The sequence below is a fragment of the Apium graveolens genome, chromosome 9, assembly GCF_009905375.1.
Source record: "Apium graveolens cultivar Ventura chromosome 9, ASM990537v1, whole genome shotgun sequence".
NCBI classification, from domain to species: Eukaryota; Viridiplantae; Streptophyta; class Magnoliopsida; order Apiales; family Apiaceae; genus Apium; species Apium graveolens.
In genome coordinates, this window is record NC_133655.1 from 153,356,636 (window position 1) to 153,428,724 (window position 72,089).

The window sequence follows — 72,089 nt, forward strand, 5'->3', positions numbered from 1 at the left end:
ATTAACTGTAAATTATCAAGTAATCATTTTGGGTTGTAAAAATTTTAAATTGTGGATTCAAAGACTTGTACTTATTTCAATTTCATCTCTGAGACTATAACGGGTTGTGGTGTGTGTTAGTGTGGGGTCACAGCATAAGGTTATTATTATTAATTAAGTGAAGTGATATTGTGGAAAGAAAGACCGTGACGACCCGGATCCCCGACCCCGGATCTGGGGGTGTTACAGTGATCCCACTATAAACATCCATGGTGAACCAATCATCCCAAAAGAGGAACCTATTGATTGGGACACCATCAATTTGCCTACCTTTTTAACCACTCTTCCACTACCAAAGAAACAGAAAAGAAAATCCAAATCTACACCTCCCCTAAACTCTAAGAAATTCACTCAAAAACATAAACCTAACCCTAAGCCACCCATTTCTAAAGATGATTATGTTCACATCTGTGACATAAAAATACAAAGGAGCTGGGGAAAGAACATGGCCTCTCTACAGGATTCTGAATGAAGGCTACTCTACCTTGATCAGAGTCTTTTCAGCCATACAAAAGGATTCTGGCTTTACCAGGACTGCCAAGACTAAAATTCTCAACAAGATTGCCAACATAAGGAAAACTTGGAGGGAGCCCAATACTTTGCCCAGAACCTTACTCATTCAAGAAAGGGGAACTACAATTCACAAATCACCTCATTGGTTGATGGAATTCAGAGATGATAAAGGAGTCAGAAGATTTTTCAGACTTGAAGACCAACTCAAGATTGCCAGCAATGAAACTCTCAAAGAAATGCAATCTAAGTTGGATATCAGTGATGAAGATGAAGCAGAATTCTTCAGACAACTCCAACTCCAAATTGAGGAAAATGACAAAGGGCTAGGAAAGAAAACCAGGGATCAAAGAAGAAAAAGATGATTTGCTCAGACTAGAGGAGCACCCTTGGAAACACTGTAAATCTTCAATTACCTTCTAGTACATACACTTTTGCAGCACTATTAAATTTCTACTTAGTCTCAGTTCATATATTTGTTAAGTGTTTTGTTATCATCAAGTTAACCTTGAATTTATGTCTACAATTCTTATAGACATAAATAGGGGGAGATTGTTAGGAATATATGTGCATTAGTTTGATGATATGTTTAACAAAACACTTAAGTAGAAATCTAGTGTTTGTAGCCTCAACGGATAAGACCACTTTGGCTATCCGTTGATGGTGTAGCTTTACTTAGAAATAAGTCTAGTGTTGTAGCACATTTCAGTCTCTGTATTTGAGATATAATTCTTAAATGTTGAGGGAAATTATAAGTCATGTTGACTACTAGAGGATATGCAGATAGGAAGGCCAATTGTAAATATTTCATGCCTTGTAATTTTGTATAAATGAAATGGTGTCAACGGATAACTTAAAGACCTTCAACGGATGAGAAACAAAGCTTCAACGGATGTCTCTAAAGCTTCAACGGATAACATCCTTCAACGGATGAGTGCATCAACGGATAGAGCTTCAACTGCTAACACATCAACGGATAAAGCCATCAACGGATAAAGGCTTCAACGGATGTTCTGTTAAATAGCAGTTGACAAGTGGTAGTTGTACCTACAAACAGAGGCACATGGGTTGACAGAGACAACTGAGATGTGGTAGCCTATTTCAGGAACATCAGAAAAAGCAGCCGTTCTACTCTAGTATAAAGAGGCAATAGTCAACAATGCACTGGAGTAAAATGGAGAAGAAACAAGTGGAGAACTTATTTTATTATTGTACTTTTTATCTTTGTCTTCACTTGTAAAAACTTGGTGTTATATAAACCAAGTAGAAGCTAGTAATTAGATATATATTTTTCCAGAGCTGTTTAGAAAAATCTTGAGAAAAATTATCTAGTTTGTACTAGGTTGCAGCTGTGATCATCTTCTTGATTCACAGATTTTTTAAAATACCATCTCTGGTGGAACAACAAATCCACCAGAAAAGTTTTTAAGGTCTGTTGTGTTCTGTACTTTTGTGCTTGAATATATATCTGTCTGTATTAGCTTAAAGCAATTCACACACTTGTTCATCTTAAACACACAGCCTTTGAAACTGCTCAAAACTTGAAAAAGTTTTGAGATTTACATTCAACCCCCCTTCTGTAAATCTCATTGTTAGTCCACTAGGAATAACAAAAACATCCTTAAGTACTTGCGAAGGACTCAGAACATTTTTCTTGTTTTTGGTGGTGAATCTGAGTTGAAAATAGAGGAGATGTCAATATCGAGAGAGTTGACACACATAACAACGTAGCAGACCCACTCACAAAGCCACTTTCTCAGAGTCACTTTGATCGTCATAAAGACAAGATGGGTATTAGATACCAGAGTGATAGGTTTTAGTACAAGTGGGAGATTGAAAGAGATGTGTCCTAAGTACAATCATGTATGATGATTTAGGAATAACTTTTATGTAATCTGTTTTGATTTCATTGATATTAATAAAAGACTTGTTTCGGTTTTATTGCGGGCTTTATCTATTTAAGTGTTTAAATAAGATATACCATAGCTTAGAGTAAAGCTTTTTATGGATTATGATGAGATCATAATAATGAGACCTAAAAGATGATAACTCTAAACTTAAATATTTCCTGGTCATAGGATTACTAACTGGTAATTAGTAATCCGCACAGATTGTACATACTATGCATGCTTCATTATGAAGGATGTCTGTTCTCATAGACATTTGTGTGGTGACACTATAGCTAGTATGTAGGTGCTTATTATAGAATAAGTTCACTGACCATGACTCACACAGCTGAACAACTAATGGAGTTCACTCACGTGTCAGCAGTTGTTCACATAGTGATAGTTGTACAAGTATTCTTAGACTTGAGGTCATCATAGTCATCTTATGTACACTGGACTATGCTTTGGTTTAGTTCTTAGTCTCCAGGGACAATTATAAGGGCTCTACTGGGTATAGGAATTTGTACACGAAGATAGTGTATGATCAATAAAGGATCTACCCCTTCCAGTGAAGGAAGAGAATGTTCAATGCTGATCCACTTATGCTAGTTCAGGAATCTCTGGCCAGAGTGAATGAAATTAGAGAGGAGTTTCTAATTTACATTAAATAGAACTAAGCATAGTGAATGGGAAAGCAAATGATTAAATAAGATAGGCTTGACACAAGTTCCATGCCTTGTATTTAATTGTGACATTGCAGGGTAGAAGGAATTGATTGTACGGTAACTACTCACTGAATAGGTTCTTGGTATTCTAAGCAGTGAATTCATTTTATCCGGATAGTCGCGATATGCTAAGAAGTATCCCTCACGATGTAGAATAAATATGATTAATTTATTAATTAATCATATTTAATGAATTAGAGAATTTATATAAATAATGATAAAATAATTTTATTATTATTTATTTCTACTACCGGCTTAATATTGAAACTACAGGGTCACACCATAAAAGAGAATGATTTAATGGTGGAGGAATTAATTAATAATGGCTGGTAATTATTTATTTGTGAAATAAATAATTAATTAGCAGATTTAATAATTGATTAAATGAGATTTAATTAATTCTTAATATTATTAATTAAGAATTTAATTTTGGAAATTAAATCAAGTGAGAGAATTATTTTTCTAAAGTGTTTAGAAAAGGGATTAATGATTAAAAGGTGTTTTAATTATTAGTTAATTGGTTAATAAGAATAATCAATTAAAGGGTTAATAATAATAATATTTTATGGAAAATTTTCAGCTAAAAATTTTGCCTATAAATATACTATTATAAACCCTATTTGCCTAAACCAAAATAAAAACCCTAATTCTAAAGTAGAACAAGAGGGAGGCAACTAATTCTCTCAACCTCTTCCTCCTCCATCACATTGTACTCTTGGTGGATACCGGTGGAGTGCTTCACACTTGAGGAGCAGCTGTTAGGGATTTCCGTTCATCGTTCTTGGATCGCTATTAAAGACCTCCATCTTTCCATTAACGTAAAGCTTCTTAAGGTAAACATACTGAACTACGAATTAAATATTATTTTTCGCATGGATCCTGCGGAGGGTTTCATTTTTTTAAGATTTAAATTTACGTTTTCGCCGCATTTATGTGCTAAAAACCCTTTAGAGAGAAGATGGAGAGAGCAAGAAGAAACGGGTTTGTGCTGGTACACATCCAATCCTTGAGTTCAAGCATTCGTGTGGATACCGATAGAGCGTCGATCGCGAGAGAGGGATGCGTGGTAATTGAACAAGCTTTGGATCTCCATTAGTCAACCAATTGGTAAAGCTTCTTAAGGTAAACAATCTGATCTACGAATTAAATATATGTTTTTCGCATGCATCCTGTGGTGGGTTTCAAAAATTCTGATTTTTTTATATTTTTAATTACTGTTTCCGTTGTGTTTATATGCTCGAAACCCTTCAGATAGTTGTCTTTATCCAAGAACGGGATCTTTACTCCAATATCCTTCCTGCTCATCTTGTTAGTTGCTTTGATCTTTAAACTCTTAGTGTGTCAAGAGTTTACTCTGATACCAATTGTTAATCCCCAAATAATCTAACAGTTGAATTACAGAAGGGGGTTGAATGTAATTCTTGGTTTCTTCTTGATTTTAAGAACCTCTCTAACAAATATACATAACAGTGTTTAAATATGCAAAAGTGCGGAATGAAAGTATTGATGTATTCAAAACACAAAGTAATTTAAACACAAGTACTTAAAAAACTTTTTGGTGGATTGAACTTATCCACCAGAGATATATATATTCCGAGAACTTTGTGATACAAAGATTGTACACAGCTTCTTATAAGTAGAATCACAAAGAACAGAGAAATTCTTCACAGATACGGCTTTTTCTATTTCTCTAGTTGATTGCTTATTTTACTACTAACTACTCTTGGTTTATATATTGCTAAGTTAAAAAAGAATAAGACAAACTAATAAAAAAATGTGTCTTTGTCTAATCTCATGCTTCTTCATTTCTCCATCCAATATCTTTGATTTTCTTCAAGTAAGCATGGAAATGGAAATGCTTATTTGTTCTCTAAAACCTGTAAATAGGCTGCCACATTCCATTTGTATACAATCAACCCATGTGACTGTCAAGTCACTATCAACTTCTTTAAATTTGATCATCCGTTGGAACTCTGTTGGATCATCTATTGAGACTTTGTTGAATCATTTGTTGAGAGTCTGGTTGATCATCCGTTGAAACTCTAGTTGATCATCCGACGAAATCTTGTGGAACATCCGTTGAGAGTATCTTCATAGCAGTTAACTTTATTTCACTTATGCAAGATTACAAGGCATCTAATATTTACAATTAGCCAACCTATTTTGCATATCAATTTAGTAGTCAACATGACTTATAATATCCTACAACTTCTAGTTCTCTAAGGCATTACAATATGCAGGAATGTGCTACTAAAACTTATTTAAACATAAGCTACTCTCTCGACGGATGACTAATAAAATTATCCGTTGAGAGCTACAATGACATTTAAACAAATCTACTAAGGTGTTTTTGCATCATATCATCAAGTCTATAACATATTCCTAACAAATACCTAGAGAATAAGGTTAAGTGTAACACATACATAGAAGCCATTCTTAGAACCCAAATTGCTAATTTATAAAAGAAGTTACAGGCGTTTAAGAATGCAGTTGTTGTTCAGAAAGAGATAATAGATAGTCAAAGGTTTAAGTCTAAGACATCTATATGACTTGACTATTCTAAGTTAGCTGGTAAGAAACATTCCGGTGCATTAGAGATAAACATGTTTATCTCAGAAAAGTTGCCATATGTAATTAAGGATGTTATATCTCCGTTGTTCACTGAGTCTGTTTCAGAACCTTTGGATGAAGTAAGTTTGGTAATCAATGAGAAATTGATTGGTGAGGATAACGAGAAAGAGAAGGTAGAGGAATCCCCTAAGACTCCTAAGGTTCCAGTTAGTAAGGCAAAACCCAAAGTTGGCCAAGGTAACAAGGTGGATAAGCAAGGACCTGACACACTTAAGAAACCAGATATCATAGATGATTCTAAGACTGGTGAGAGTGTTAAGGTTAAGGCTAAGAAGAACGGGAATGGTAAGGTAGGTGTGAATAAGAAATCTGATTTTGTATCTTCCTCATCTGCATCTAGAAAGTTATATAATAATTACAATTTTGTTGCACACCTTACACATGCATGCACTAAAGTTAAAGTAAAATATGTTACATCTTCAAGTGTGCCTGCCATGCCTTACATGCCTAGTTTTCATGAGCCCCGTGGCATAGTTGGTTGTATGCCATATGCATTTGTTACCACATCTGAGTATTTTAAATCTTTTTATGTAACTGCTAGCACTTGCACTGACACTAAGACAAGCATGAGTAATGAGAACACACAGCCAAAGACTGTAGTACCTCATGTCTCTAAGTATGACAACAATGTTGAGACTAGCACTGAGAAAGAAATAATCAAAGTGAAAGCTAAGCCTGTTAAGGTTACATCAGATGTTGATCATGTTTCTACCCCTAAACCTTCAGAATCCAAGCAAGCTTGGGTACCAAAGTCTTCTTACTCAATCTGTATTTGCAGGGTAAGGTACAAAGGGAAAAGATCATGTGGATTCTGGACAACATGTGTTCTAGACACATGACAGGTGAAAATTCCATGCTCACAGGTGTGGTTGAGAAAGCTGGCCCTATAGTTACCTTTGGAGATGACAACAAAGGATTTACTATGGGATATGGAAATTAGGAAATTAGGAATGTCATCATTGAAAACATCTCTCTTGTGGAAGGGTTAAAGCATAATCTTCTAAGCGTCAGTCAATTTTGTGATAAAGGATACAATATTGACTTCAGACCAGAAAGGTGTTTGATCACACACTAGAAAGATGAGAAACTTGCTTTGCAGGGAGTGAGAAAAGGAAATTTTTTCATAAATTACTTGAGTCCTACCTGTGATGGAGTAATGAGGTATTTCTACAACAAAGCTTCAACAGGACAAAGTTGGCTATGGCACAAGAAGCTGTAATATCCGGAAAAATTATGTCAATATTTTAGTGATAATTAAATAAATATTATGTGTTTACATGAGTTGAAAATGACTATTGCATGTTATGATATGTTATAATGGTTATCTGAGGCCCCGCAAGGACCATATTTTTTTCGATTAATTGTTATATGTTTAAAATGCATTCATAGGAATCGATCTACGAGCTGGATGCGTGTTTACTAGCATCTTTATCGAGGTACTGGTTTTATCTCGTTTTATGTGCGTTTGCATACATTTTATGTGTTTTCGGGGTTTTCTGTGATTTAGGAATTGTTTCGGTTTTTCAAAAATCAATGGACCGGGACCCCACTAGGACGTCAAAACCCACAAAATTCATATTTCTATTTTTATAAAATCATACACATTTCAAATGTCCATATTTTTTGTATTTTTGAATTATTCACAATTTTTGGGGAATTTTGACATAAATTTTATATTTAACTGATTTAAAAATTATTCCCCATAATTATTATTTTTGGGCCTAATTATTTTAATTAGGGGATAAAATCACCTTTAATTGATTTTTGGGTATTAATTTTCAGATAATATAAATAGCTTAATTATTTATTTTATTTCATTTTATTTTTATTAAAAATAATTTTGAAGAACAATTTTGGGGGTGAAAATTTGTTCTTGAACTTTGATTGATGATTTTGGGAGATTCAAGAATCCAAATTTGATGTTCAAATAATCAAAACAATCCTCTCAAAGAGCCGGACCTTTTGATACCACTTTTGCAAATTGAGGTTAAGTATTTATAAAAATCAAATTTGTGTTCTTGAGCTTGAATTTCATTTTTGATTCTTAAATGATTGTGGATTGTTTTTGAAGTTATAATTAGCTTTGTGACGATCAGGAGAATCGATTTATGTATTTGTTTCATTTGTTTGATCCTCAGAATGATTTAACCAAGTTCTTGGTTTTGTAGTTTTATTTTTTTCAATTTTATAGATGATTGAGGATAGGTTGATTATTTTGGTCACATGAATCAATTATAGGTGATATAAGCTTCATTTTGGTATTGAATTCGTTGATTTTGGTACGATTTTTGTTAGATAGGATTATAGCCGGAAAAGCTTAAAGCTTTCGCCGGTTTTAATGGAGTTCTGTCGGCGAACGGTTTCTGGGTTTGGGTGATTTTTTTGTCGTTATTTTTGGACTGTAAGAGTATTTTAGAAGTGATTAGGCTATGAAATCAGAGTGCTTGTCTGCGATCTGGACGTCGATTAGGCTGCCAGAGCTCCGCCGGATTTTTTCTGGCCGGCCGGAATTCGGGTATTTTCCAGATTTCTGGCGAGTTCTTAAGAACTCTGGCGGCTGTTCTTCAGGGTCCGAGTTTGACACGTTTTGTTTTCTTTCCGACCCGTGTTTGATCCGTTTTGCCCCAATTCTGCTTTACAAAAACTGTTTTTGGCAATTTCTTTTATTTTTAATTCAAAATTCAATTTCTATTTTCAAAATCATTTCTTTTAATTCTAAAAAAATTATTTAGTTATTATTTCTAAATTCTAAAAATTATTTAGTTAATTATTTAAATTCCAAAAAAAATATTTTCTTTTATTATTTTCAAATATCAAAATTTGATTTAATTATTTATAATTTATTTTAAGTAATTATTTATTGATTTAATTAATTGATTATTCGTTTAATCAATTAATTTAATTTAGAAATAGTTAAAGAAAAACTAATTATTTATAATTAATTCAAATAATTTCTAAATATTATTTTTAGCTTTTAAAAATTATATTTTGGTCTTTAAAAATCAATTAATATTATTATTAATTAATTTATTCTTATTTTATTCGTAATAAATTAACCGTTCGTCCGTTTAATACGAAACAAACGTGTATAGACTCAGAAAAATATTTCGCTTTCAATAAAAATACTTTCGAGGCCTAATTTATTTTGTATTGAAAGTTCATTTGATTTGCGAGTCATTATGAGTCGTTTCTTGATCGATAAATATTATTTTTAATCCGATTTCAATTCTAAACGTACTGAGACCTATGTTTTGACAATTTGACTTATGTGTTATATGAATTATGTGATTATGTGTTATACGAATAACATGATTACATGCTACATGATATGCATGCTATATGTTTACAGTTTTAAAATGCCATAATTAGTTATAAACGATCAGGTAGACGTCGAGACGTATAGTTACGTTGATTGAGTTGGCTCTGTTAATTGAGATAGTCCTTTTGTTTATAGAATCGAGTAGCAAAGGGCGAAGTCAAGTGTTAGACTGGGTTAGTAGCCAACAGATATAAGCCAAGGTTATAGTGAGAAGTCATCGAGCATACCAGGCAAGTATTCCTGAACTCTCTTGTAGCATAATTGCAAGTATCCCTACCTTCAATTATCGTTCAAGTGATATTTATTTTGAAATCTATTATGCAAGTTTTCTCACTTATTCTAAATTCAAAATAGTGTATTACTTTGTTTATTCATATACCAAATGCAACTTTTTATCCTTTTTGGATATATAATCCAAGTCGAGAGTATAGTTACCAAATGGATTCACATAGCTTTTTGATGACTCAACGACTATTATAATTTCAGAATAGTTTATCATTTCACTTATCAGATTGTTTAATCATAATCATGCAAGTATACCTTCCCTATTCTATGTTCAGAATAGTTAAACATTTTATATTTCGCTGTAAATTACTTTATACGATGGAAGAGATTAGCGAATAACTAATTGTTCTAGTTGTTGAGATGACTCCGGACCATGTGAAATGGGGAGTTAAATTGTTAAGGGTGTCGTTTGTTTCGGCTCCTTTGATTAAAAATATTTTTATGGATTGGATGGTTGTGTAAGAGGCCGTGGCGGTGGTCCAGTGTGAGCTATGTATTATAATGGATATAATACCTTGCTAGGCCAATATGTGCCTCGGGTACCCTTTGTTTAGTTGGATATGCTTTGGCATACCTGTGTTGCTCCGCGGCTGATCACCGGCGGCAACACACCGTCGTTTGAGAATTCCAATCCAAAAAATATATAAAAGTGTTGTTTATTATCAAAAATTTTATCAGTTTTTGATACTGCTCAGGTATTGTGGTTTGGTTTTATTCTTCAGACATGTTGTTGTTGTTTTAATCAGAAGCTATATACTGTTTGCTGAGCATTTATTTCGCTCATACTTGTTTATTATTCTGATTCTTTCAGCTAGGCCAGAGCAGGCCTGAGTTCCAGGTTTCACCAGGAGTTGTGTAATTGTAAATAGTTTAGTATGTTTTCCAGGTAGACTGTTTTGAGATGTTTGATTAGTCTAGAGGTTTGTAATAAAATTTGAATAGTCTATAAAATTAAATAGACTTATGGGTTGTAATAAAATTTGGTTTTAGTGTCTGTTTCATACTATAACCTGTGATCGATCTAGTTGCATGCAAGGGGTCATATTTATTATTTTATTTCGCTGTGCATATTTTAGTATTGTTTATCGATTAGTAACTCCCAAATCTAGACCCCGGATTTGAGGGTGTTACAGAAACTCTTGCACACTAATTTCAAAACAATGAACCCATTGATAAAGAGGGAGTTGGTGAGAGGTTTACCACAAATGGAATTCCGTCAAGAAGGACTCTGTGAAGCATGTGAAAAAGGTAAGTTAAAGAAAGCATCAAACAGAAGCAAGGATATGACAAGCATAACTGAACCTCTTCAGTTAATTCACATAGATTTATTTGGTCGAGTAAATGTGTTGTCACTATCAAGGAAAAGATATTCTTTAGTGATAATCGATGACTACTCAAAGTACACATGGGTGTTGTTCTTACAATAAAAAGATGAAGCACCATAAATGATTGTTGATCACATAAAAATGATTGAGATGGAAGCGAAACTACCTGTTAGAAAAATTGAATCAGATAATGGTACGAAATTCAAGAATGCATTTCTTAATGAATTCTGCATAGAAAAAGGTATTTCGAGATAGTATTCAGCTCCAAGAACTCCACAACAAAATGGAGTAGTAGAAAAGAAGAATTGTACGTTGGTTGAAGCAGCAAGGATTATGTTAAATGAATCAAGATTTCATACCTACAGCTAGGCTAAAGCTGTCAATACAGTGTGTTACATTCAAAATCATACCTTGATTAATAAATATCATGACAAGACTCTGTATGAGATCATGGCTAACAAAAGACCAATACTTAAATACTTTCATGTGTTTGGAGCTAAATTTTTTGTGCTTAAAAAAGGAAATGAGCATCTGGGAAAATTTGATGCTAAAGTAGAAGAAGGCATATTTCTGGGCTACTCTCTGGTATCTAAAGCTTACAGGGTTTATGTGATTACTGATCCAAAGGTGATTGAAAGCCTTAATGTAACGTTCGACGACACCAAATTAGCAAGCCTGCAAAGAGAAAGGATTATAAATCTATGAAATTTGAAAACCTTTAAGATGATCCTTTATATGAAGAAGAACCTGAGATTGCTCATGTTATACCTATAATATGTGGCAACAATAATCCTGAATCAAGTGGTGGTAATGGTGGCAATGCAAATCATACAAAAAGCCCTACAAGAACCATTACTTAAAGATCAGAATCATCAAGTCATGGTGACAACAACTCAAGGGGAGCAGGAAGAGGATCTACAGTTCACACTCAACATAATGTTGAATAAGAGGATGTGGCACTTGAAGATCCAGATTGGGTTATTTCTATGCAAGAAGAACTTAATCAGTTCGAAAGGCAGAAGGTATGGAAGTTGGTACCCCATCCAAAAGACAAGTTTGTAATTGGCACCAAATGGGTATTCAAAAATAAGTTAGATGAAGATGGCATTGTAATGAGAAACAAGGCCATAATGGTAGCTCATGTTTACTCTCAAGAAGAAGGAATAGATTATGATGAAAACTATGCTCCAGGAGCAAGGCTTGAGGCAATCAGGATATTTCTGGAATTTGCAGCATATTGAGACTTCAATGTTTATCAAATGAATGTGAAAAGTGCATTCTTGAATGGGGAGTTAGAAGAAGAAGTGTATGTGGAACAACCTCCAAGTTGTGAAGATCCAAATCTGGCAGATTTTTTATACTTTCTATTCAAAGCTCTCTTTGGACTCAAGCAAGCACCAAGGACTTGGTATGACACTCTCTCGGAATTTTTACTTGAAAATGGTTTTACTAGAGGTGTTGTAGATAAAACTCTGTTTCATAAAATACATAAATATAATATGATATTAGTTCAAGTATATGTTGATGACATTATATTTGGCTCTACTAATGATGATCTTTGCAATAAATTTTCTAAGCTAATGCAGAGTAAGTATGAAATGAGCATGATGGGAGAGTTGAACTACTTTCTTGGATTACAAGTGAGTCAAAGAAAAGATGGAATATTTATTTGTCAATCCAAGTACAACAGAGAACTTCTCAAGAAGTACAATCTGGAAGATTCAACTCCGATAAATACTCCAATGTCAACAGCCTCTAAGCTTGATCAGGACAAAACCGGTAAGAAGGTTGACATCGGCTATAGAGGTATGATAGACTCATTATTATATCTTACGGCAAGTTAGGCCAGATATTAAATTTTCAAAATATTTATGTGCTAGATTTCAAGCTTATCCTAAAGAGTCTCATTTTATAGATGTTAAACGGATTTTTAGGTATCTTAAGGGGACTCCAAATCTTGGTATTTGGTACCGTAAAGGTACCGGTTTTGGCCTTGTTGGCTATACAGATTCAGATTTTACAGGTTCTAAGATCGATCGGAAAAGTACTTCAGGAAGCTGTCAGTTTTTGGGAAGAAGGTTAGTATCCTGACATAGCAAGAAGCATCACTCGGTATCCACATCAACTGCTGACACTAAATACATAGCTGCTGGAAGCTGTTGTGCTCAAATCTTGTGGATGAGTAACCAACTCTGAGATTATGGTATGTTGATATCAAAGATTCCAATATTCTGTGACAATACCAGTGTCAGAGCAATCTTCAATAACCCAGTTCAGCAATCAAGAACAAAACATATTGAGAGCATGTCATAAATGGCACTATGGAATTACATTTTGTACTCACAGAGGATCAAATTATAAACATCTTCAAAAAATCACTTGATGAAAATAATTTCTCTAAGTTGGTTAATGAACTTAGGATGTTAAATCTTTCTAATTGATAAAATTGAAATTCAGTAACCGCACTTTGCCTTAAATGAATTCACTTGTTATTTAATGTCTTTAAGGACATATGAATTCATATGCCATTATTTATTTCTCGTAATACAAGTATTTATATGTCTCTATCTAATTGATAAATATTAAGCACATTAATATTGTCAAAATATTTAAAAATAATTTAATCATTACTGATTAAATTATGAGTAAAATATAGTTATATAATTTCGATATATATAATTATGATATTATCAATTTAATGATAATTATTGTAATTTTAATAATCAAAGTTGTGATTTATTAAATTTGGTGGGCTTTATATTATTTTATATTTAAAGAGGTTCATTAAAATTAAAATGATATAAGCATCATATATTATTTCAACAAAAGTATGATATTATCAATGTTATTCCCTAACAATACAAAAAGAATTACAGAAGGGGGGTTGAATGTAATTTTGGCTTCTTCTTCAAGATTTTTAAACAGATCTTACTTGATAATATATAAGTGTTTGATTTGCAGAATGCGGAATAAATACTTTATATGAATCAAAACACAAAGTAATAAAAACACAATCTTTTAAAACTTTCTGGTGGATTTGAAAGTATCCACCAGATATATATATATATATATATATATATATATATATATATATATATATCGAATGAGAACTCTGTGAAGCTTGAATAGCTCACAACTTCTTACAAGCATGAACAACTAAATTTACAGAGAAATGCTACAGAATACAGCTTAAAAATATTTCTCTGAAAATGTGTGTGCTTAGTTCTTGTTGTTATACTAGATACACTTGGTTTATATATCACCAAGTTTACATGAAAATAAGACAAGATGATAAAATAAAACTTATTCTAGCATCTTTGAATATCTTAATAATAGCATGGAAATGGTAATGCTTCTTTGTTCTCAAATCCCTGCTTTACAGGCTGCCACATTCCTTTTGCAAACACCCAATGCATGTGACTGTGTTGTCACTGTCAACAGATATTTGAATTTGATCATCTGTCGGGTACATGCTTGTCATCCGTCGGGTAGCTTTGTTGATCATCCGTCGGGTAGCTATTTGTCACTTGATTTCATTTTACTTATGCAGAATTGCAAGACATCTCATATTTATAATTAATCAACCTATTCTATATATCTACTAGTAGTCAACATGACTCATATGCCCCTACAGAATCTACACAAAGTTGTTTGCATAAATGTGCTACAATACTTATTTGTTACATAAGCTAATCACCCGGTAGATGTCAAATATTCATCCGTCGGGATTATATTGAATCATCCGTCGGGACTATATTTGATCATCCGTCGAGTGCTACAATATTGACTAAGTTATTCTACTAAGGTATTTTGTTAATTTATCACCAAGTACACAATATATTCCTAACAATCTCCCCAATTTATGTCTACTAGAATTGTAGCCATAAATTAAGAGAAACTTGATGATAAAAAAAACACCCTAAAAATACAGATTGAAAATAGTAGATGAAACTGATAAGTGCTACAATATTTACTGAAATTTGAATAAAGCCAAGTATACAAAGAAGTTGCTCATAATCATTATCAAGGTGCTCCTCTAGTCTGAGCAGATAAGTCTATTTCCTTGATTGTCTAGATTTCTTTCCAAGCCTCCTGTTGTTCTCCTCTATTTGATTTTGGAGTTGTCTGTGGAACTCAAGTTCATCAGCTTCTGAGAGATCTAGCATTTCTTGCATTTCCAGTACAGTCTCATTGCTAGAGATACTCAATTGGTCCTCCAATCTGAAGAATCTTCTTACTCCCTTCTCATCCCTGAATTCCATCAGCCAATAAGGCCTCAAATGCACTCTTTTTCATGTGAAGGGAATTGACAGAGTTTTTGGTAGTGCATCTTTAGCTCTATTACTCCTCAGCTCCTCAATCTTCTTTAGAACTAATCTCCTTGCAGTCACATTGTATCCAAAGTTCTTTTTGAAAGATGAGTAGATCTTTATTAGAACAGATTGGATTTCTAGAAGAATCCTGTGAAGTGGCCATATTATCTCTTTTCCTCCCTTGTATTTAAACACCAGCCTTTCATGAAGATGTTTACGAGCATCAATCCATCTTACTTCTTGCAATTCATCTAAGTAGAGGTTTATGTCAGAGAACTCATTGATGTCACAAATGTATAACAAATCTCCCTTGTTGACTGTAGATTAAGATTTGGTTAGGGTCTTGGATCTGAGAGCAACAGGCTTCACTTTCTTTCTTGCTCTAGTCTTTGTCTTCTTTGGCTTTTTGAAGATAGGAAAATTTAGCTCAGTAATTGGCAAGCTATCCCAGTCTACTGGTTCATCCTTTGGAATTATGGGCTCATCATGAATTCCTTGTTGGATCCACCACCTTGAATTCTTCAAATACCATTGAGGATTTTGATGTCTGAGTTGAAGTTGTAGACTTTTTGGGAATGTAGTCTTCCATTTGCTCATCACTGAAGTTCAATTTTATTTTAGAGTGGAGCTTGTATCTGAATCTTCTTTTCTGTTATGGTTCATCTTGCACTTTTTGATCTTGAGGTTCAGCAATTACAGATGGTTGTTCAGAAATCCCAGTTGCAGTCTTTGCAGCTTGAAGTTTGGACAAGATAGCAGCTTGCTCCTTCTTTTGTTTGAGCTTATTAGCATCTAAGGCAGCTTGCTTCTTTTCTTGCCTGATTCTTTCCTTCTCTTCCTTTTTAGCTTCTACAAACTGAGGGTGTCTAGCCACCACACAGATTTCTTTACCATTTCTGTAAATCTTGGCAATTCTTCTTTTAAGTGCTGAATCAGCTGGATCCTTGAAAAATGCAATTGACCTAGCCAATAGCTTCATCTCATCCGGCCTAGGTGTTTCATACACAATATCCATAGGATTCTTGTCTGAAAACTTTGAGTAGTTTCTTTTAGGCTTCATGATCAGCTTTGCTTTTGGAGATTTGATGCAAGATGTTTGACCCTTTTCCAGATATTTCAAACTCATTCCATTCACAGAGATGTGCTTGACTTGAGAGTGATGATTGAAGACTTTGTCTAGTTTCTGAAATGGTCCAAATTTCTGTTGAATTTCTGCATCTATTTTCCTCCATTTTTCTTTTAACTCCTTTTCAGCTGGTGCTACATCAATCTTTAGCAGTTTGTCATTTGTTTCCAGTTTTGCTGCTACCAGATTTATGATGTCAATGTTGTCCATGGCTGGTGGCTTTGTGAAAGCAATTGTTGGCACAATTACCTTGCTGACTTGTATGTTGAGTTGTTTCTCCCCTCACTGCCTTTCTCCCCCTTTTTGTTAGCATCAAGTTGGAGAGTGGAAGGGAGTTGAGCAGCCACCAAGCCACCAACTGTTGGAGCAAAGTGGTATGAGTTTCTTGATTATAAAGTATCTTGGCCATTGACTTCTCCACATCAGATAATCTAGAGTCTATGGCCTCAACCTTTCTATTGAGATCAGCCTCCTTCCTTAGCTTCTGAGTTATCTCAGTCATGGTAGTTCCAGGAAGTCTAGCATCCAACCTTGCTATGAAATCATATTTTACTTCAGAAACTTCCTGCTTGATTTTATCCACACTTTGACTGTGTTGGAGATCTTGAATTTTATGCAGCTGGAGTGCTTCAAGATGTGTTGTTAGTAGCATCTTAGTGCTGGCATTTGTAGATGTCTGAATGGCTGTTTGGGTGTCATGAATCAGCTTGAATAGTGTTGATTGAAGATGTGAGTAGGAACATTCCTTTGTTAGCATCTAGGCAGGAACATCTGCATCCCCCCCCCTATGCTCATGTTGTCTTCCTCATCATCTCCACCAGCATCCCCAAATGAGTCTTTAGCCAGTTCAAAATCACTGCCAGTAGTAGAAGGCATAGTAGTGATTGCATCTTTTGCTCTCTGTAAGGATTGAGTATTATGCACCAGATTTAGAATTCTTTCAACCTCTTCATTGCCCTGTACAGCTAATGTTTGATAAGTTGTAACAGGATGAGTAAATGTTTCAGCATCTAGGGAAATAGAGTCTCTGACAGCTTGATATTCTTGCTGAAATAGTCTTTTCCTTTATGCCTCATTGACATTTATTGACTCACTAGCAATGGTGTCCATCCTTATCTCTCCAGTACCTGCTTTTCTCTCATGATCTCTCTCTTTTTGTATCAAGGGCTCCCCTTGGCTTCCCACCCTCACACCCTCACCTTCACCATCTAAGGTGGGACTTCTCTCACTCACTTTTGCCAGTCCTGAAGAAATGGACTGCATTTGTTCACTCATTTTCTCTCCTTTTTCCTGGGAGCAACCCAAACTCTCACTCAATTCACTCCCTTTCCCTCAGTCCTAAGAGTGATTGAACTACCACTAAGTCTTCTGCACTTGTAAGAATTGAAGAAATTTGAAGTTGTGCAGAGACTCCCGACGGATGAGGAATATCCATCGGGTTAGTAGTATGGCTAATCGACGGATGATTGCTGTTAGGCTTATCCGTCGGGATACAATCACTACTCGACGGATGATGAATATCCATCGGATAGAAGAAATGAATGAGTTTGGAGTGGAGACTATTGTAGACACTGTGCAGATTGATGAAAATTTAGGCACAGATGTCTCGACCAAAAATCAAAAATAAATGGCAAGTGAGCCAACAAATCATCTAAAAGATGATGCTCACTTGCTTGGATTTTTGGCTTCTCCAAAAGAGTTAAAGATGGAGAATTTGGAAGTGATGTACTGATCATGTCAAAATTCAGTGAGTGTGTGGGTGAATTTGGTATTTCAGGTGCTTCAATTGTTAAAGATTTTGGCTGTGACTCCACATTTATTGGAGTCACATCAATCTAACTTTGAGAAGGTGCAGTGACTGGGTTTTGAGCACCAGTTAGCACCGTGTGTGTTCCCTGTGCATCCCCAAGGGTTTTGGATCTTTTTTTTCTAGCATAAGTTTGTGGTGAACTTGTGTCCCTAGCCCTCTTGATCTGTGCTCCTGGTTGGGAGCTTGTTTCAATAGTAACATCCTTTTGGGAGGATGAAACTAGAATTGAGCTTATTTCCCTATTAACAACCACAGTTTGTTGGAAAACTGTGGTGTGGCTAGGCTTGGGTACACTCATCTCACCAGCCTTATCCTTAGGGTTTCTTTAATTTTCACCCTGTCCCTCACCTTGCTCACTCACCTTCACACTCCCCTCTTTGTGTTTAGTGGATTTTGCAACTCATTTCTTTTGAAAGAAACCATAGGGGGCTTTCTTAGTTTTGGGTTTAGAAGTTGTTGTTTTGATAGCTTGGGTAGGCATCTGTTGGGTCATTGACACAGATGTCATTGCTACACTTGAAGGCAAAGAAATGTGTGAGGTTGGAAGAGTGGAGACAGTGGTGCTTACCTCACTGACCTGAGGTCCCTCCATGATTGGAAAATAGTAGAGAAGCACCTCTTTGTGGTGATTTGTCCTGTTGAGATCTGCAATAATCCTCCTTTCTTGAACCCAACAATTCAGCTTGTTGGTTGGGTTCTCAATTTCAATGTCTCAATGAGATGGTTAGCAAGCATCATAAAGAATCTAGTATAGTAGACACTTTTACCTCTCTTATTCAGTTCTCCTAACTTATAACCTAACTTAAACAAGACCAAGTCACTGAAATTAAAGTACTTATCAGTAACTAGCATGTAAAGCATGTTAAGCATGGAAATGTTAACAGAATCAAAGTTACTAATCTTACCAGAAAATACCTTAGTTACCACATCACATAAAAAGCTCCATTTCTTTCTAAGACCTAACCTCCTAATTTCACTTAAATTAGAAGTGGAAAGTGCATAGCCCATGGAATTTAGCATGTTAACTATATATGTGTCTGTGTGTGGAACAGTAGCAGTATTATCAGGAATTCTAAAGCATGCTTTGACAATGTCACTATTAATGCAAAACTATTTACCTTTGAGAGTGAAAGTGATGGTCTTGTCAGTAGAGTTGTACACTGCAGTTGTCTATATCTCCTCTACAACCTCACAGTAGATTGTGGGAGATTCCAGCATCGCGTAGTTGAGTTTACAACTTTTTACAAAGTCCATCATTTTGTGAAACTCTCTAGACTGTTGAATCTCCTTGTTTACAAGAGCTGTGGAGTTGTTCTTTACGTAGATATATCTAGTTTGAGACATGACTTTGACAATTGGTGCCATTGTTAGAGACTGAGTAATTTGTAGAGAAAATATTTGCTTTGCAGAAGAAAGGAAGTTAGAGCAATTGAATTGAGAATGATAAAAGAGTTGAATAAAAATGAATTATGCTTTTATACAATCTCAGAAATAAACTGACAAAAATAATAAATAGAAATAAAGTAACCAATCAAAATAGCCCAAAATAGCCCTTTAAAAATAAATAAATTGTAAAAATTCTTCACTTATCCGTCGTGTCATGCTTACAAACTGTAAGTATACTTGATGGATAATGTTCAGAGTTTTAACGGCTAAGATTGAGATAATTTGACGGATGAGGATAAATCAATTATCCGTCGGGTTATAAAATACTCCAGAAAATAATTGATTTTTATTAACAAATAGTATTCCATCAGGATGTAAATTTTGACTTAGCCAAAATTTCATCCAAAACAGAAAAATTAATTAAGTTTCTAGCTGCACAATAACTTGCAAAAATATCTGAAATGATTCAAGAATAATTGAGCATACCTAACTCACTTACCAACCTTGAAAAGGTGGATTCATCAAGTGGCTTAGTAAAGATATCTGCAAACTGCTTTTCACTTGGAACAAAATGAAGTTCCACGTACAGTACCATTCATCACATGTTCCCTTATGAAGTGGTACTTGATGTCTATGTGCTTTGTTCTTGAATGCTGCACTGGATTTTCAGTGATGGCAATTTCACTTATGTTATCACAGAAAATGGGAATTCTACCCACTTGTAGACCATAGTCCAACAATTTGTTTTTAATCCATAAAATCTGTGTACAGCAACTACCAGCAGCAATATATTCAGCTTCAGCTGTGGAAGTAGAAACTGAATTTTGCTTCTTACTGAACCAGGACACAAGCTTGTTCCCTAGAAATTGACAGGTTCCTGTTGTGCTTTTTCTGTCTATTTTATAACATGCATAATCTGCATCTGAATAACCATTTAGATCAAAACCAGAATCTCTAGGGTACCAAATGCCAAGTTTTGGTGTTCCCTTGAGATATCTGAAAATTCTCTTGATAACTACTAAGTGAGATTCTCCAGGATCAGCCTAGAATCTAGCACAAAGACAAGTAACAAACATTATATCGGGCCTACTAGCTGTTAGGTATAGAAGTGAGCCAACCATTCCCCTATAACTTGAAATATCCACAGACTTTTCAATAGTGTTTAATTCAAGCTTCGTTGCAATGGCCATAGGAGTTTTTGCAGATGTGCAATTTATTAGATCAAACTTCTTTAAAAGATCATGAATATATTTAGTTTGACTAATGAATATTCCATCACTAACTTGCTTAACTTGTAAACCAAGAAAGTAAGTTAGTTCTCCCATCATGCTCATTTCATACTTACTTTGCATCAATTTGGCAAACTTTTTGCAAAGTTTTTCATCTGCAGAACCGAATATAATATCATCTACATAGATTTGGACAAGTATCCTAGAGCCATTAACATTTGTAGAGAATAAAGTTTTATCAACAGTACCTCTTGTGAAGTGATTTTCCAAAAAAAACTTTGATAAAGTGTTATACCAGGCTCTAGGTGCTTGCTTCAGTCCATAAAGTGCTTTCATAAGATAGTAGACATATTCTGGAAAATTTGGATCTTCAAAACCAGAAGGCTGACTAACATAGACTTCCTCCTCCAAATCTCCATTCAGAAAAGCACTTTTGACATCCATTTGATAGACCTTGAAATTGGCATGAGCTGCATAGGCTAAGAAAATTCTGATGGCTTTAAGTCTAGCAACAGGAGCAAAGGTTTCATCAAAATCTATTCCTTCTTGTTGACAGTAGCCCTTAGCAACCAATCTAGCTTTGTTCCCGACCACTATGCAATTTTCATCCATCTTGTTTCTGAATACCCACTTGGTGTCAATTGGATTCTTTCTTTTAGGTTTGGGCACCAGATTTCATACCTTGTTCCTTTCAAATTGGTTTAGCTCCTCCTACATAGCTAAAATCCAATCAGGATCCAACAAAACTTGTTCTACCTTATTTGGTTCTTCCTTAGATAGAAAGCTGTTATATAGACATTTTTTTTGAGTTGCTCTCCTTGTTTGAACTCTAGAAGATGCATCACCAATGATGAGCTCAAAAGGGTGATCTTTAGTCCATTTCCTTTGTTGAGGTAGATTAGCTCTAGATGAAGAGGCCTCATTGTTGTCTTGATGTGTGACTGAGTTTTGATTATAAGAAACTCTCACTGAGTTTGTGAATTTTTTATTTGAAGAAGGGGAACTTTCTGTAGGTGATCTATTATGACTTTCACCTTCTCTTAATGTTCCGACAGATGATGCACTTTGTGTCCCGATCGATGAAGCTGATTGTCTCCCGACGGATAAGGCAGATTGTCTCCCGACGGATGAAGCATTTTGTAACTCGACAGATGTTGAATTATGTGCTTCATTAGTTGTATATTTTTTTGCATTATCCTTATTCATTGTTTCTTGATCACTTTCATCATCATTGTCATCACTAACTATCTCCACATTATCAAACTTGAGGCTTTCATGGAAATCTCCATCTTGTAGTCCTTCAATCTTTTTGTCATTAAACACAACATGTATTGATTCCATAACAATGTTGGTTCTTAGATTGTAGACTCTATATGCCTTTCCCACAGCATATCCAACAAAAATTCCTTCATCTATTTTAGCATCAAACTTCCCATTTTGATCAGTTTGATTCCTCAAGATATAACATTTGCAGCCAAAGACATGAAGAAAATTTAGAGTTGGCTTCCTATTCTTGAACAATTGGTAGGGTGTCATACACTTTGCTTCATTAACCAAAGAAATATTCTGAGTGTAGTAGGCAGTATTCACAGCTTCAGCCCAAAAATATGTTGGTAACTTTGATTCTTCAAGCATTGTTCTTGCAGCTTCAATAAGAGATCTGTTCTTTCTTTCCACTACTCCATTTTTTTGTGGAGTTCTTGCTGCAGAAAACTCATGCATAATCCCATTCTCTTCACAAAATGATCTCATCGCAGAATTCTTGAACTCAGTTCCATTGTTACTCATGATTCTCCTTACTTTAAAATCAGGATGATTGTTGACTTGCCTTAGTGATTGATGATGATTTCACTAGCTTCATCTTTATACTTTAGGAAAAATCTTTTTCTTGAGATAGACAACACATTGACTGGTCCAAACAAATCCATGTGTAGTAATTGCAAAGGTTCTTCAATTGTTGTATCAAGCTTCTTTCTAAATGATGTTTTGATCTGCTTTCCTTTTTTGGCAGGCATCACACAGTCCATCCTTAGAAAACTACACTTGAGGAATTCCTTTAACCAGTTCTTTCTTGACAAGCTCATTCATGGTCTTGAAGTTTAGATGGGACAGCTTCTTGTACTATAGCCAACTTTCATCTTGACTTGCTTTACTGAGAAGACAAGTGACAGATTTTGCATTAGATGAGTTGAAGTCAGCTAGATACACATTTCCTTTTCTCACTCCAGTGAGAACCACTTTGTTGCTCCTTTTGTTTGCCACAACACAGGCTTCTGAATTGAAGGTTACTGAGTTGCCCTTATCACAAAGCTGGCTAATACTCAACAAATTATGCTAGAGACCATCCACTAGGGCAACCTCTTCAATGATGACATTGTCTTTTGAAATCAATTTATATCCCACAGTATAACCCTTGATGTCATCTCCAAAGGTAATACTTGGGCCAGCTCTTTCCTTGAACTCAGTGAGCAGAGTAGAATCTCCAGTCATGTGCCTTGAGCAACCACTATCCAGATACCAAAGATTCTTTCTGTTTCCCTGCACACATTAAAATCAAATCAATTTGATTTTGGTACCCAAGTTTCCTTGGGTCCTACCATGTTAGCTTTCTTCTTTGGTTTCTTAGGTTTAATCTCATTTGACTTGGGAATTTCTGATTCACCCTTAGTCATTTGAGTTGAACCTTTGAAACCAATCATTAGAACAGAATTATCATGCACATTTTGATTAACAGGAAAAGGCATGTTGTTTGCAAACATGTTATTCCAGTAGGGCATGCTAAATGGCATTTGAGGAATACTAAATGCAGCATAATATGGATTAGGTGCAAATGGCATATTTTAAAATTATGCATTCATATTCTGAGTAGACATAGAATTCATAGGCATGGTAGGCATGGCAGTCATGTTGGGAAAAGAGGGAGGCACGGACATAGGAGTAGGCATGGCAAGTTTGCAATTAACAGACAGGTGATTAACACTACCACACTTAAGACAGATTTTTCTTGGTGCATATTTATCAGGTATGTAGTTGTTATGATTGTTAATTCCTACTTTCCTATTTCTATTGTTTTTCCTTTTAGTTTCTGTTTTAACCTCAATCTTTTCTAATCTGTCATTCAATTGCTTGATGGACAGATGACCAATATTAACTTTCTTCTCCTTCTTCACTTGACTTGATTCTCCTGGAATAATTTTTTGGAAACTGATCCATATTTCTCATCCAGCTTGGCAAACTTAGCTTTGCTCACAGGTTTACTTACAGCTGACGGATGTGGCTTTGTACATTTTATTGTTTTTGTACGCTTGAATTCGAAATTCATCAAGTTTATTTAACTGAAGCATTCGCTTCTTCCTAGCTGCATCTAGATCAAGGTTTAACTTCTTCAATGCCCAATAAGCCTTATGCTCAAGCTCCGCAGGTAAATGACATCCCTTACCGTAGAGAAGTTGAAACGGCGACATCCCAAGTGGATTCTTGTATGCTGTTCTATAAGCCCAAACAGCTTCATCGAGCTTCAAAGACCAATCTTTCCTTGACGGACAAACGACTTTCTCTAGAATGCGCTTGATCTCTCTATTAGACACTTCACCTTGACCATTAGTTTGCGGATGATAGGCAGTAGCAATGCGATGATTCACATTATAGTCTTACATCATAGAAGTGAACTTATGATTACAGAAATGCGACCCTTCATCACTTATGATAACTCGTGGCGTTCCAAACCTCGTAAATATCTGCTTATGAAGAAAATTCAACACTACCTTTGCATCATTAGTCGGTAGCGCCTTGACTTCTACCCATTTCGAGACATAATCGACTGCCAACAAGATGTACTGATTATTGCCAGATGAGATAAATGGTCCCATGAAATCGATTCCCCAAACATCGAAGACTTCAACTTCAAGCATCACATTTAAAGGCATCTCGTCCTTTCTGGTAAGATTCCCAACTCTTTGGCAACGATCACACCTTATAACGAACAGATGTGCATCCTTAAACAATGTAGGCCAGAAAAAACCTGCTTGAAGAATACGAGTTGTTGTCTTTTCACCACCATAATGTCCACCATAAACTGTGGAATGACAGTCTAGTAATATCCCCTCCGTCTCACTGAATGGGATACATCTCCTGATGATCTGGTCAACTCCTTGTCTAAACAAATATGGTTCATCCCACATGTACCACTTCACCTCATGCAGAAACTTCTACTCTTGAGCCGCATTCATATTAGGAGGTATTATATTGCTAACAAGATAGTTCACAATGTCTGCGAACTATGGTTCTTCCTCTTAAATTGCGAACAACTGCTCATCCTGAAAAGATTCATTGATCAATGTCTTATCATGTGAAGTAGACTCGGGATTCTCCAATCTAGAGAGATGGTCATCTACTTGATTTTCAGTACCTTTTCGATCCTTGATCTCTAACTCGAATTCCTGTAGCAAGAGAACCCAACGAATAAGTCTAGGCTTCGAATCCTTCTTTGAGACCAGATAGCGGATGGCAGCATGATCAGTGAACACTGTCACCTTTTTCCCAAGTAGATAAGATTGAAATTTTTCAAAACCAAAAACAATAGCCAAGAGCTCCTTCTCAGTAGTGGTGTAGTTCAGTTGGGTTCCATTTAGCGTATTACTAGCATAGTAGACCACATGAAAGATATTAGTCTTTCGCTACCCAAGAACTGCTCCCACTGCATAATCACTTGCATCACACATCATCTCAAAAGGTTCTCTCCAATCCGGTGCCGTGATAACTGGTGCGGTGATAAAACTCTTCTTGAGAGTCTCGAATGCTGCCAAGCATTCTTCATCAAATTTGAAAGGAACATCTTTTTCGAGCAAGTTGCACAATGGCTTAGATATCTTAGAGAAGTCCTTGATGAAACGCCGATAAAAACCCGCATGACCAAGAAAGCTACGGATTCCTTTCACAGAAATAGGTCGCGGAAGATTTTCAGTGACGCCCACCTTGGCTTTATCCACGTCAAGACCTTTACTGGAGACCTTATGCCCAAGAATGATGCCTTGTTGCACCATGAAGTGACATTTTTCCCAATTGAGCACCAGATTGGTTTCAATACACCTTTTGAGCACCAAACGGAGAATATTCAAGCATTTATCATACGAATGTCCAAAGACAGAGAAGTCGTCCATGAACACTTCGACATTATTTCCAATCATATCGGAGAATATAGCCATCATGCATCTCTGAAAAGTGGCAGGTGCACCACATAAGCCAAAAGAAACTCTGTAAAAAGTAAACTTGCCAAATGGACAAGTGAAAGTAGTCTTCTCTTGATCTTCTGGAGCAATGCAAATCTGATTGTATCCCGAATAGCCGTCCAGAAGATAATAATACTCATGACCAGCCAACCTGTCAAGCATCTGATCAATGAATGGAAGAGGGAAATGATCCTTCCTCGTGGCTTTATTCAACTTCCTGTAGTCCATGCATACCCTCCATCCTGTGACTGTTCGAGTAGGGATGAGCTCGTTCTTCTCATTTTCTACCACAGTAATACCTCTTTTCTTAGGTACACATTGCACGGGGCTCACCCAAGAACTGTCAAAAATAGGATATATGATTCCTGCATCCAGCCATTTTAGAATTTCTTTCTTCACCACTTCATTCATGATAGGATTAAGCCTTCACTGTTGCTCAATACTTGGCTTGCTACCTTCCTCTAGCAGAATTTTATGCATGCAGTACGAAGGGCTGATCCCTTTTATATCTGCTATAGTCCATCTGATGGTCGATTTGAATTCTCTCAAAATCCTCAAGAGCTTGTCCTCATCACTACCTGAAAGGTCAGATGCAATAATAACAGGAAAAGTAGATGCATCACCTAAAAAAGCATACCTCAAGTGTTTAGACAATGGTTTAAGCTCTAAAGTAGGTGATTCCTCAATAGATGGTTTGAGCTTTCCCTCAGCATTCTTGAGATCAGTATTTCCCAGAGATTCAAATGGCATGTCTAACTTTCGTTTCCAAGGAGAAGCATTTAGATATTGTAGCTGCTCATTGCCTTCGTCATCTTCACTGTCAAAATCCCCCAAATAGGCTTTTTCAAAGGCATCAGACCTTAGCACATGATCAAGTTCTGAAATAACTGCAGAATCGACCAAATCCACCTTGAAGCACTCCTCATCTTCCATAGGGAATTTCATCACATTGAAAACATTAAATGTCACATCTTGATCTTGCACCCTCATAGTGAGTTCACCATTTTACACATCTATCTAGGTACGGCCTGTAGCCAAGAATGGTCTTCCCAAGATTATGGGAATCTTCTTATCTTCCTCGAAATCCAGAATGACAAAATCTGCAGGAAAGATGAGCTTGTCCACTTTTACTAGCACATCCTCCACGATGCCTCGTGGGTATATAATCGAACGATCAGCCAATTGTAGAGAAATATAGGTGGGCTTCGGATCAGGTAAATTTAGCTTTTTGAAGATAGCCAATGGCATCAGATTGATGCTTGCTCCCAAATCACAAAGGCACTTAACAAATGACAACTTGCCAATGGTGCAAGGAATGGTGAAGCTACCTGGATCCTTAAGCTTTGGAGGTATCTTTTATTGTAGTACTGCACTACACTCTTCTGTCAGAGCAACGGTATCAAGATCATCCAGTTTCACCTTCCTTGAAAGAATACCTTTCATGAATTTCACATAACTAGGCATTTGCTCCAGAGCCTCAGCGAAAGGTATGTTAATGTGAAGTTTCTTGAATACCTCCAGAAACTTACCAAATTGCTTTTCCAGCTTTTATTTTTGTAATCGCTTAGGAAAAGCAGTGGAGGATAGAGCTGTTTCTCCCCTGTATTACCCTCAGGTATAGTGTGTTCAACAGTAGTCTTCCTTGATTCCCCTTCTTTCTCCTTTTGCATTCCTTCTTCATCTACAACTTCAACTTCTCCATCTTTTGCTTTTTCCGCATCAGCAACTTTTCCAGACCTAAGGTGACAGCTTTGACTTGCTCTTTAGCTTCCTTCCTACCTGGCACTTCAGTATCGCTGGGAAGTGTGCCAGGTTGATGATTGAGCAAGGCATTGGCTATTTGTCCAATTTAATTTTCCAAGGTCTTGATAGAAACAGCCAGACTTTTGCACAACAACTTTAACTCCTCAAAATCAGCACTAGAAGGTGGAGCAGCACCTCCTTGTTAAGGATATGATTGCCTTTGAGCAAATTTCTGAGGTTGCTGGAATCCAGGTGGATTAAACTGTTTACTTGCAGCTTGCTGATATAGTTGCTGAACAGCATTCTGATTATTGCTCCAGCTGAAATTGGGATGATTTCTGTTATTAGGATGATAAGTAGCGGGCACAGGCTGCGGCGGTCGCTGAAAATTGTTCACATACTGAACAGATTCATTAATAAGAGAACACTGATCCGTAGCATAAGAGCCTGCACAAAGCTCACAGACACTAGCTATTTAATTTACTCCATAGTTGGATAAAGAATCGACCTTCATAGACAGCGCCTGTAGCTGCACTGCAATAGCTGTAGCTGCATCAACTTCCAGAATACCTGCTACCTTCCCAGGCATCATCCTTTGATTTGGGTTTTGATACTCGTTTGCAGTCATAGTTTCAATGAGATTATAGGCCTCAGTATAGCTTTTGGCCCACAAGGCGCCTCCAGAAGCTGCATCGAGCATGGGCCGAGATTGGGCCCCCAAACCATTGTAGAAACCAGTGATCACCATCCAGTCAGACATACCATGATGTGGACACTTTCTCAACATCTCCTTGTAGCGCTCTCAAGCTTCGCACATAGATTCTCCTTGTTGGTGCGCAAACTGAGTAAGAGCACTCCTCATAGCTGCAGTTTTGGCCATTGGATAGAACTTCACCAGAAATTTTTATGCAAGATCTTTCCAAGTAGTGATGGACCCAGCTGGTAAAGAATGTAACCAGTCCTTAGCTTTGTCCCTCAGAGAGAATGGGAAAAGCCTCAGCTTGATAGCCTCATCAGTAACACCATTATATTTGAAAGTACTACACATCTCGACAAAATTTTCCTGATATGCATGTTGGGATCTTCAGGCGCAGCACCTCTGAAAGAAACAGAATTCTACACCATCTGAATAGTGCCCAGCTTGATTTCAAAAGTATTGGCCTGAATAGCCGGATGAATGATGCTTGACTGAATGTCATCAATTTTAGGCCGAGAAAAGTCCATAAGAGCTGGATCAGCTTGAAATACATGATCACCCATTGTTTCAAGTTCTTTCTTTTCACTCTCTTTATCTGAATGTACAAAAATTATCTTCTCCGGAAAGTCAAGAGCTGTATGTGTCTCCTCAGCTTTATCCAGATTTCTCTTGCGAGTACGAGAATGTGTTTGCATAAATGCTCGCTAGAGTACCTGAAACACAACCGGAAGCAGTAAGTAACAAGTCTTAATCAATGAATCCTAATGACCACTGATGGCAAGTACATAAACTAAATAAATTAACTCCGAGTCCCTGGCAGCGGCACCAAAAACTTGTTAGGCACAAAGCATGCGCTAAATAAATCATGCAAGTATACGCGTTCACAAGTAATATAGAATGATTTCTAGTTCGTTCCCACAGAGACTCCGATTAATTATATCTAATTAACACTTACTCACCAATGTATGATTATTCTTCAATGTCAAGACAATAACAATTAAGATTGGTTAACTAATAATTACTTCGAGAATTAAACACTTAAATTAACAATATTAAACACACATGAGATCCTGACTTCATTACTACTTCATTCAATAGTTATTGTTATTATCCTTAGCATGTAATGGTGATGATATTAATCGAACAACATGAAACTGATAAATGCCAACTTTCGTTGTACGAATACCATTCTACCAAGCTTCCACAATTAAGATACAAGTTGAATAGGCATCAATTATGTTGAGACCCTATATGTCTACAAAATTTGACAACATAACGATTTAAGCGCAAGTTATTCCTTATGATTACACAGGGCAAGTAAAACGCTTAGAGTTACCCACTAATCATGCATACAATACACAAACCTATGCTAGCATGGCAAGTTCTAAATCTCAAGATTCACTTTCGCTTCACAAGAGATTAACAGGCTATCTTACATGTTCGCGACGCACATAAGACGAATAAGCACAACCTATGCTAGATATCATACAATCACCACATACCAAGGTTTTAAACATTTAACTAAAGAAATCTATAGTAAATCCGCTAGGATCCCATGATCACGATTAGCCCATAATAGAACTCATCTTCACAATGGGTTCATATGATAGAATGATAATAACACAACGATATAAAACTAATAAAAATACTTAATAAATAATGAAGTATGTCACAAGAGTATTAAGGTTCAAAGCATAAAGAAAACTAGCATCCACAGTTACAACAAATTAAAAGAATCACAAGATAAATGTATGTTTCCTCTTCTTCGTTGTTGCGTGCTAAACCGGTCTTCTCGATCTTCTTAACTTCACTCTCAATGAAGAAAATGTTTTCCCATAAGGTTTGTATAATAATCCAAAAGAACCAGCGTCAATAGAACCCCAATCATACTCGAATTATAGAATCCAGATTCTAATTTTCCACACACAGGCGGCCGCCTGCATCCTCCACGCGGGCGCCTGCTAGCAGGCGGTCGCCTGCTCCCATCAGGCGGGCGCCTGCAACTTTTCTGGAAAAGTCCTTGGTTTGCTTCTGTTTTTGCTGATTTCTTCGCTCATCATCCCTAGACTGATCCCAAGCACTTCCTTAAGCTTATTTTTATGAAATCCACCTATCTAAGCAAGTTATACCCTGAAATGCAAAAACACTCAAAAACGCGTCAAATACACAAAATACTCGAGTTCAAGACACCAATTCAAGCCGTTATGAGACGCTCTAAGTGGTATAAAATGCCACTTATCAGACTTAATACCTTGAACTTTAGTGATTTGAGCATGAACATCTCTGGATGATTTCCATGCTTTAATCACTTCCTGTTCTCGTTCAAGCTGCTTCTATAAAATCTCTTCTTTCTTTAGGGATTCAGTTAATTCATCCTTAGCAATCTTACATTCAATTCTCAATTTTTCAAATTCAATAAACTGAGACTCTAGAACATTATTCCTCTCACTTAAAAACAAATTGTTTTCTTTAATTTTAGCATTTTCCTTAGTGAGGGACTTAAGTGTAACACGCAAGTGATATAATTCTGTGGACATGTCATTGATTACATCATTACACTCAGCTTTAGATAAATGTGCTAGGTTAGTGGTGATTACCTGATTACTTGAAGAACTTGTTTCTGTTTTATCAGACTTGGCCATCAGGGCTAGATTGACATAGTTTGTTTCTTCATCTTCATCCAAACCATTTGCAGCCCAGTCATTCTCCTGTGTGATGAAATCCCTTTCCTTTTGTTTGAGCAACTCAAATTATTTTTGTTTATAATCAACAGGCTCAAACTTGTTCTTGCTAAAATTAGACTTTCTACATTCACTGGCAAAATACCCTGCCAAGCCACATTTGAAACATTTGAATTTGGATTTATTCATCATGTTTCTATTTGCCTTGGCTGCTCCAAAATTCTTTTTGAACTTGAGCTTGGCAAATCTTCTGGATAGGAATGCTAGATGTTCATCAATGTCATCCTTATCATCTTGGCTCAAATGATCTTCAATTTCAGCTACCAGCCTTTTGCCCTTGCTTTCACAGACCTTTGATGTAGACTCAACAGCTTCTACCTTCATCTCTTTCTCTTTTTCTAACTCAATAACCAGTGCTATGGACCCTCCTTTCTTCCTTCCTTTATCTATCCTCTCATCTTGCTCAATTTCAAGCTCATAAGTTTTCAGAATGCCACACAGTCTCTCCAAGGTAAACTCCATGTAATCCTGAGAATTTCTCAATGAGAATGTCATTAGTTTCCACTCATTTGGAAGAGATATAAGGAACTCGAGGTTAGAGTCTTTTGTTAGATAGACTCCCTCTATGCAACTTCAGAGCATTTAGTAGCTTTTGAAATCTACTAAAAATGTCAGTGAGAGACTCACTTTCTTCATAATGGAAGTGCTCATATTGTTGAATTAGCAGCTGCATCTTATTCTCCCTTACTTGCTCAGTACCATCACAAATAATCTGGATTATGTCCCAAACCTCTTTGGCTGTTTTGCATTTAATGATGTTATCAAACATCATTGCCTGTTGCAGCTCTCATTGCCTTGTCTTTTCTGACTTGCTCAATATCAGGATCTGACCATTCATGCCTAAGGTTGGGAACAGATGGTTCATTGCCTGTTGCAGCTCTCATTGGTACATGAGGACCTCTCTCTATGCAATCCACATAGGACTCATCTTGGGAAAGAAGATGTAGGTGCATTTTCACTTTCCAGTGGTGATAATTATTTTTGTCCAGAAAAGGAATTTTAACTCCGACATCTTTCTTGTTCATCTTGCTGTTTGTTGTGATCTTTACACTCTTTGTACTTTAAGAGCTTGCTCTGATACCAATTGTTATTCCCTAACAATACAACAAGAATTACAGAAGGGGGGTTGAATGTAATTCTGGCTTCTTTTTCAAGATTTTTAAAACAGTTCTTACTTGATAATATATAAGTGTTTGATTTGCAGAATGCGGAATAAATACTTTATATGAATCAAAACACAAAGTAATGAAAACACAAGCTCTTAAAACTTTTTTTGTGGATTTAAAAGTATCCACCAGATATATATATATATATATATATCGAATGAGAAATCTGTGAAGCTTGAATAGCTCACATCTGCTTACAAGCATGAACAACTAAACTTACAGAGAAATGCTACAGAATACAGCTTGAATATGTTTCTCTGAAAATGTGTGTGCTTAGTTCTTGTTGTTCTCTTAGCTACATTTGATTTATATATCACCAAGTTTATATGACAATAAGACAAGATAATAAAACAAAACATATCTAGTTTAACTTCATGCTACTTCACTACTCTATTCCAGCATCTTTGAATATCTTCATAATTGCATGGAAATGGTAATGCATCTTTGTTCTAAAATCCCTGCTTAACAGGATGCCACATTCCTTTTGCAAACACCCAACGCATGTGACTGTGTTGTCACTGTCAACAGATATTTGAATTTGGTCATCCGTCGGGTAGCTTTGTTGATCATCCGTCGGGTAGCTTTGTTGATCATCCGTCGGGTAGTTATTTGTCACTTGATTCCATTTCACTTATGCAGAATTACAAGACATCTCATATTTAAAATTAATCAACCTATTCTGCATATCTACTAGTAGCCAACATGACTCATATGCCCCTACAGAATCTACACAAAGTTATTTGCAGAAATATGCTACAATACTTATTTGTTACATAAGCTACTCACCCGGTGGATGTTAAATCATCATCCGTCAGGACTATATTGAATCATCCGTCGGGACTATATTTGTTCATCAGTCGAGTGCTTCAATATTTACTAAGTTAAATCTACTAAGGTGTTTTGTTAATTTAATCATCAAGTACACAACATATTCCTAACAATCTATTAATGATAATAATTGTATAATTATGAATAAAAATATGTGGGTTATCAATTTTGTGAATTTTAAATAATTTCATATTTAAAAGAATTCACTATATTGGTATAACAACAGCATATTATTAATTTTGGAATTATTAATCTTTATCATTTTATAATAAGAATTAATGTTATTTAAAAATAAATCTTGTGACAAAGGATGGAAATTTTTTTAAGTGCAGAAGTGGCAACCGAGGTCGCAACTTAGATTTGAGCTAAGTTGCGCCTAGAGAGAACCCAGTATCCACTAAGGGTCGCAACTCAAATATTGGCCAAGTACAAAGGCAGCCCACTGTAGTCGCAACTCAGCTTCCACAGGGGTTGCAAGAGGTACACACTTCTCGCAACTTAAAAATTGTTATAAGTAGAGAAAGAGTACCCTATGCGCAACTAAGTATTAACTGGTAATGTTGTTTGTTGTTACTACACTGTGGTCGCAACTTAGACTCTTTCTAAGTGTGCGCCACAGTAGTCGCCACTTAGCCACTTGGATTGTTTTTTCTTTTCTGTGTATATATAAACGAACCACTCAGTTTTCTTTCATAATATGTGTATACATAGATTCATAGTCGCAAGAGAGAAGAGAAAGTGATAATTTTAAATTGATTGTAATAATACCAAAACCCTGTCAAAATTTAAAAAAATTGTAGATTCTTGAAGCCCACAAAGAGGAGATTCTTTTGTTAGTAATTTCTAGAGTTTTGACCCGAGATTTAACGAGATCAAATTTGTAGCTTTTCTAGAACTTAAGGCCTTGTTTGGTTGTTGTTGAGTGGCATTTATGACACTTTATAACGCTCCGTAAAGCTTGAATTGATGTTTTGTACTCAAGTTGTTAGTGTTTTTAACGTGTTTTGTAGTGTTTTTGCATTTTAGGCATTTATCAGGAATATAGGTGAATTAGCATTGTTTTGATGCTAATATAGTGTTAGGATGGTGTCTAGATCAAAAGCTCATGAAAAGACCAACTCAACCAGCAAGAAAAGAAGAAGTTAGCAATTTTTCCAGAGAGCTAGCGCGCCCGTGCTCTAGGAGCGCGCGCCCGCGCCAGGATTGCAGAAGTGCAGCGCGCCCGCGCTGCCGCGCCGGGTCGAATTCAAAGAATCTAATTTCTACTCTGATTTTGATCCAGAAGACTTCTAATCTGCATGGGCTGCTATATATTCATAACTTAAGGTCGTTTTGCATAACGAGACGTACCAGAGCTTAAGGAGAAGGCTTAAAAAGACCATAGAGCATAATTCAACCAAGGTGAAGAGGATCTAGTTTATACTTGTGATTCTTTGTTTTAAGTTGTAACTTTGGATGCTAGTTTTCTTATTCGTGAACCTATACTCTTATTTCATACTTGGTTTATTATTTATTCAGTATAAAGACTACATTTATTATACCATGCCTTCATCGGAACTCACGTTGATGATGTGTCCGATTATGGGCTAATCGTTATCATGGGGTTTTAACGGATTTATTTAGCTAATTTGTTTTGATGCCTTAGTGTGTGGTGATTGTATGATAACCTAGTATTGGTTGTACTTATTCGTCTTATGAGTGTCATGAACTTATAAGATAGCATGTTAATCTTTAATAAAGTGAAAGTGAATTTAAGAGTTTAGAACTTGCCATGCTAGCATAGGTTCATGTATTTGTTATGCATGATTCGTAGGTAGTTTTAACCATCTTACTTGCCCTATGTAATCACGATAGATAACTTGTTCATTAAACCATTATGTTGTCAAATTCTATAAATATATAGGGTCTCAATATAATTGGTGTCTATTCAGCTTCTATCTCTTTTATGGAAGTCTGGTAGTATGGTAATCGTACAACGAAAGTTAGCTTTTATCAGTTTCGTGTTATCTGATTAGTGTCATCACCATTACATGCTAAGGTTAAGAATGAAAAGGCTATTGAATGAAGTATTTAATGAAGTTAGAATCCCATGTTTGTGTCATATAGTATTCAACTCTCTTACTTTCTTAGTTAATGTTCTTTAGTATAATCTCTTAGTTAATTGTAGTTAAACAACCTCAACTTGTTATTCATCTTAGCATTGGATAATAACCATACCATTGTCGCATAGATACATTGATTAAGGTTAACCTAAACCAATCCATGTGGGAACAAACTAGAATTTATTCTATATTACTTACGATCGCGTATACTTGCGTGAATATTAGCGCGTGTTCTCGCCCTAACAAGTTTTTGGCGCGTGTTCTCTGCGGGATAAAGCGAAGTGCTGGTTACATTCTCTGCCACCAGGGTCTATCACCAAATGGGAGGATCCTTCTTAAAAGTTCTTAACTAAATTCTTTCATATGGCGAAGACTGCGGCAATCAGAAATGCACTTACTCAATTTGCTCAGCAATCTGGAAAATCTTTGTGTGAAGCTTGGGATCATTATGAGGAGATGCTTAAAAAGTATCCTCACCATGGGATGCTGACTGGATGATCATTAACTGCTTCTATAATGGTTTGGGTGCTACTTCTAGACACATGCTTGATGCAGCATTAGGAGGAGCCATGTGGGCTAAAAGCTATGATGAAGCTTATGAATTGATTGAACTGATGGCTGCTAATGAATACCATAATCCTACTCAGAGACTATCTTTGGGCAAGGTAGCATGAATTCTGGATTTAGATGCAGCTATTGTTATAGCTGCTCAGCTTAAGGCTTTGACGATGAAGGTGGATTCTTTGGCTAATTATGGAGTTAATCATATCACTAGTGTCTGTGAGCTTTTTCCTGGTGCCCATGAGATGGAGTAGTGTGCTATTTTTAGTAAATCAGCTCAGTTCGTGAGCAACTTTCAGAGGTCGCAGCAACCTGTGCCATCCATATATCATCATAACAATCGCAATCATCCTAACTTCAGTTGGAGCAACACTCAGAATGCGGTTCAGCAGCCTTATCAGCAATATCCTGCAAATCAGTACAACCCCCTGGTTTTCAGCAACAGCAATATGCACCAAGACAACAACTCCAGCTGTAACAGTCTAATGAAAAATATGAATTGGAGAAGTTGAGGCTCATGTGCAAGAGCCAAGCAGTTTCTATCAAGACCTTGGAAAATCAAATTGGGAAAATTGCCAATGCCTTGCTAAATCGTCAACCTGGTACACTCCCTAGTGACACTGAAGTACCAGGGAAGCTAGGGAGCAGGTTAAGGAAATTACATTGAGGGCTGGGAAGGTTGCAAATCCCGAAAATTCTCAAGTTTCGGATGAAGAAACTGTTGCTGAAAAAGAAGTGCAGAAGGAAGCAGAAGTGAAACCAAGGAAGACTACTGTTGAACACACTCCTCCTGAGGGTAATACAGGGGAGAAGTAGATATATCCTCCACCTCCCTTTCCTAAGAGGCTACAGAAGAAAAAGCTGGATAAGCAGTTTAAGAAGTTTCTGGAGGTGTTCAAGAAACTTTATATCAACATACCTTTCGCTGAAGCTCTTGAACAGATGCCTAGTTATGTGAAGTTTATGAAAGGTATACTTTCTTGGAAAGTGAATCTTGATGACTTAGAGAAAGTTGCTCTCATGGAGGAATGCAGTGTTGTGCTGCAACAGAAGTTGCCTCTGAAGCTTAAAGATCCTGGTAGCTTCACTATTCTTTGCACCATTGGAAAAGTGTCATTTGACAAATGCTTATGTGAATTGGGAGCTAGCATCAATTTGATGCCTTTGTCAATCTTCAAGAAGTTGGACTTATCTGATCCAAAGCCTACTTATATGACTGTGTAGTTGGCCAATCATTCTATTACATATCCACGAGGCATTGTTGAGGATGTTTTGGTCAAGGTGGATAAACTCATCTTTCCTGCTAATTTTGTAATTCTTGATTTCGAGGAGGATAAGAAGATTCTCATAATCTTGGGAAGACCATTCTTGGCTACTGGCTGAACCTTGATAGATGTGCAGAAGGGTGAGCTCACCATGCGAGTACTGGATCAGGATGTAACTTTTAATGTGTTCAATGCCATGAAATTCCCTACGGAAAATGAGGAGTGCTTAAATGTGGAGTTGGTCGATTCTGTGGTTACTTCAGAACTTGATCAATTGCTGAGGTTTGATGCCTTAGAAAAGGCCTTGTTGGGGAATTCCGATAGTGAAGATGATGAAGGTGATGAGCAGTTGCAATATCTGAATGCTTCTCCCTGGAAGCGGAAGATAGATATGCCTTTTGAATCTCATGGAATGGAGGAACTGAACAAATCTCCAAAACGCCCCAAGCCATCTATTGAGGAAGCTCCTACACTTGAGCTTAAACCATTTCCTGGACACTTAAGGTATGCTTTTTTAGGTGATGCATCTACTTTGCCTGTTATTATTGCATCTGACCTTTCAGTTAGTGATGAGGAAAAACTCTTAAAAATTCTGAGAGAGTTCAAATCGGCAACTGGATGGATGGTAGTAGATATTAAGGGAATCAACCCTTCTTATTGTATGCATAAAATTCTGCCAGAGGAAGGTAGCAAGCCTACTGTTGAGCAACAAAGACGGTATAATCCAATCATGAAGGAAGTGGTGAAGAAGGAAATTCTCAAGTGGCTGGATGTAGGGATCATCTATCCCATTTCTGATAATTCTTGGGTGAGTCCAGTTCAGTGTGTACCGAAGAAAGGTGGTATCACTGTTCTTTCTAATGAGAAGAATGAGCTCATCCCTACTCGAATAGTCATGGGGTGGAGAGTTTGCATGGACTACAGGAAGCTGAACAAGGCCATGAGAAAGGATCACTTCCCTCTGCCTTTTATTGATCAGATGCTTGACAGATTGGCTGGGCATGAGTACTACTGTCTTCTGGATGGCTATTCGGGCTATAATCAGATTTGTGTCATGCCAGAAGATCAGGAAAATACTACTTTCACTTGTTCATTTGATACTTTCACCTTCAAAAGAGTGTCGTTTGGGTTGTGTGGAGCACCGAACACATTTCATATGCATGATGGCCATTTTCTCTGACATGATTGGTCAAATGTGGAGGTGTTCATGGATGATTTCTATGTGTTTGGTGATTCATTTGATGAGTGCTTGCAGAATCTTGGCGACATTCTTAAAAGGAGTGTTGAAACCCATCTGGTTCTCAACCAGGAGAAATGTCACTTTATGGTACGACAGGGCATTATTCTTAGGCATAGGGTCTCTAGTAAAGGTCTTGAGGTGGACAAAGCCAAGGTGGGGGTCATTGAAAATCTTCCTCCACCAATTTCTTTCAAGGGAGTTCGCAGCTTTCTTGGTCATGCGGGTTTCTATAGGCAGTTCATCAAGGACATCTCAAAAATCTCTAAACCTTTGTGCAATCTTCTGGAGAAAGATAACCCGTTCAAGTTTGATGATGAGTTCCTAGTTGTTTTTGAGTTATTGAAGAAGAGTTTGATCATGGCATATGTCATAACTGCACCTGATTGGAATGAACCTTTTGAGATGATGTGCGATGCAAGTGACTTTGTAGTTGGAGCAGTTCTTGGGCAGAGGAAGAACAACATATTTCATGTGGTCTACTATGCTAGTAAGACCCTAAATGGTGCTCAATTGAATTATACTACTATTGAGAAAGAACTTTTGGCCATTGTCTACGGGTTTGAGAAGTTTCAATCTTATTTACTTGGGACGAAGGTGATAGTTTTCACTGATCACGCTCCAATTTGTTATCTCATCTCGAAGAAGGACTCGAAGCCTAGATTGATTAGATGGGTTCTTTTGCTTCAGGAGTTTGAATTAGATATCAAGGACTGAAAAGGTACTGAGAATCAAGTCGTTGATCATCTCTCTCGTTTGGAAGATCCAGGTACAACTTCACAGGATAAAACATTGATAAATGAGTTTTTTCCCGATGAGCAGCTGTTTGGAGTACAAGAAGAAGAACCGTGGTTTGCAAATATTATGAACTACCTTGTGAGTAATATCATGCCTCCAGATTTGTCGTACTCTCAAAGGAAAAAGTTTCTTCATGAGGTGAAGTGGTACATGTGGGATGAGCCATATTTTTTTAGGCGAGGAGCTGACCAAATCATCAGGAAATGTATTCCGTACAGCAAAATAGGGGGGATCTTGTGAGACTGTCATTCGACTGTTTATGGAGGCCACTATGGTGGAGAGAAGACAACAACTCGTGTACTTCAAGCGGGATTCTTCTAGCCTACTTTGTTTAAGGATGCGCATCACTTTGTTTTGAAGTTTGATCGATGCCAGCGTGTGGGTAATATGTCCAAGAGGGATGAGATGTCTCTTAATGTGCTTCTCGAGGTTGAGGTTTTCAATGTTTGGGGAATCGACTTTATGGGACCATTTGTCTCATCTTGCAATAATCGGTATATCTTGATGGCAGTCAATTATGTGTCGAAATAGGTTGAAGTCAAGGCTTTTCCGATAAATGATGCGAAGGTAGTGCTTAATTTTCTTTATAAGCAGATGAGGGGTCGCATTTTTGCAATTGCGAGTTCACTGCTATGAAGAAAAGGTATAATGTGAATCATCGCATTGCTACGGCTTATCATCCTCAGATGAATGGTCAAGCAGAGGTATCTAACAGAGAGATCAAGCATATTTTGGAGAAAGTGGTGTGTCCATCAAGGAAGGATTGGTCTTTAAAGCTTGATGAAGCTGTTTGGGCATATAAGCATACAAGACTTTGTTAGGAATGTCGCTGTTTCAGTTAGTTTATGGTAAGGGGTGTCATTTGCCTGTGGAGCTTGAACATAAAGTGTATTGGGCTTTGAAGAAGTTGAACCTTGATTTGGATGCAGCTGGTAAGAAAAGAATGCTTCAATTGAATGAACTCGACGATTTTTGGCTTCAAGCGTATGAAAACAACAAAATGTACAAGGAGAAAGTCAAGAGGTGGCACGATAGGGGTCTAGTTCTCAAGTCATTTGTGCCGGGACAACAAGTTCTGTTATTTAATTCTCGTCTCCATCTTTTTCCTGGAAAATTGAAGTCGAGATAGTCCGGGCCTTTCATAATCAAAACTGTGTTTCCGCATGGTGCTGTGGAGATTTTTGAGAATGATCCAGGCCAGGAATTCAGAGTAAATGGTCAGAGGTTGAAGCACTACTATGGGGATACGGCAACCCGTGAGGTGGTAAGTGCCGTTTTATTGTCTACTTAATCTTGATATTCTACGTCAAGCTAACGACGTAAACCAAGCGCTTCTTGGGAGGCAACCCAAGTTTGTTGTACATTAATAGGTAGAGGAAGCTGAAAGAAATGAGAAAAACACAAAAAAAATAAAAAAAGTAGAAAAATTCAGAGCCACCTACAGTAGCACGGCACGCCCGGGCTATGGAGCGGGGCGACCGTGCTATTTTTCCAGAAACTGCACATGCCCGCGCTGCTTGGCGGGGCGGCCGCGCTGAAATGTCAGAAGCACGGCGTGCCCGTGCCAAGGAAGCGCGCGCCCGTGCTGAGTCCCTGTGTTCGAAAAAAACAGTAGAAAATAAGAGAAAATCGGGGACTTTATTCCAAAATCAATTCAAACCTGATTTTTACTCTTCCATATCCCAAATTTCCCTCTCCAAATCAAACCCATTATTCCCATAATCAATTCCCACTCCTTTTCCATAACTAATTCTCTCCCAATCTCCTATATATACATATACTTATACACAAACTTCTCCATCACTTCTCAAAACTCTTAAACACACAAATCTCTCTTAAAAACTTCTCTTCTCTCAAACTTCTTTAATCTCAATGGCACCAAAAAGACAACGAACTCAAGTAAGAAGCAGCACCACCGATTCTTCGAGTGCAGGTGGTGTGAGGCATAGGTTCTCAACTCCCGAGGCTGAGACGGAGTATGCAAGGTTGCTTTCGAAGCCTATAGCCAAAGAGCGTGGTTTTCTTCCATCGGGGAAAGATGGTAAGTTGTTGGAGATGATCTTGGAGATGGGTTGGGTTGCTTTTTACGAGACACCTGTCATTGTGCCCATGAGTGTGGTGCGTAAGTTTAATGCTAATGCTAAGGCGGAGAAGAACGGTTTTACCGTGGTGAGGGGGATGACTGTGGACTACAATGTTGAAGCTATTCATAAGGTGATTGAGCAGCCCGAGAGGAGGGAGGAGTAGGAGAACTGGAACGAGAAGACTCAGGAGGAGTTTGACTTGGATTTGATTAGTCTTACCTTATATGTTCCTGAGACTCATTGGAAGTTCAAGAAAGGCACGAATGAGTATTCCACATTCCCTGCTTCATGCATGAAATTGGAATTCTTTTATTTGCGCTAACATCATACCATCTTCTCACGTGCATGAGATTACTGAGGAGCGTGCTTGTTTATTGTGGGGGATTCTTCAGGGGGACTATGTGGAACTTGGGATGGTTATTCATCAGGGTATGTTGAGGTTTCTGTGAGGAAGTACTACGGGTTCGATACCATATGCGTCTATTGTGACAAAGTTGTGTGTGGTGGTTGGCGTTCATTGGCCCGCACATGAGCTGCAGCAGCTCCCTAGTGCTCTGATTGATAGTTCGACACTGTTGAATATGACGGAGTGGTATGGTGGGAATCCTGATCCTAAGGGGCTTGGATATTCTTATGACCATCTGCCAGGTGGAAGGCCAGCTCCCAGGTGGAAGGCCAGCTCTTCAGGCATATGCTGGTGGTACGGCACATGCAAGCAAGGCAGCGTGGAGAGCAGAGTTAGGAGAGACTGATCCTTTGGGATCGCAACAGCAGCAGCAGGAGGAAGCTCAGGGTAGTACTGCTTTGAGTACGACGCAGTATAGGCATTTAGCTAGGAGGATGGATGTGATGCATGACATACATAGTAGGTTTGCACATGACCTCACCCAGGCATTGGGGACTACATTCAGAGCCACAGGATTTGACATCCAGTGGCCAATATTCGGTGAGGATTCTGTGTATCCGCCTCCAGACACTCCTGACACTCCACCCCTTGAGGGTGATGATCCTGATTCTGATTAGGTATGCCTAATTCTTTGCTATTACCTTCACCGAGGACAGTGAATATTTTAAGTTTGGGGGTAGTAGTTAAGGATTATGTGTTTTGTGTGAGTCGCATATAGTTTGCATATTCATTCTAGTTTAGTTCATATAGTTGCATATTTTCCATGTAATAGCTTTTTTGTAGTTTTTATGATAGTTGTTGCATATAGTTTCATGCATTTGCATAATAACATGATCCCTTAGATGATTTTGCCGATTGATTTGTGATATTGATGCTAGTGTAGTGATGTCGTATTTAGTGATGTTAAGTCTTATTGAGTTGAATTGCATGCTAGAGACAATTGTATTTCACTAAGTCTTATGGGTTACTTGAGGGCTAGATCATGGTCATGGTGTATTTGTTTGTCGAGGATTAATCGCTTGTTTATATTTAGAATTTAGGATATTCTCTTAATGATAAAATAGCATGGATATTTAAAAATTGGAGAAAATTGGATATCATTGCTAATTGTTATGGCTAGGTGTCAAATGGATAGTAGCCGGCTCATTTTATATGAGTAGTCTAGGGTTGAACGAGTTGGAGTGAAACGCACTCGTTCAGAAAAAAGAAAAAAAAGAAAAAAAGAAGAAAAAAGAAAAAAATATATGTTTTATGCATAATTGATCACGAGTGGGCTATTTATTACTCGAGTTATTAGGTTCATAAGGGACTTTGTGCCTAGTGACCTAAGGCTTTTTATAGTCTGGGATCCACTAACCTAACGCTCGCTACATGGGTATTATTGTATAAATCTTTTGTGGACCTCACTCATTGCACGGTCAAATAAGCATATTTGTGTTGTTTTCGTGTTGTGAATAAAAGCATGAATCCATGTACAACTCCGATATAAGAATTGAAGTATAATTATAAGTTATTTTGAGTTTAGCTTTTATTCTATTTATAACCTTGCGATTTCTTTGATGAATAGTGAGTCATGATTATTGATCTAGTTGCGATAGTATATCTGTAAGCAGTTACACACATGCACGTTTCTGGCTTGTAAGTTGATTTGTGGGATTAAATTGATCTTTGTACGAATAACTGCATTTGTTGAGATGTTGCTTGTTGATTGGTTTAGTTATTCTATGGGGATCGTTGCATTTATTAAGTTACATTTATAACGAACCCACACTACTAACTAGCAAAAATATGCATAATATTAATTAAACAGTAAAGTACTACAAAAGATAGAATATTAAGGCTACAACCCTTAACCACAATCCCCGAACACACAGGAATGAGTTTGAACAACATCTAACATCTTTATTATTACAGACCAAAAATATCTTAAGTCAAATTTCTACCAAATTTTAAACCCAAAGTTTATAATCCTTAGGGAACTACTAGTTCCCTACCTGCTCTTAACATCTGACGGTAGGCATACGCCGAGTCCCCAGAAGTCTTACGCGCAGTTTGCTTGAAATGAACCATCTTCGGATTTCATTGAAGGGATAACATCAATAACAATATTAATGAGCAAAATGCTCAGCAAGTGAATAATAGTGAATAACAATGCATCATATACTAATTAAAACGATAACAGAAGATAATCGACAATAAGATATCTCAAATAAAAGATCAAGTTTTTAGTAAGTGAATGGAATTGGAAATCACACAGCGCTATGAGCAATGAGGGGTGATCAGCCCACATCAAAACTCCGAACCACATAACCAGGGATTCACAACTATTGAGGATCCTCGGCACACATTGGCCAAATAAAACCATCAGGCTCCCTGCTACTGATGTTTTTAACAATGATTGGCGCCTTAGTCTTACCAGAACATACCATCCAATTCCTCTTAATCAATTAATTTTGATTTCAAAGGGTTCTTGATCAAGGACAAGATAATAAGGGTTGGTATTGTCAAGGATCAAGTGACAAGTTTTCAAAAAGAGGGAATGTTATTAAGATCAGGGTTCCCAAAAGAAATAATTCAAATTTGTGAGGGGTTTAGGGTTCTCATGATTTATTAAGGGACTTTTGTAGGGTATCCATGAGGGTATGAGGTAATATGTGATGAAACGGGGTCAATTCAAGTATGAAAGCGATTAACTAAATTTGGGTCAAATCATTGGGTGATGTCAGGGTTTAATTAATCTTATTGAAACTGTAGTCATGCATTCACAGGGTAATTAATCACATGAACAAGGATTATGAAGATAAATTGAGAGTTCACTTGCCTGGACTACGCTTACTGAGCTCTTGAATGGAATTGCCTATGGGCTCATTTCCTGGCCTCCTACTTGAACCTATAATAAATAGTATCCTCATTACAACTCTTCCTAACTACCATTTTGCGTATACTATAAATACATATATATACACATATACACATATATATACTCTTAATTTCTACTAATTACAAGTAATATATGCATCACATAACCCACATAACGCATAGCAAGAAATGGCATGTCAAATTATCACTTAATTAATAATGCACATTTGGACTCTATTTACGACCTTAGTCACTTAAGAAATTAATCATTTAACATATAAATATCATGACCAATACTCCTAATCCTCCTTTACAGACCTCAACTCAACCTAAATATAGTAAGGAACATTTATGCCTCACTTCAAATGACTCACAAATGCAATGTACACTATTTGACTTATCAAATGCACACCTTGGCACCAATTGTGTGCCTTGGAAACAATATGAATTTCTACCTTGGGCCTTTGCTATATTCTGACTTCAATGACTTCTTATGACTTTAAACAAACTTTAGAAATTGGTTTGACATCAAGGCCTCACTTAAAAGACACACAAATGTAATGAACCTTTCTAAAGTTTCCAAAGACAACTCTAATGACGACTCTCCGGTGTTTTGGTAGAAATAAGGTATCTACGCCTTGGGCCTTTTTACTAAAAACCAACTCTCAAAGGTTATTAAGACTCTAAACTGACTCTCAAATTTGGAATGACTCAAAGGCCTCACTCAGGCCTCCCTAGGCCTTAAGTGGAAGTTGACACAAAACTGCCTTCCCCGATTTCCAAACTGCCCTGATTTTACCAACTTAAAATTCATTTATCTAGTTCATTTATTTATTTTAAAGGCTTTTTAAGCTTCCTAAGACTTCATTATACCTATTTAGACCAAGTCCCCATGGAGTCCTAATCTATAACATGATGATAATCAACCAAAAGTCAAGTTTACCCAAATCTGCCCTATTCTGAGTTGCTCTTGGGTTTATGTGTGTGTACCTACCCAAATGCAAGTTTTTATGCAATCTAAAGCCACTGAACTCAAGTATGAACCAATTCCCAACTCCCTTGAGCTCAGGCCTACCAAGGCCTTGCTAAAACTTACCTAAAATGATCTAAACTTCTAGTACAAAAATCTTCCCAACTAAGATCAATACGACTCCTTCTACCTTAACTCCCTTCATTACACCAAAACCAAATAATAATCGACAACCAACCAAGGAAATACCTAACATAAACTAATACCTACTGACTAACAACATATAAGGCTCATTTTCAATTTATTTAGCATGAAGATCACTTTTAAAAACAAGTAAAGTAACACATTACATGGCAAGCCATCACTTAGCATTTTTAAGCAAAAATTCGAACTATATTATCAAAGTAATCACTTGACATATACTGAATATAATCACTTATCATCATGGAATACTTCATCTAGCATTTTATAACCAAAAACCACAGCATGCATCTCATACAAGTCAAACACCAAAGCACAAAATCAACAAGTATAGTCTCTACTTAGAAAATCACTTGTAAATCAACATGCAAGTACTATAGCCAACATGCAAGTGCTAAAATCAACATGCAAGTACTAAACTTAAGGTATCTTGATGGAAAAATATTATGCAAGGGTTTAATCTTAACAAAACAACATTTATAAGGAGTAAGACTTTAAAAATCAACATGTATGGTCATTTTTCATAAAAACTTCCCAGAATCAACACTTTACATTCGGATCCTAAGAAATCATTGCCAAATGCTTATGAACAATAAGTACGACTTGGTAAAATAGAAGTGTAACATCCCTCCAAGATCATATCTTGCTCATTTCTATAAGCCACCATGGTTGCAACCTTGAGTTCATAAGAATCAAGGCCTCAACCTCGGCTTTACCAACATGCACACACAAAACCCACCTTAATATGATGCTATTCCACTAAATGATGAAGTTCTTGGATTGACTAACTTGAGAAGTGAAAGAAGATGAAGAAAAAGTGAAGAAAATGGTAAGAATGGGGGTGGAGATGAGCTTCGGCCGAGAGGGAGTGAAGAGAGGAGAGAGTGAGGTGTGTGAGTGGGTGTGTGTGGAAAAATGAGAGCACTCACTTGGTTTTTATTACTAAAATGTGATATTGGAATGGAGAATGTACATAATTGTCCCTCTTACTAGTAGTGACAAAAATGCATGCAAGGTGAAAGAGGTAATCTTGCAAGTTAGTGGGGTTAGAATTGACAGTCTTAGCCTTGGACCCTATTATAAGCTTAAATGCATGCAAGGGTATGCTAGTAATTCAATAATTAATAAAAGTATAATTAAAAAGAATGGATTTTAATAAATAAAATACAACTCCATAAATCACAAAATTAATACCATAAATACTCTGAGATTTTAGAAGTTTTATAAAATTGTTTTCAAATATTTTGAACAAGAATATATTTTAAAAGAATTTTCTAAGATCAATTTCCTATTAAACAAGCCACAATAAATATATTTAAAATTTGTAAGTCACGGAGTAAATTGCAAGTAATTTGATTCTAAGCCGAATAATAATCTATCGCTTAATCGCAACTACAGTAACTCAAATATTATTTACTCGCGTAACGAAATTTGCTTGCGTACAATTAATCATACGCCTATAAATAATCTAACAATATTCGCAATGCCACACAACAAAGAACATATAAGAACATATTGAATTCTCATAATTCCTGACATCCAATATGCATAAAAATTATATAGCAGAAAATAGAATATTATATTACATTCATATCAAATATTCACAGGCGTTACAACCTTCCCCCCTTAAAGGATTCTGTCCCCAGAATCTAAGCAAACAAATGAGGATACTTATCTAACATATCACTTTCTGATTCCCATGTCGACTCTTCAACCTTGAGATTCCTCCACAAAACTTTTATTAAAGGAACTACTATATTCCTTAACACTTTATCTTTTCTATCTAAAATGCTAACCGGCTGCTCGATATAAGACAAATATGGCTCAATCTCTACTGGTTCATTCTCTATGATACATTTGGCGTCGGGGTTGAACTTCTTAAGCATTGATACGTGAAAAATATTGTGAATGTGCTACATTTGAGGCGGTAAGTCCAACTCGTATGCCACTTTTTTAAATTTACCCAAAATCTCAAAAGGTCCGAAAAATCTTGGACTCAACTTTCCTTTCTTTCCAAATCTAACTATCCCCTTCCAAGGTGACACTTTCAACAGAACGGTTTCTTCTAATTCATACTCTACGTCCTTTCTGCGTGGATCATCATACTTTCTTTGTCTATCCTGAGCCGTAATTAATTGATTTTGAATCAATCTACCGCTCTTTTCATTTGTTAAATCAGTTCGGGGCCAATTACCTTTCGCTCTCCAATTTCAACCCAATAAAGAGGTGATCTACACTTCCTTCCATAAAGAGCTTCATACGGGGGTATTCCAATACTGGCATGAAAGCTATTGTTATACGAAAACTCTACCGGGGGCAAATGTTCATCCCAAGTTCCTTTGAAGTCCAAAGCACAAGATCTCAGTATGTCTTCTATGGTCTGAATCGTGCATTCACTTTGTCCATCTGTCTGTGGGTGATAGGCAGTGCTCATTTTGAGTCGAGTTCCCAATGTTCTTGAAATTGCTTCCAAAATCTGGAGTTGAAATGAGGGTCTCTATCTGACACAATAGATACTGGAACCCCGTGACGAGTGACAATTTCCTTTAGGTACATATGAATCAGCTTATCCATTGAAAATCTCTCGTTGATCGGTACGAAATAAGCTGACTTAGTCAATCGATCAATTATTACCTAAATAGCGTCGTGATTAGATTTTGTCCTTGGCAATCCAACTATGAAGTCCATTGCAATGTGCTCCCACTTCCACTCAGGTATCTCTAAGGGTTGAATTAGTCCACTCGGTTTCAGATGTTCGGCTTTTACCATTTGGCAAGTGTAACATCTACTAATCCATTGTGCAATCTCCTTCTTCATATTTGGCCACCAAAAGTTCTACTTTAAATCTTGGTACATTTTTGTGCTTCCGGGGTGAATAGAAAATTCTGAGTTGTGAGCATCCTTCAAAATCTCATTCTTCAATTCTTCCACATTCGGTATCCAAATTCTTGATGAGAATCTTAGAATCCCTTGGTTGTCTTTTTGAGTGCAAATCTCTTCTCTGGCCAACTCATTCATTCTTTCATTCATCATTTCTTCTTGGCACTTCTTAATCTTTTATAATAATTCTAGTTGAAAAGTCTTCGTACAAATCATGTCTGTAGATGCACTTAGAGCTCGGATCTCAATTCCCATTTTTTTAAATTCATTTGATAACTCTTGGGCCAAAATCAACATATTCAATCTCTCCTTGCGACTTAAAGCATCCGCTACTATATTCTCTTTCCCATAATGATAATTAATTGTGCAATCATAGTCCTTAATCAACTCCAACCATCTTCGTTGCCTCATGTTTAATTCCTTTTGAGTGAAAATGTACTTCAGGCTCTTGTGATCCGTATATATCTCGCATTTTTCTCCATATAGGTAATGTCTCCACAGCTTCAAAGCAAATATAATTATAGCCAGTTCCAAGTCATGAGTTGGGTACCTTTGCTCGTGAGGCTTAAGTTGTCTTGACGCATAGGCTATCACCTTCCCGTGTTGCATTAAAACATAACCCAAGCCTTTGTATGACGCATCGCTAAATATTACAAAGTCTCCTTGATCATCTGGAAGGGCTAATACTGGAGCGGTGACTAATTAATGCTTCAATTCTTGAAAACTCTTTTCACAACTCCCCGTCCATTCGAACTTCTCATTCTTTCGGGTCAACTTTGTCAATGGTACTGCAATCTTTGAGAAATCCTTCACAAATCTTCGATAATATCCGGCCAATCCCATGAAACTTCTAACTTCAGTCGGGGTCTTCGGCCTTTCCCAATTCATTACAGCTTCTATCTTCACGGGATCAACTCGAATTCCTTCACTTCCGATAATATGCCCTAGAAATTGAACTTCTCACAGCCAGAATTCACACTTCGAAAACTTGGCATATAACTTCCCCTTTCTTAAAGTCTCCAAAGCTATTCTCAGATGTTCAGCATGTTCTTCCTCGGTCTTTGAGTATATTAGAATGTCGTCGATAAACACAATGACAAACTTGTCCAAATACTCCTTGAATACTCGATTCATCAAATCCATAAAGGCGGATGCCACATTTGTCAACCTGAATGCCATAACTAGAAACTCATAATGTTTGTATCTGGTTCTAAAAGCAGTCTTTGGAATGTATTTCAGCTTAATCTTCAACTAATGATATCCCGATCGCAAGTCAATCTTTGAGAAGTAAGCTGCTCCCTTAAGTTGATCAAACAAATCATCAATACGAGGTAAAGGGTGCCTATTCTTAATTGTCAATTTGTTCAACTCTCTATAGTCGATACACAGTCTCATACTTCCATCTTTCTTTTTCACAAACAGAACTGGGGCACCCCACAGAGATACACTCGGCCTTATAATTCCTTTATCCAATAACTCTTGTAGTTGCTTGGCCAATTCCTTTATTTCTACTGGTGCCATTTGATAAGATGCCTTCGATACAGGTTCCACGCCGGGCACTAAGTCGATAGAAAACTCAATTTGACGGTCAGGCGGAAATCTAGGAAGTTCGTCCGGAAATACATTGGGAAATTCGCTAACTATCGGGATACTTTCTATATTCGGCGTTTCCTTAGATCTTTTAATTACATGAGCCAAATACCCTTCACATCCTTGTCTTAACAACTTTTTCGCTTGAATCATCGTTAAAAATATTTTAACTTGTTTTTGTCCTTTAAACTTTACCTTCTTTCCTTGAGGGGACTTAAGCATCACTTTCTTCTTCTTACAATCTATCAGAGCACCATGTTCTGCTAGCCAATCCATTCCTAATATAACGTCAAATTCTCCTAGTCGAAAAGGTATAAGGGAAGCAGGGAAATTATATCCTGAAATCTCTACTTTACACCGGGGGTAAATACTTTTAACAAATACTTGTTCTTGATTCAATGATAGATAGAAGTTCAAGTAACAGTTCAATTTCATAATTTAACTTGCCAACAAAAGATTCAGATATGAAAGATTTAGTAGCCCCAGAATCAAATAGCACTTTAGCATTGCCGTTGTTGACAGAAAGCGTACCTGCCACAACTTCAGAACTCTTAACAGCATTCTTGATATTCATGTTGAATGTCCGGGCCTGAGCAGGAGAAGAAGGAGGAAACACTGGAGTTGCAGATTCAGAAGGTTGATTTGAAGGTAGTTGAAGAATTGGAATAGAAGATGTCATTGCTTGATTGTAAGGGGCGGCCGTCAATTGCATCAACTTGCTATTTCTGGGGGTCTTGCAATCCCTAGAAAGGTGACCGGTATTTCCACACTTGAAGCATGTAACATGAGTCTTTGGGTTTCGGCACTCATTCGCATAATGACCTTTCGAATTGCACTTGTAACAAACGATGTCGGCCTTATTGCAATTACCCACGTGTCTCTTGTTGCAGAAATTACACTCCGGATTTGCTTGCCGGGATCTTTGTCCACTTGGCCCTTGAATCCTATTCTTCTAACTCTTAATATCACCCTTCTTAAGGCTTCGAGGTCCTCCTTGGTTCTGAAATCCAAACTTCTTGAAATTCCTTCCACTTTGGCTCTCTTGAGCCAATCCTTCTCTATTACTTCCAAACTTTCTTTTCTTACTCTCTTTCTCCTTCAAGTTTTGATCACTTTCTCCTTCAATTGCCATCGCCTTCTGGACCACTTCAACATATGTGGTCAATTCAAAGGCAACCAGTCTGCTTCATAGCCAAGGCTTCAATCCTTGTTGAAATATTTTTGCTCTTTTCTCATCCGTGTCCACATAATCTCCGAAAACCTAGCCAATTCAGTGAATTTCTTCTCGTACTCTCCTACAGTCATTCCTTCTTGCTTCAATTCAAAGAACTTCAATTCCATTTGAGTCTGCATATACCTCAGGAAATACTTGTCTAAGAAAATCTTCTTGAATCTACCCCAAGTGATAACTTCCTCTCCTTCTAAAGCATGGGCTGACTCCCACCAATAGTTTGCTTCGTCTTTCAGAAAATAAGACACATAGTCGACCTTCTTTTCTTCACTTAGAACAGCTAGCGTAAAAGCTTTCTCCATTTCTTTAAGCCAAGATTGGGCTTCTACAGGGTCTTGAGTTCCACGGAACTCCGGTGGTTTCACAGCTTGAAATGATTTGAAAGTTGTAGGGGTTGGTGGTGGTGGAGGTGGTTGTTGTTGAAGTTGTTGTTGAAGTTGTTGTTGTTGTTGAGCAAGGGTAACAGATTGTTGGTGAAGTATTCACATGAGTTGAGCCAAGTTAGGTGGTGGATCTTCATGATCCCCGGTATTGGTGTTGTGAGCTCTACGAGGAGGCATGGTTCTGAATATAGACAAGAAAGGTTTATTCACAGTTTAAATTTTCCATACACAAGTTATAACAAGGGTAAATATCAAGTAATAAGGTCTTATTCAAGGGATATTTTAGGGAAATATTTGACATGATCAAGTTCTAAAGGAATTAACAGAATTTAAACAAGGTTCTATTTAAGCAAGTATATAGCATGGTAATGAGATGGCAATATTATAGAGACAATCAAAGTGCGAATTTAACATTAGTTCGAATGAAAAGTGCGAATAAAGTACGAACAGGAAATAAAGTGCAAATAAAGTCTTCCCGAAACAATCCGGGTACAATGTACAAATGGAAAACAAAGTACTAATCAACAACGATGCTGGAAACAAGTGGACTATATGATAGTTTAAGAGGATGGTGGTGGGGGAATAGGGGCACGGAGATTGCTAATCACTCGGCGGAGCTCGTCGGCAATGGCGGTAAGAGTGATCTGACTCTCTCTCTCACGATGTGGAACCATCAATGTAATAACCCCAATTTTTGGAATTTTTGAAACACTGATAAATAGTAACTTTTTGCTGATGATGCTGATTAAGGAAAACTATCAGACCACGCTATATAGGAGTACTGTTATGGAAATTCTAAGATCGTATTAGTATTCCATAAAGTAAATGAGTGTATGTAAAGATCGTCAGAATAAAAATTCGAACACTTTGATTTTTCCCGAAAATCCACCAGATACCGAAAGAATTGAGTATAAGGTAACATTATTAAAAGGATTTAAATTCAAGGATTATAAGAGAGGATCATAAAAGGAATATAAATTATTGAGAAAGGTTTAGTGGAACCCAAGTAATAAGATCCCGGATATGATCCCTCAAACGACGAACGAGAACGAAAGTTACGCGAACCGTAAAACAAATACGCAACCAAGAGATAAGCTTGTACAAGAATCCAAGGTATTATGACATCATCAATCCACAAGACAAAGATATGTGGCAAATAGATGACACAAGCAGGATGACATAAGCATGACAAGGGGTTTTATTTTGTTGGTTGATTTTGGGCCATGTAAAATTTACTAGGGTAAAAAGCTAAAACATTTGCCAAGACAAAAAGGAGAAGCAACCAAACAAATATCATAAACACAAAAATTAGAAGTTGACTTTTGCTTCCAAGAACAAAAGCTCTCGGCCAAAACAATACCAGCAACTTCAAACTGCCATATCTCCTTCAATACTCACTCAAATGTTATGTTTTATAGCTCGTTGGAAAGGTATTGAGATGGCCTACAACTATTGTTCACAGTTCTCATCCAAATAAGCATGGTAAGACCCTCATGTTTATAGTTATTTCAATCGGACTTTTGGAAACTTCAAAACCTAACTTTGTGTTCTTGATTTCTTTTGAAAGATCAAGCTTGTAGGAGGTTAGACTAAGGCTCCCTAGCAACTTAACACCTACCAAGGAAGGTATAAACTTCAAATCCTATCCTTTACTTTATTTTTTATTAAGTTTAATGGTTGGTTTTGTGAAATGAGAAGCATGGATTGTGATTATTAGTAGTTTGGTTTGATTTAGAAGTGTTTTGGTAATTGAAGCTTAATTATAGTTCATAGGTCTTGATTGTGGTTGTTTGAGTTGAAAAAATTGGAGGTTATGGACTGATGTGGTATGGTTTAGGTGAAGTTTTGTTGTATTGATGGTTATGAGTTGGTTGGTGGTTAATTGGAGTAGTTTAAATATTGGTAATCGCGTTAACATAGCCGTCGTAATGCCCGTTTTTATTCAACTGCTTGTTCTTAGTGTTCAGGACAGAAAACTCAAGAACCAATATGTAACATTGCCATTTTTAGCTAGAGCGTGTCGTAAGCTTCGTTTTGATATATGGATCGCTTGGTTCCGATATACGGTTTAGCAAAAACGACCGTTTCGCGAACGAACCTTTACCCCTCGCTTTACTTTGAGACCTTGTTTAAGGCCCTTAAAAGACTAATTGGATTACGAAACAATTATGAAAGGTGGGAATCTTTTATTACAATAGAAGCAAAAGTGATGTGGATTATATTCGTCTTAAAATTCGTAACGGTTAACTTATTAAAATTGGTGGAGCCGAGGATACGCAAGCGATTAACGCAAATCGTTAAGCGTGTAAGCGACCGTAAGCGACCGTTAGGGTATGAGAGAGTTTTGACTAGTTTCTTAAGAGACCTTGGTCTAATTCCGGATTATGTTGTTGTTCATAGGTTACCGGACCCACTCTAAGCTTTAGTCTATCCCGGAACACTCAGGCAAGTTTTATACACGTTATACTGTTGTTGTGATGTAAATATATTGATGCATTATCTTGAGATAAGTGCTTGACTGTTATTAGAAAATATTGCAATATATTGGAGCATGTTGATATGGTATATATATGCATGTTGTGAAATCTTGATATTCTATTATCAATTCAAATGCTTATAAACTGCATAATACCTATGCTAGAGATAAGCAGTAGTGTCGTATACCCTTAGTATAGGGGACCCAAAGGTGAACATTTTTCTAAACCGGGAGTCGATGTTTTCGAGTATAATATATATATATATATATATATATATATATATATAGTTTTCTATAACTATTAATCGAATAAGGTATATTCGATGGTTTTGAATAATAATCAAACTTATTTTCGATTATTAAAATAAGGATCGTACTTTCGTATAAGTATATCTTTTGTTATTTATTATTCGTTTCAAGTATGAGTTTTGAAACTTCTACTTCAATTATTTTATAAAGATTATCCTTTATGGGAATATTATTTAAATAATAATATTCAGATATTTTCTAATATATCGGGTCTGATTTATTTTATTAAATCATCATTACTCTAAACATTCTTTATAATGTTTTCGAGTCTTCAAAATGATTTTAAAAGTTAGAGCGGATCCGAAAACTCGTTTTCAAATTAAAGATCTTCCTTTCGAAGGGGATTTAAATACTCGCTTAAAAATCTAAGGGATCCAGCTCTGTGGTGTATTTTATATTTGCAACGAGGTTGCGGTTTTGATAAAAGAAATAGATTACTTGCCCAACGTTCGGGAAGTAAATCCATTTAATTCAGTCGGCATAAGCGACAGGCCGGGGTACGGTCTACCAAAGTGTAAGTGGCTGGGTGGCAGTCCATCAATGTATAAGAGGCCGGGTGGCGGTCCAGCACAAGGCCCTAATGCGGCCAGGGTGATGACCGGTGGGGGATTCATCCATCTACTAGTAGAAAAGGTTACTTAATTGGTATCTTTGCCTGATCAGCAAGATATCCGGTTTATGCCAAAGCTTTCTTCTTTCCAAATTCATTAGATATTAAAACTCTGTTTATAATTTTCATAACAGAGGTTTTCAAGGAGTGTATGAGATATATATATAGGTGTATATATATATATATATCGGGACTTAATGAAGTATCTCGTAACTTCATTTCTTTCAAATGATATTTCAAAGATTGAATCTATTCAAGTCTTATCTTGTAACTTCATCTGTGGGATGAACTATTTATACCTTGAACGGTGGTAGTTCAAGTAGCATTCGAAAAAGATATAAGTATATTGGAGTATCTTGTAACTTCATCTTTATAACTTATATCTAGTAAATGATTATCTTATGCATGACAAAGATTTTAGAAAAATGTTGAGACAAGGTTAGATATATGAGATCTCCTTGCAACGATATCTTTATACAATTATAAATTGGAACTCTGTGTATATTATACATGCCAGAGGATTTCAAAGATTTTGAGAAGTATATATGTGTATATATACTGAATATTTTGCGACTTCGTCGCATTAAGATATCAAACTTGGTTCATTTCTGCTTGACCAAGACTTTCATGAGTACTATGAAGATGCTCATATATTGTTAATTATTATACATATTATTTCGGTGGGATTGTTGCTCACCCTTGCTTTCTTCTTTCATCACACAACAACAGATAGACAGGATGAACAGGACCAAGCTCCCAATTCGCGAGCGGATAGGAAACATTCTGCAGTTTCCTGTAGGTGTTGATGCCGCTATAGCCAAGGTAGGAACTACCAATAGGCTAGGCTTTCAACTGTTGATGTACCATACTTATGTATATTATGAATTGTAATAATGGCAAAGAATATGTAAATTTATTCAGAAACCCTTTTGAGGTGTAATGACTTATAATTGTGGAATAAAATGACTTGTGTTATTTTTGGTATTCATCTCTAAGACTATAACTTGTGGTCGGTGTGTGTATATTGTGGGGTCACAATATGCAGTAGTTGGTTGTTTATTAAGATTAAGTGTTATTAAGGGAATGGAACTCGTGACAACCCGGATCCCCAACCCCGGATTTAGGGGTGTTACAGAAATGGTATCAGAGCTAAGCATTATAAACCTCAGAGATGATGCATCGTTAAAATGATAAGTTCACTAAGATAATAAGAACTCTTGCCAAGTTCATAGTCGGACTACCTAACGTAGTACTGAAAGTTTAAACCCTTATGGGAACCCTTATAAATATCATGATAGTAACATAGATCATTATCGTATAAGGTAGCGGGGCACCGAATCCTGAAGTTTAAGAGCAACAACACGATGATGTTTTACTAAATATTGGGGATCAGATTGTGGATCCAATGGAGCACCCTAACCAGGGACCAGATGTTGTCCATATTAAGGATGTAGCGAATAAGGATGTTATCCCAGAAGGGATTGTTGCTGAGTAGGATCCCGTGAAGGATCCTAACAAGACTGAAGAGATTATCGCTAAGGAATCAATTACCGTAGTCAGGATGACTACCAGAGATAGGATTGGCCTGTTACTATCGTAGGTTCGTTCAAGTTTGCAAAGAAAGTATCCCCTTTAGCGCGGCTTACTCATAAGACCGAGAAGTTAGAATGGACAGAGAATTGCGAGAACAGCTTCCAAGAACTGAAGAAAAGATTGGTGACAGCCCCTATGTTGGCGTTGCCGGATGGAAAAAGAGATTTTGTGATTTGTAGTGACGTTTCGCACAAGGAATTAGGATGCGTTTTCATACAGCACGGTAAGGTAATCGCGTACGCGTCAAGACAATTAAGGGAATATAAAATTCGATATCCCCACCAATGAGCTTGGGCTCGTGGAAATATTTTTGCCATAAAAATTGGAGGCACTACTTGTATGGAGAGAAGTGCGAGATTTACCCAAGCCATAAGTGCTCTAGCACATTTTTCATGCAGAAAGAGCTCAACATGCGCCAGAGGAGGTGGTTAGAGCTAATCAAGGATTATGATTGTAGATTCTTTATCATCCAGGGAAGGCCAATGTGGTGGCTGACGCCCTTAGTAGAAAGGAGAGACTCAAGATGATAATGTCTTCGAGAGAGTTGATAAGAGATTTTGAGAAAATGGAAGTAGAAGTAAAGGTAACCGAAGCCGGTACTGAAAAGCTGTTGAGATTGCAATACAGCCCAAATTACTGGAAAATATCGTATGGTGCCAAGAAAAAGTGATGAATGAAGGCAGAGAGCCAATGACTGGAGAAGAGATCAATACCGAGAAAGATGATAAGGGAATAATGAGGTATTCCTACAGAAATTGGGTTTCAATGTTCAAGAGCTTAAAGATGAGACCTTAGATGAAAGCCATAGTTTGAGGAACAAGTTTAGGGCAAATCCTGAATGTGATAGTCAGGGAGGTCGCCATCAAGAAAGAAGGAACCCATAACATAATAAAGTGGAAATCAAGGATTTTAACGTATAAAATAACCCCAATTATGGGAGAAGGATGAAGCATTTCATAATGAGAAAACAGAAGTCGAGAAAGATAGGAAGAACCAGGATGGTACTCCTATTGGGAAATCTATGGACCTGCTTAAACAAAACTTATACTTTTATCTCCAACCACTACCTTGAGGAAATAATGCGGTGGGAAATTCTTTCAGGACCTTTAAGTCGCTAAGCTCTCAGAGTTCCAAGGAACAAATTGACCCAGTCGAGGCAAGATCCTGGCTAAAGGAAATAGGAGTCATTTGAGATTCTAAATGATTGATGAAGTGCAAAAGACTGTTTTTGCCACTTACCTTCCTAAGAGAGAGGCCACCCGCTAGTGGAAGGCTAAGGAAGATAGAGAGATAGTATAGAAGTTTTAAAACCAGGCCAGAGGCGGACAAGTATGATGAATCATGAATCTAGGTTGTGAAAGTCGTCAAGGTTCGTCTGAAGGACACGAATCCAGAATGATGGGATGTTTGAAACCAATGGTTATGTTGTGTGTGTTAATGAGATGGTTGTAATAGAAACGAAAATAAAAGACTGAAAGGGGAAGGAGTATAAAAGGATATAAAGGAAATAGAGTTGAGAAGTGATAAGGGAGTTAGGTATGTGAAACCCTAAGAAACCCTAGAAATAAATATATAGAGAAGTGTGTCATCATCAACGCGATGGTGACTGATCATGAGATAAAGTCAAGGTTTGAAGGCGTAAGCGATACGTATAATTAATCTCCTTAAGTTGAGAGTATTCGATGAAACTTTGAGATAGACCGATGGATTAATAAGGAAACACGGATGGACTGAGGATACATGATAACAAGAAACTAAGAAAATGGGATGAAGGAAGTGACCTTCAAGAATGTGAAGTATATGTAAGACCTGTGACTTGATGCCCAAAAGGGAGACACCAAGTATAGAAGATATCTCAATATTGAGATGACTGTTGAGATCAACAACAAAAGTAAATGAGGATTTAGTAAAAAGAAGTTCACGTTGAACATGACCAATAACTTCGAGAACATCCATGTCATCATTACCAAATCCGGCAAAAAAAAGTGTGGATAACCATTGTTATCTTTTGGAGGCCATATGGATTGACCACAGTTTGAATAAAGATGCTATTGTGAAATTAGGTATAGACTATCGAGGTGGGAATGATTGAATAAGATACCCTTATCAGGGATATATGACTTGATTTATCCATGGAAGGATGTAAGTACCTTTTTAAAGGTGGAATTAAGGATAGAACCTCGATAAATTGAGATGAACCATGGGGGAATGCATGAAGGTTGGCATTTCACCCTTAATGGGGACATTATGAGTTTGGGCGGTACGGAATGAAGGACTAAGGCAAAAACAACCTTTAAAGATCAGTGAAGAAAGTTTTCAGAACTATATTGACAATGGTTCTAGTATTAGTAAATGGTATCTTGATATGCCATGTACCTAGGGAGTACATGATGATGGATTTAAGGATAACCTTAGAGGTTTTACAAGGAGAAAGGTAATATTCAAAGTTCTCAAGAATATAAATTTTGATGAAGGAAATATGACGTAATAATAATAATGCCAAGTGGGGCACATGTTAAATCATGAGAAAGTATAGATTGAACCAATGAAGGTCAAGATTGGTAAAAACAAGAAGGACCCAAGATAAGAGACGTCCTAAGTATGATCGAGAGTCAATCGTGACAATGTTCACATCTAAAGACTAAGGCAATGACTTATGGAAAAATGGTGATATTTTTTTCTCACCAGGACTTAAGAAAAGCATTCTCACATAAGCAGTGATTTGAAATGAGGTAGAAAATTTAGTTGAAGGTGGTTAAAATGACATTTATTTTAAGGAAATATTACTATCAAGAAAGGCCAATGACGTGGCCGACACTTTAAGTATAAGAGGACAATTATAGGCGCTCGTGCCAGAGGAATACAGTAATGATGGTTAAAGCCGTGAAGGTGGTATTATGGTGTAAAAGATTGGCATTCCTTCTGATGATTGTGCGATACTCAACCATAATATTAGTCTGGTAAAGATTTAACTCATGTTATCGCTGTGAGCGGGCTACCTATCTTAGAAGGTACTATCTTGATATAAGCGAGGACCATGTTATAAAAGGACTAAATAAACCTTTGAGCTTCACGCCTCCTAATAAAGACATATGGTTAATGTTGTGCATATGTTGTGTACTTGATGATTTCATAAACAAAACATCTAAGTAGATTTTACTTAGTGAAATTATGTAGCACTCGACGGATAAGAATTATAGTCCCGACGGATAACTCATTATAGTCCCGACGGATGATTAACTTATTATCCATCGAGTGAGTAGCTTATGTAATAATAAGTTTGTAGCACAGTTATGTATGCACCTTTGTATAGAATCTGTAGTAGCATATAAGTCATGTTGACTTTAACTAGATATGCAGAATAGGTTGATTAATTATACATAAATGATGTCTTGTAATTCTGCATAAGTGAAATAAAGTCAAGTGCCAAAATAGCTACCGACGGATGATTAACAAAGCCATCGACGGATGATCAAATGACTATCAACGGATGTTTAATATAGCAGTCGATGGATGATCAATTAAACCATCAACGGATGTTCTGAAAGTCGACGGATGATCATATGAAGAATTCAAACAGCAGTTGAATAGTGAAAGCTGACACACAGCTGTCGAGATGTATACAAACACACTGTGGAAGCCCATTAACTGGGTAATAGAGGACGAAAAGCAGCAAAGCTTAAGACTGATAGTTTTTATATTTGTTCAGTCTTTTTGAATTTGTAATCTTGGTATTATATAAACCAAGAGTGTAGCAAATAGAAAAAGAACTGAGATAGCTGAGAAACACAAGAACAGAGAAATCTTTGTAAGCAGAATCATTAGCATTTCCTGTATTCTCAACAGTTTCATTTGTAAGCAGCTGTGAGCATTCCTGCACACAGAGTCCTCTCGATATATTTTATATAAATCTCTGGTGGAATTGTTTAAATCCACCAGAAAGTTTTTAAAGACTCTTGTTTTTAATTACTTATGTTTTGATTCAATTAAGTTTCTATTCTGCATTGTGCTAATCAAAACATTATATCTATATTCGAGTTTAACATTTTTATTTCGAGAAAAAGGTTCAAGAATTCCATTCAACCCCCCTTCTGTAATTCTTGCTATATTGTTAAGGGACTAACAATTGGTGTCAGAGCAAGCTCTTAATCTACAAAGAGTTTAAAGATCAAAATAATTCAGCAAGATGAACAAGAAAGATGTTGGAGTCAAGATTCCTTTTCTTGATAAAGATAATTACCATCATTGGAAGGTAAAGATGCATCTTCATATGCTTTCTCAAGATGAGGCCTTTGTGGACTGCATAGAAAGAGGCCCTCATGTTCCAATGAGAGCTGCAACAGGAAACGAGCCATCTGTTCCAAAGCCAAGGCATGAATGGTCTGATCCTGACATTGAACAAGTCAGGAAAGATAAAAAGGCCATGAACATTCTGTTCAATGGAGTTGATGCAGACATGTTTGATAACATTATCAACTGCAAAACTGCCAAGGAAGTTTGGGACACAATACAGATAATTTGTGATGGCACTGAGCATGTAAGAGAAAATAAAATGCAGCTCCTGATTCAGCAATATGAGCATTTTCACAATGAAGAAAGTGAGTCACTCACTGACATTTTTAGTAGATTCCAAAAACTATTAAATGCTCTTAAGTTGCATGGAAGAGTCTATCAGACTAAAGACTCCAATCTGAAATTTCTCAGATCTCTTCCAAAGGAATGGAAACCAATGACAGTCTCACTGAGAAACTCACAAGATTATAAGGAGTTTACTTTGGAGAGACTGTATGGCATTCTGAAGACCTAAGAGCTTGAAATAGAGCAGGATGAAAGAATGGAGAGAGGAAAGAAGAAAGGAGGATCCATTGCACTAGTTGCTGATCTGGAAAAGGAGAAGGAAGTAAAAATGGAAGCTGTAGAATCAACTTCAAAGGTCTGTGAGAATAAGGGTAAGGGGCTTGCAGCAGAAAGTGAAGACTCATTGAGCCAAGATGACATGAAGGACATTGATGAGCACCTAGCATTTCTTTCCAGAAGATTTTCCAAGCTCGAGTTCAAAAAGAACTTTGGAGCAGCCAAGCCAAATAGAAACATGGTGGATAAGTCAAAATTCAAATGTTTCAAATATGGCTTGGCAGGGCATTTTACAAATGAGTGTAGAAAATCAGATTCCAGTAAGAAAAGGTTTGAGTCTGTGGATTATAAACAAAAATACTTTGATCTACTCAAACAAAAGGAAAGGGCTTTTATTACACAAGAGAATGACTGGGCAGCAGATGGTTTGGATGAAGATGTCAGCTATGTCAATCTAGCCCTAATGGCCAAGTCTGATGAAACAGAGACAAGTTCCTCAAGCAATCAGGTAATCACTACAAACCTTGCACATTTATCTAAAGCTGAGTGTAATGATGCCATAAATGACATGTCTACAGAATTGTATCATTTACGTGTTACACTTAAGTCTCTCACTAAAGAAAATGCTAAAATCAAAGAAAACAACTTGTTTTTAAGTGAGAGGAATAATGTGTTTGAGTCTCAGTTTGTTGAGTTTGAGAAACAAAAAATTGAGTGTAAGATTGCCAAGGAGGAATTAACTGAGTCCTTGAAAAAGGAAGAAATTTTGAAGAAGCAGCTCGAGCGTGAACAATAGGTGATTAAAGCATGGAAAACATCCAGGGATGTTCATGCTCAAATCACCAAAGTTCAAGGAATTGAGTCTTTTTGTGATGAAGCCTGGAAGAAGAATAAAGAGAAACTAGAACCTATTTTGGTAGATGGGTTGTTGACAGATGTAGACTCGACGGATGATGAGGACTATCCGTCGGATAACAAAAAGTGTTATCCGTCGAATGATGAAAATCCTCATCTGTCGGCTGTAAGCAAACCCATTAGCAAAACCAAATTAATCAAGCTAAATGAAAAGTATGGGTCTGTTTCCAAGAACTTTGTTTCAGGAGAGTCAAGTCAAGCTAAGAAAGGGAAAAAGGCTAATATTGGTCACATGATTGTCAAACAGTTAAGTGACAGACTTGAGAAAATTGAGGTAAAAACGGAGACTAAAAGGAAAAACAATAGGAATGGTAAAGTAGGGATTAACAAACACAATAACTACACACCTGATAAATATGCTCCTAGAAAAATCTGTGTCAAGTGTGGTAGTATAAATCATTTGTCTGTTAATTGCAAATCTGTCATGCCTACTCCCATGTCTGTTCAGTCTCAATTTCCCAACATAAATGCCATGCCTCCCATGCCTGTTAATGCTATGCCTACACAGAATATGAATGCACAGTTTGCTAATATGCCACTTGCACCTAATCCATATTATGCTGCATACAATATGCCTCAAATGCCATTTAGCATGCCTTACTGGAATAACATGTTTGCACCAAGCATGTCATTTCCTGTTAGCCATAATATGCATGATAATTCTGTTGCATTATATGGTTTCAAAGGCCCAACCCAAATGACTAAGAAAGAATCTGAAATTCCTAAGTCAAATGAATTAAGACCTAAGAAACAGAAGAAGAAAGCTAACAAGGCAGGACCCAAGGAAACTTGGGTACCAAAATCAACTTGATTTGATTTTGATGTGTGCAGGGAAACAGAAGGAATCTTTGGTACTTGGATAGTGGTTGTTCAAGACACATGACAGGTGATTCTACCCTGCTCACAGAGTTTTAGGAGAGAGCCGGCCCAAGTATTACGTTTGGAGATGACAGCAAGGGTTATACTGTGGGATATGGCTTGATTTCAAAGGATAATGTCATCATTGAAGAGGTTGCCTTAGTGGATGGTCTCAAACACAATATGTTGAGTATCAGCCAACTTTGTGATAAAGGCAACTCAGTAACCTTCAATAAAGAAGCCTGTGTTATGACTAATAATCAAAATAACAAAGTGGTTCTCACTAGTGTGAGAAGAGGAAATGTGTACCTAGCTGACTTCAACTCAACTAAAGCAGAATCTGTAACTTGTCTTCTCAGTAAAGCAAGTCAAGATGAAAGTTGGCTATGGCACAAGAAGCTATCCCATTTAAACTTCAAGACCATGAATGAGCTGGTAAAGAAAGAACTAGTAAGAGGCATTCCTCTAAAGGAGTTTACAAAGGATGGACTGTGTGATGCCTGCCAAAAAGGGAAGCAGATCAAAGCATCATTCAGGAAGAAACTTGATTCAGCAATTGAAGAGCCTCTACAATTGCTTCACATGGATTTGTTTGGACCTGTCAATTTATTGTCAATTTCGAAGAAAAGATTTTGCCTAGTAATTGTAGATGATTTCTCAAAGTTCTCTTGGACATATTTCCTAAAGTCCAAAGATGAGGCTAGTGAAATCATCATCAATCATATAAGGCAAGTTAACAATCATCCTGATTTCAAAGTTAGAAGAATCAGGAGTGACAATGGAACTGAGTTCAAGAACTATGTCATGAGAGCATTTTGTGAGGAAAATGGAATCTTACATGAGTTTTCAGCAGCAAGGACTCCACAACAGAGTGGAGTAGTGGAAAGGAAGAACAGATCACTTATTGAAGCTGCAAGGACAATGCTTGAAGAATCAAAATTACCAACATATTTCTGGGCTGAAGTTGTAAACACTGCATGCTACACTCAGAACATCTCTCTGATTAATCAAGCAAGATGCATGACTCCTTATCAATTGTTCAAGAACAAGAAGCCAACTCTAAACTTTCTTCATGTCTTTGGTTGTAAATGCTATATTCTGAGAAATTAAACTGATCAGAATGGGAAGTTTGATGCTAAAGCAGATGAAGGAATTTTTGTTGGATATATTGTTGGTAAAGCATATAGAGTCTACAATCTAAGAACCAACATTGTTATGGAATCTATACATGTTGTATTTGATGATAAAAAGATTGAAGGACTGAAAGATGGAGATTACCATGAAAGCCTCAAATTCGACAATGTTGAGATGGTCAGTGATGAAAGTGATGATGAGAGTGATCAAGAAACAGTGTCTAAGGATAATGCAGACAAATCTACCACCAATGAAGCACAAAACTCAACATCCGTCGAGTTGTATAATGCTTCATCCGTCGGAAGGCAATCTGTGTTATCTGTCGGAAGACAACCTGCCTCATCCGTCGGTACTCAAAATTCACCATTCGTCGGGCTATCAAAAGGAGCAGGAACTCAAGGAAGATCACCCATAGAAAGTACCCCTTTCTCAAATCAAAGATCCACAAACTCAGGGGGAGTTTCTAGCAATCAAAACTCAATCACACATCAAGACAACATTGAGGTCTCTTCATCTAGAGCTAATCTACCTCAACCAAGGAAATGGACAAAAGATCACCCCTTTGAACTGATTATTGGTGATGTTTCTTCTAGAGTTCAAACAAGGAGAGCAACTTAGGAAGAATGTCTATACAGCAGCTTTCTGTCAAAGGAAGAACCAAACAAGGTAGAAGAAGCTTTGTTAGATCCCGATTGGATTTTAGCTATGCAGGAGGAGCTAAACCAATTTGAAAGGAATAAAGTATGGAAGTTGGTACCCAAGCCTAAAGGAAAGAATCCAATAGACACCAAATGGGTATTCAGAATCTTTCTTTGCTTTCTTGGGTTTCCTGCATTCTGTAGCAAAATGGCCTAGTTCATCACAGTTTTAGCACCTTATCTTTGATCTGTCAAAAGATCCACATCGGATGCACAATGTAAAATGACAACTACCCAAAACAATTCAATAAGAGCCACCTACCAAAGCCATGGCATATGTTCAATAATATATTGTCTTATTGTCTGTCTCCTAAGACTAGTGGATTTAATGGACTAACAAGTTTCAATCAATTCATTGGAGTACCAATTGCTCATAATCTCTGAATCAACTTTGGACGTCTGTTCATGGAGGAGATCTTAGAAAACCAGGCTTAGAAACAGGATCACATCTTGTATACCAGGTTTCTATAGATTGTTCTAGATGGAAAGCTGATAGTAGAACAGAAGGCTTTAGTTAGTAGTGATAACTTGGAAGACTCTCATGTGTTGTCTTCTAAGATGGTGGTCAAGCTGATCAATCAGAGATCATATCCCAACCATAACCACATTTATTTGAAAAATCACATCGAAGAGTTCTTTGATACCATTACTCAGCCACCTGAAGCTACACATCAAACTGAAGCTGATACAAGTCAATAAGGTGCTCAGAAAAGTGATCCACGGCCTGAAGATGAAGCTCAACCTATGGAAATTGATCAGGAACCTGTTGTTGCTGAACAGCAAAATAAGGTTGTACCACCTGAAGCTGCTGAACAGCAAGAAGAGCATGTGTCAGAAGAGAAGCAGATGCCTACCGGCCAGATCTTTCAGGTATGAATGAATATTCTACAAGTCAAACTTTTGAAGATTTTTCTGATTTATATGACAGAGAAGAATTACACATTAATGATTTTCAGACTTACACATTCTTGAAGAGCAAGTAGATATGAGAGGAAATGAATTTATTTTTCCGCAAATTCATAACCACCCTCTAGAGCCTATACACACATCTCAAAATATCTTAGCCAAATCCCTCAAATATAAGAATCCAATGAGTGGAGTAGGAGTAACTGCACAAGATGCAGCAAATACGGAGGGTACAATGAGTGAACCTACATCTATGTCTCCTTAGAAGCAAAGTAGTACACATACTGAGACAACTGTAATCCCCCTTATATCTTCCCAAAAGGATATAGTGGATGAAAAGGCAATTAAACAGTTCTTAGATCCATCTTCTCAAAAAGGTGGGTCTATTAAAATTCGCCCATCGGCCACGGCATCCCGTAAAGAATCAAACATTCTTACTGATATCCAAGATCTTAAAGCTTTAAATGTGTCAGTTAGAAGAGTGTTATTTGGTGAGGAGGAATTGATGGAAACAGGACATTCAACCATATTACAGTTATAATATCATGTTCACGGTCCTTCAATGGATCAACTGCCTTCAAAGGTGTTAGAAGAAAGTGCTCTAATCGCTGCCACATCTAGCACATCACTTACCTTGCCAAGACTAATAAACCTGGATGCATCTGTGGATAGGGGATCTGACATAGTTGCAGATTGGCATCCCATTGGCGATTAACCAGATTCATCTGAAGAGCCTACGAGGAAAGTGTCTTCACCGACAATAGAGGAAGCTGAGGGACAAATGCCAAGTATAACAACCTCAGTGATCCTCCTAGAGATTACAACTTTGGAACAGTCATATCAGGATGATATGCAACTTATCTTATACAAGGATCGGGAATCGCGAACTCTCATTGCACCACTGCTGACCTCCTTAGAGATGGCTCCAGTGTTTCTTGCAGGTTTTTTGGAACTCGGAGCTATGAGCGGAGTGTATCCGTGAGGATGAGTGAAACACCAATCCCCAAATCGAGTGATAGAGTGCTGGGTGAAACACCACAAGAATCCAGTGAGAGACCTACCATCCAAAACATACCAATAGACATGTCATAATATGTAAAAAAAAACTTATCTTGAGGAGCAGTTGCGTTCAAAAACGAACATCTCAAAGAACAACTGACTCTAAAAGATCAAAATCTGAAGGCTGAATTGTTTGTTAGGGATCATCAGATTGCCCGTCTTTCCAAGCAACTTGAACTTTAACAACCATCATTTACAAGCTTAAGGGAATTCATGGAGTAATCACTCTTACACTCAAGAAAGGGAAAAGCAATTGCTAATATTGAGCCGAAGCTCTCAATTAGCAAGCAAGCACCAATCTCTACTACCACTGGAATAGTTCTTTCTAGTACTGGGCCAAAGACCTCAGTAATTAAGCAAGTCTCTATTTCAGAACCACTTATTCAAGAGGTCCCTGACTTGATCTTGCCTTCTCAATCAACCCCAGCTATGAAGGATAACACAATTGAGGGGGAGAAAAGGGTAGAGAAAGAAAAATTAGTAGTTGTTGTGGATTTAATTCAAGATGTATTTCAAGCAGCTGGATTTGAATATGATGAGTTTGGAAATGAGCTAGAATAGGCGAATGGTGAAGAGATAATTGATGAAAGGGTGCTGATCAAATCAAGAGCTGCTAAGAAGAGTTATATGACTCAGGGGGAGCAATAAACATCTAAACAAGATCTTTTGAGTCAAGTCATTAAAGCTCAGAGGAATCTTTTATCGGAGGTATATGCTCCAAGGCCCATATTCAATGAGCTTGAGTTAGAAGGTTTGGAGGAATGGGAGATAGATGAAAGTGACATTCCCAAGGGATGTAAACCTATATTTGAAGAGGTAGAGATGGAAGAGAGGAAGATAATCTCTGAAGACGAAGAATATGAAGATGAAGATGCCTTCTTGGATGACTACTTGTACTCTGGAATGTCTGAAGAATTCAAACTATCTTATGAAGCAATTCAAGATGAGATAGAAAGATCAAGAGCAAGAGTACAGAAAGCCATTTTGAGAAAAGAAGCTAGAGAAGCTAGAGAATCATATCTTCAGAAAAATAGAAAAGGAAGTGTATGGGATGATATAAAAATAAAAATGGACAAACCAGAAGTCTATCTTAAATCAGAAACTGGCAACAGGAATATTCTAAACATTGTGGAACACTTCAGAAAACTCTATATCAACATTCATGAGTTATATCACGAGTTCATTCTAGTAATCACTGGTACCTCTGTGAATGTTTTAAAGAATAGATGGAGAATTAATGTTAACCATATTGAAGGGTCTCAATTGAAGAGATCCACCGGTGTTCTGAGAAACCTAAACATTGTTGAATTATTTGTCCTAACCTCAAAGATTTTATGGCTGATATCAGATGAGAATGAATATTTCAGAGACAATCTTCGAAAGATGATGGTGGATGTGTCTCCTCAAGAATTCCTAAATCCATACGTGATCAAGAGGTTTACAGATGGCAGAATGCAGAACAACACATTTTCTGATGAACACTTGAAACTCATTCATTATCAATAACTCACTTTTCTGGAAAGTCAACTGAGAAGCAAGAGAGCGAAGCTGGATGCTCTTGGAGTAAAAAGGTGAGAAGCATATTTCAAAGCAACTGAGGAACTATATGCTTATAGAGTGAATGACAAGATGATCAGAAATGCAGAGAAAGAAATGAAGAAGTTGACCAGAGCATATCATGAGATGGTGTTCATTAATGGAGAGGAAGAAATTGATCTTAATAAAGATAGTGAACCTATAATCAACAAAGATGAAGAAGTGGGTCTAGTCTTTGAGATAAATAAAAAGAAGATCAAGATCAAAAATTTCAGAGCAAGTAGATCAGACTCAATAAAGCAAGCCTTGATGGATGTTAAAATTTCCACATGCAAAGCTGACAAGGTTGCACTGATTCCCATCATGGAGATACTTGAAGACGTGGAGGAAGAAGAGTCTATCAACGCACCAAGAGAGTACGAGGACATCCTAAAAGGATAATTATATTTTTAATGGCAAGAAGATCTACATTGTTGTTTAAACTTATTCCTAAAATCTCCAAGATCAAATATCTTCAATTGATGCTTAATGAATTGAACAATCCACCTCCCGTAAATGCACTTGAAATAGAAGCTCGTGACACTGTACAAGCAAGGCTGAATGATCTACTGAATCGAAGTAAAGGAACATCTCTTCCAGAATCAACACGAGCATCAGATCCCAGGAAGAAAGCTACCAAGAGAAATTTTGTTCAGACTCAATCTACTCAAGATGGAGTAGGTAGTCAAGGCAAGAATCAAAAGAGGAGAAAGACAAAAAAGACTTAGTTTATCTGTTCAGGCTAGAGGAACACTTCTTTATAATTTGTAATTTAAGAAATCTGGAATTGTATATGTAATACAAAACGCATTTAATATTATTTTCCGTTTTCAATACATACTTTTCTTATTGTCAGTTGAGTTATCCTTAGGGATTTGCTTGTCGAACTCTAACAAATAAATAGGGGAGATTGTAAAGTATAATGTAACGTAATATGTAACCGAGGAAATATAACTCAACATGAAACATAAACAGATAAATAATATTAACTATAAAGCAGTGGAACCCTGAAGATGAAGATTGGATAAATACAAAGAATCAAAAGATGGAATTAATGCTCTAAGTCAGTAAGCAAGTCATGGAAAGAAGTTCATTAATATATTCAAGCCTCCATGAAGAATAAAATATCAAAGGACTTTCAGTATCAATGAAATATATTGATTTGAAGTATTGAAGATCAAGGGTTCAGTGAATGAAGCAATGGATAATCAACCAAGGTGTATCAGCTCAAAATTGTAAAAGAAATTGAATTAAATCAATTCAGTGTTAGTTGTTTATGAACCAGACCGGTGCACGAAGCATCAACACATCAGAAAAGAATTAATTTGATAATGTAGAAGATTTAGGGTTGATATAAATTACAGGGATTCAAGAGATAGAAAATTTTTTATGTCGGGAATTATTATAAGGGAAATCCTTCCCTAGTACTCGCAAGTTAGAATTTCTCCGAAGGCAAGAAACTCCTCATGTGGTCGCAAGTAAGTTGAAATTTTCTAAAGAGATAGGCTTCCTTGTAAATGCATCTTAGTTGAAGTTTTATAAGGAAATAGGTCATCTAATATGCGCAACTCATGATCAACTAAGGCAATTCCCTATATGCGCAACTCATGAGTGGAGAGCAGTTACATGTACTCGCCACTAAGGACATGAAATACAAGGCATGCATGTTCCATGTGGGCGCAAGTAAATAGGAAATAAAGGAAATTTCATTCCCTCTACTCGCCAGTAAATACTTGGTAAATTCACTGAAGCAAAGAAACAAATGAATTTATTTAGTGGCAAAAAATGAGCCACATGTCCAATGCATTTTGAAAGTCTACAATAGAAGCAGAATGAATTAATTTCATTCAGTTATCTTCCTATCAACCAACTGTATCTTTACGAAGCTTCATTGAAGACCATTTATTAAGCTTGTAAACATACTGTTATGTTGTTGAATTTATTGCAGCTAATCATTTGATTGATTATATTGTAGCAACCTCAAGGTTTATATTAATAAAATAATATATTCATCAAATTATTTTGTGTCTATTTTAATTTTGTAAATATAACGAAGAAATTAAAATGAATCGAAAAAGATTATAGGTATCATATTCCACCCCCTTCTACGATACTTTGGGACTAACACCAAACAAGTACAAGAGAACCAAATTGGATGATCAAAATTAGAATCTTGTTAGGAACATCATTCCTTAAAATAAGGGTATAAGTACTTCATCATGAGGAATCTTGTACTAACCTATGCCTTGCTTTAGAAAATTAGATGCATCTTGAATATTCAATATACATATATCAATACATATCCAAAAGTCACCAAAAATCCAAGAAGAGAGCAATAAAACACTCTCTCTCTCGCCCTCTCCCCCCCCCCCCCCCATTTTGCTTCCATTCGTCTTTTTAGTAAAAAAAACAAGAAGAAGAAGAATTCCAAAACTCAAGCTGGGATCATGGATAAATCTTCAAATTAATTCCTAGGCCTCCTTACATCTAAACTAAGGTAAATTAAATCCCTCATCCCATTCTTTTGAGTTCTTGATAGGTAATTAAATTGTTTTAGATGAGTATGAGTAGTAACCCCTTTTGGTGTTCTTGATTTTCATGGAAATTTAAGGCATCTGAGGATGAACCAAGCTCTCCCCGAGGATCTTAGGCTCTTAAAAATTGTTAAAAGCTTCAAGGAAGGTATGAACTTTCTCCACCCACTTTGTTAATATAGAGTTTTGTCAAGAAAACTATGGATTTATGATGAGTGTTACGTTTAAGAGTTTTGTTGATTATTTGGAAGATTTTGGTTGAGTATATTATTGTGAATGGATTTTATGAACCAATTTAAAGGTTCTGGAGTTATTAAGGATTTTATATTGTTTATGTTTGTTCCTTGAGTAATTAGGTATGATTTAGTATAAACGAAAACTTAAAGATCCTAGATGTTACATTGTTATGATGCTCGGTTTTAGATAGTCTAGTTTCTGAAGAATTACTGAACTATTAACTGTGATTTTTGGAATTTAAAGGCTTTATAGTTGTAGAGTTTGTCACTAGGATCGTTTAGGGGTTTGATTCTCTTGATTCCACCTTACGGTTTGAAAGTTATGTTTGTTTTAGTGAACGCGGCTTATACGTTAAAAACTGCTACAGATTACCAACCTTGAGAGTATAGACGATCGACTTAAAACCACTCCAAACTAACAAAAATTTAAAATAGACTGGGTCATACGTTCATTAATCTCCTATAAATATTTTAGGTCAAGATGTAAAATTTTTGATTTTATAAAAATATCGGAGCCAGGGTCGCGCACGGTGAAATTGCCAAAAATTACTTATTGCCTTAAAACCTGACACTTCGGGATTTCACCCCCCTTCCCAAAAACTACTTTTAAGTAAATTTTTCTAAATATTGTCTAGATCGTGCACTCAAAAATGGTGCTTCCACTGAGTAAATGGTCTGAGAGAAAACAATGTTTTAGTGAAAGCAGTATGAATAGTAAAACTCAGTAGTTGACCAAACTTTTAAAATGATTTCCACCTATTTAAATTTTTGTTTTGAA

The 72,089-nt window shown here is 36.8% G+C and overlaps 2 non-coding genes across 2 annotated transcripts; one reads left to right on the forward strand and one right to left on the reverse strand.

Annotated features, from left to right (window-relative positions):
* The first annotated feature begins 28,313 nt into the window (after positions 1-28,313).
* LOC141688219 (small nucleolar RNA R71) lies at positions 28,314-28,420 on the forward strand. The gene has a single exon (XR_012561677.1). It is a non-coding gene; the product is annotated as a small nucleolar RNA R71 (small nucleolar RNA).
* A 7,047-nt stretch (positions 28,421-35,467) lies between these two features.
* Positions 35,468-35,574, reverse strand: LOC141688600 (small nucleolar RNA R71). The gene has a single exon (XR_012562034.1). It is a non-coding gene; the product is annotated as a small nucleolar RNA R71 (small nucleolar RNA).
* Between the last annotated feature and the right edge of the window lie 36,515 nt (positions 35,575-72,089).